This window comes from Urocitellus parryii, chromosome 5, assembly GCF_045843805.1.
Source record: "Urocitellus parryii isolate mUroPar1 chromosome 5, mUroPar1.hap1, whole genome shotgun sequence".
NCBI lineage: Eukaryota > Metazoa > Chordata > Mammalia > Rodentia > Sciuridae > Urocitellus > Urocitellus parryii.
This window is the reverse complement of record NC_135535.1, coordinates 205,754-275,128: the sequence shown is the minus strand read 5'-3', so window position 1 is coordinate 275,128 and position 69,375 is coordinate 205,754. Positions and strand designations below refer to the sequence as shown.

Sequence of the window (69,375 nt, the reverse complement as noted above, 5' to 3'; positions counted from 1 at the left end):
GAAAAGAAGATTTTCAATAATGTAAAATTGCAAAACATCTGGAAATGCTGATTTGAAATATAATAGACATTCCTTTATACGCATAGTTGAACTTCAAAGAAAAAAAGGGATATATCCCTGGAGACACAAAACAAAGAGGAAGTTGAAACCAATAGGGTAAATGAGTATGAAATCTTGAACATTCTTAATACCTGGAACTTAAAGCCTTGAGTTTTAAGGCTGCATCGAAAGGAAGAGACGTGGATTTGGGCACATGCAATATAATAAGTTGGAAATAAGAGTCTTATATAAAATCAGGACTTTTGAAGTCCAGAAAGACTACAGAAAAAAATATCTGCTTTCCATGAAGGAGAAATCGATGATGTTTGTAATGACCTCATCACCAAAAGTAAATCAAATCTTCTCTGAGAATGTATAGCTATAAACTTCCTTCAAATGGGTGTAGAATTTAAATATAAACTCCCTAGGTGGTTTGGAATTGAGCTGAGTTGGCTGTAGATCCACAGCACAGGGGCACTTGGCCAGAGCAAAAATACCAGTCATCTCTAAAGGTGTGCACCCTCATTTTGACTCCTGCAAGTCCCCACAGATGAAGATTACCCAGACATGAGATCACAATCTAAAATCACAAAACATGTAAGTATGCTTAAACTGCTAATTAGATAAAGGGTGTCAGGGTGTAATTAGAAAACATGAGAAGGGAAAGAGAAACTATCTGAAAGGATAAGAAAAAAAAAATCCAAGAGACTTGAAAATGAACAAAATACAGCTCCAGAAATGAAAAAATACAATCGGTTTGGGAGGCTGTGGCATTCTGACTGCTGTGGCTGACTAGGAAGAGATTTCAATAATGTAATCTAAAATGCCTCGATTGCAAAACAGCTGGAAATGCTGATTTACAACATAATAAACATTTTCCTTCATGTGATTGGAAGAGGTTCTGTCTGTCACTTTTGTAGTGACCTGGTCACTTCCGTAGTGGCCTGGATGCGGCCCTGATCCTCAAAGTAGCAGAATGTGACTTCACGCGTAGGCATGCCTTCCTGTAGCCCCAAGGAGCGAGCTATGCTCGCCTGTTCCTTTGTGATATTATCCCTTTACCCTCTTTGGGATAGAATGTTCCATGGAAACGCCCTCTGTGTGTCCCCTTCTCTTACTGTGCCTTTGGGTGTGGCCTTCCTAGATGTCAGTCGACCTGCTGAGACAGACTTCATGAAGCTAGACTCAGCCCCTTGAAACCTGACCCCTGGCCTCATCTGAATGACTTCTCAATAAAAGGGGCCAGCAGGCGCTCCTGCTGGCCTGTGCTTTCTGTGGACTCTTAAGGTCAGAGGAGCCATCACAGGATCCCCAAGGAAAAAGGTCTCTCTGTCTCTTGTGTGGTTATTGTGTGTAGCCCAGTTCCCCTGGAGTGACCCTGAGTGTTTTTGTCGCTGGGAATTCGACAATCAATAATTAAAATTTCTTTTTTTTTCTTCCTGGAAAATAGTTTTTATTTTTATCTATTTGTTTTTGTAGTACTGGGGATTAAACCCAGGAGTACTCTACCTCTGAGCTATAGCCCAGCTCTTTTCATTTTTCATTTTGAAACAGGATCTCGCTAAGTTGCCCAGAACAGCCTTGAATTTAGGATCCTCCTGCCTCAGCCTTCTGAATCCCTAGGATTACAGGTGTGCAACACCATGACAGCCTTCTTTTAAAAGGCTGAATATTATTCTATTGTGTATATATGCCACACTTTATTTATTTATTCATATGTTGATGGACTGCTGATTCCATTTTTTTGGCTATTGTGAACAATAAATAAGTAAAATGTCCATGGGCAGGTTCAATAGCAGATCAGTCACAGCTAAGAATTACTCAATTGGAAGATGGTTCTGAAGAAATGATCCAGAATACAGAATAGTCAGACTGGAAGATGAGAACATTTTATAGAAGCTAGAAGGAGAAGGTCTAATGTATTTAAGAGTTTTAAATCACTTTTTAATTCCACACTTTAAAATTTCATCAAGTATATTCTCAGTGGCTTCACGGTCCATTCCCAGAGCTCTTCCTCATCAGAGTGTCTGGGCCTGTCTCCCTGCTCCAGCCCTTGCTCTGGCCCCTCTCACCTCGGTCCTGGGGTCTCTGTGACACTCTGCATAAATGCCATCCTATAACATGTGCCCCTTTCTATCTGGCTTATTCTATGTTGGGTGATGTTTTCAGCCCTCATCCATGAACCCTAACAATTTGTGTTTAGATGGGGTCTCACTATATTGTCCAGGTTGGTCTTGCTTTTATCACTTTTATGCAACACGATAAGTTAAGAAGAAACAAGAAGCATAAAAATTCATCTCTATTTGCTAACAACCTGATTACATGGAAAATTCCAAGGAATTTGTGCATGCATGTGTGTATATACACTGTATTATAACTCAGCACATTTTATTTATTTGTTTGTTTGTATTTTGCTGGGGATTGGACCCAGGGTCTCAGGCATGCCAGGCAAGTGCTTTATTACTGAGCTACACTGCAGCCCCTTGGCACAATCTGAAAGGTCACCGGCTACTGTGTGTGTATACACACACACACACACACACACACACACATACACACAGTTGTTTCTTTGTTAGCAACAATCGGAAAAATAAAAGTTAAATGAAATTTCATTTACAATAAATATGTGAAGTTAAAAATCTTAGGACTAAACTTGACAAAAATGTGTCAGAACTGTACACTGAAAGCTATTAAGCTTTGCTGAGATAAACTGGACCAAAATAAATGAGGCAATATACCACGCTCAATTGGGTGATATAGTGTGGCTAAGATGTTCACACTTATAAATATTTTTATGATTTAAAACAATGTCCAATTCCCCAAAAGTTTTTATTTTGGTAAAAATTGACAAGCTTATTCTAAGATTTTTAAGAAATAAAAATGACCTAGAATAGTCAGCAAAATTTAAAAAGAACAAAGTGGTTGGACTTATACTATCTGATTGGAAAACTTACTATAAAGTTTCAGAAATTAAACAGGGTGATATTAAAGGAAGTATATAAATTTAGATCAACAGAAAAGAATAGGGAGTCCAGAAATAGACCACACATATGTGGTCAACTGACTTTCAACAAAGGTGCCAGAGGCAATTCAGTGAGAAAGGAAAGTCCTTTAAAGGACGTGCTTAGAGAGACCTAGAATAGTCAGATCCATGCTGACAGAAAGTGGGACAGGGCAGGAAGGGCGGGGAGAGGGGATGGGCAATGGCCACAGGGGGAAATGTGAGCTGGGCACGAGCAGATGGCTGCCCGAGTGTGCCGCCCTCGACAGAACGGTACCCACAAACACATCACAGTGGAAGCACCGTGGTCCTGGACTGAACAACCGGCGGCGCTCCACCACTGAGCTCCACCCAGCCCTTTTTATCAAATTAATTTATTTTTTGACACAAAGGACTAAACCTGGGAGTGCTTTACCACTGAGCTACATCTCCAGCCCATTTTATTTTTTGAGACAGGGCTTTGCTAAGTTGCCCATGCTACCCTTGAACTTGCAATCTTCCTGCCTCAGCCTCTTGAGTTTCTGGGAGTAGAGGTGCCCAGCTAACATGGAAAATTCTATAATGAGCATATTTTGACACAATAAACATAAAATGGTTCTGGAACAAATGAACATCTCATAAGAAACATACAAACATCAACTTTTCTTGACACCAAAACCAGAATTTAATTTTAATCAAAGACCTAAATTAAAAATTAAAACTGCTGGGGTATAGGTTAGTGGTGGGGGTTGTGCCTAGCATGGGTCAGCCCCTGGATTCAATTCTTAGCACCACACACACACACACAAAACAAAACAAAACAAAACAAAACAGAGAAAAAATTGTGATAGTGTCATAGGAAAAGATTTCTTACATTAGACCCAAAGAATATTAATAGTGAAAGAAAAACAGAAAATTGTATTCTATGAAAGCATTAGCTTTTTTAAAAAAGAGAGATTATAATGAAAATGAAAAGGAAAGCTATGAAATAGAGAACTCTTGTAACACATATATAGTAAAAAAAAAAAAGTTTGTCCAGAATACATAAAGAGTTCCTAAATTTCAAACTACCCATTTAAAAAAATGAGCAATAGACTAGAACAGACACTTCACAAAAGAAGATACTTGCATGGCCAATAAGAACATGAAAAGAAGCTCAGTCTTATTAATAATGAAGAATGCAAATTTAACCCTTCCAAGAGATAGCACTAGATCTCCGTTAAAATGGCTTAAGTCTGAAGGGCTGACAGTGCCACGAGTGGACAGGGGCAGGTCATGCAGGAAATGGAACAAGGTGGATGTCAAGTGCACTACCATGCTAGAAAAATTGCTTGCCAATATCTTTACAAGTTAGCACACATCTCCATAAGGCATGGCTATTCTACCTCTAAGTATTTATCCAAGAAAAATGAAACAGGCAGTGCTCACATCTGTAATCCCAGTGACTTGGGAGGCTGAGGCAGGAGTTTCCCAAGTTCAAGGCCAACTTGGGCACTTTAGTGAGACCCTCTCAGAACAAACATAAAAAGGAATGTAGCTCAGTGGCACAGCACTGCTGGTTTCAGCCTTCAGTGCTGTAAAAAACAAAACTACTGATGCACAAATGTTTATAGCAGTTTTATTCATGATTGTTCCAAACAGGAGACAACCAAATGTACATATCACAGATGATTTGACAAGCAAAATGTGGCATTTTCATAAAATGGAATACTACTTGGAAAAAGAAGAAAGAACCAAGTAGGACTGATCCTTAGGAGGGTTTCCTTGGGGTAGAGGACACTCTGGCAGAAAGTAGGCCACGTCACTGAGGAAGGAGCTGGGACACCCTCCCACAGGGAAGGGAACACAGGGCTTCCTCCATGCCAGGCAAGTGCTCTGCATCGAGCCACACTACAGACCCTTTCATTATTTTTAGACAGCGTTTGATCAGTTGCCCAGGCTGCCCTGGAACTTGAGATCCTCCCGCCTTAGTATCCCAAGTAGAATTGCAGCATGCATCACCGCCTGACTCCAAAAGGGTTTGAATCCCTAATTGTCATTTTTGAAATTTGACAACTGTTCTGCTTCTGCTTTTCTTCAGTTCGGCTTCAGGAGCCAACACATTTCCCTACTTCTAGGCTGAAAGTGTGCACAGCAGGGTGCAGGGCTGGCCTTGGGACAGGTGTGTTGACTGGCATCCCAGCTCAGCGTCAAGGATCCAGGTGGCCTGTGAGACTTCTAGCCCTCCTCTCTCTCAGGCCTGCTCAGTTAAAGTGGGGACAGTAATACAACTGTTCCATTGCCTCATCCAGGCTGGCCACAAGGCAGCTCCTGTTTGGATGTTGTCTATGAAGCAAAGTGCCAGTCCCCAGAGACTCGCCATTAGCTCCCAGCCTCTGGGGTGAGTGAGCTTTAGTAGGGAGCTAGTTCAGAAGACAGTTCCTGTCTTCTCCACCAGGGAAAGGTGCTCTGATAGATGCCCCTCACATGCAACCGCTGATTGTATATTGCTAGAGCTTTAGATTTAAAGCATTATTCTCCCATGAAATGTGGAATTAAAATTGAGATATATGTCTGGTTAAGTTCACACTTAGAACTCGTTCAAGTTTCGTTCAAGGCGGTTTTGCCCATGTGTTTACCTGACCTCCCTCTCGAGGCCATTGACAATTTATGATCTATGTGCAAATTTTTACAATTGTGGTTAAAAATCACAAAATTTTCCACTTGAGCCATTTTTAAGTGTACAGTAATAATGAAAAGGAACTGTATACATTTAAAGTCAATAAATAATATCCCATTTTTGGAAGACAGGAACATGGACTGGGAATCGACTGGCAACTTACAGGAATTTTTGGAAAACTGATCAGACAGGATCAGAGAGAGAAGTTAACACAGCCAGAGTTGGCTGTACATCCTAAACGTCAGTCTGGCTGCTGAAGAGACAGCAGTCTCAGAGTAGTGGCCCTACCAGGATGGAGTGGGATCAGCTAACTCCAGCTGCAGGGGACCTAACTGCCCCTGAAGTACAGGGGAGAGGGTTAGAAAGGCCTCGCAGCCAGAGAAAGGGAGCTATCCCCGTGGATAGGGCTTATCTTTAAAATAAAGTTTAAAACAAGATAAAATCAAGTAAAAGCTGTGCATGGTGGCTTGGAAGTGCTCAAGAACCTCAGTGCATCACCTGTTTTTGTAATTGCTATTGCATATTTCCTTTCAATTTAAGCAAGTTTTGTCGTGATCTTCTGGTGAAAAAGTCTGGGACAATGTAGCCACTGCCTGTCACACCATCTTTGGATCTTGGACTGCATCACACTGTGGTCCTCGGGGTTAAGAAAGTCAATAAGTAAACATAAGAAAAGTCCTGAACTAGCAGTACCTTCCAAAGGGACTCATCAAGGTGAGTCAGGATTCCCACATTAATCCAGGCCTACGGTGAACTCATGGCCCCCAAGAAAGTCTATAGACATCCCAAGAAGCAGAGTTAGACCATCAGAAAGTTCACATAACAAAACAATGGACTAGAAACTTTAAATATATATATATATTTGAAAAGCTAAAAATAAAAGAACCTAGGCACAGTGGTGCACACCTGTAGTTCTAACAACTCCAAGGCTAAGGCAGGATGATTACAAGTTCTGGGCCAACCTGGGCCACTTATTGAGACCCTGCCTTCAAATAAAAATTAAAAAGGGCTGGGGATGTAGCTCAGTGGTAGAGTGCTCCTGGGTTCAATCCCCAGTACCAGCAAACACATACATACATGCATTTATATGTAAAAAAAAAAAAAAAAAAGAATACATTGAAAACTTGCTTTATGTAAAAGCCAAAAAGTCAACATAAAAAAAAAAAAAACAGCAAGCAGGGCTGGAGTTGTGGCTCAGGGGTAGAGTGGTCGCCTAGCACATGCAAGGCCCTCTGTTCAATCCTTAGCACCACATAAACAAAATAAAGTTTTTTTTGTTTTTTTTTTTTAAAGCTCATATCCTGAAAAAAAAATAGCAAGCAGATTTAAGAATACAGCTTCTCAAAATAAAATCTATGGTCATTGAAACTGGAAGCTAAACATGGTCAAGGATTAGTGTTATGGAAGCCAGGACTGTAAAAGTCACTCAGAATGCAGCACATTCAGGAAAAAATTTCACAGGACGGAGAGGAAAGTAGCTATCAACCCAGAATTCTCCACTTGCTCAATTATCATTCAAGAGTAACAGTGAAGTTAGACAATTCAAAGCAAGATGGAGGGGGTTTGCCACTAACAGAAACTGAGAAAATTTCTAAAGGATGTACTTTCAGGAGGAAGAAAATTGAACCCAGAAAGAAAGAATGAGGTGTAAGAAAGAATACTGAGTAACAAAATTGATTATGTGAAAAATCTGAGTATTCCCTGTTAGTGAGAATAATAACAAGAATGATTTAGAGGTAAAAGCAACATGGTGACAAACCTACATAATGGAGTTTGATTTTCTAAATTCTTGATATTACATGGAAAAATAAACGGACACTAATTGATTTTGGGCCTTGTTAATGATGCTTGTTGAAAGTTTAAGTGTAATTATGAAAATGATAGAGAACGTATAACTTCTAAACCACTGGGAGATGAGGGAAAGGGGAATTAAAAAACCCTGATCATTTCAGTGGAGGGCGGAAAGGAGAAAAAAGGAGCATACAGAAAAAAGGAAGAACAACACAAAATTGATAGTAAGAATTAGTTAAGATGTGTCAAACACGGGAACCCACGATTGTAGCTGTGAACCTCCTCACCTTGTGTACCTAAGCACATGAAGACAAAGGAGGAGAAGGAAAGAGATTGAGGGCCCATACTCATGGGAACAGGCACTGCTGCTGCACTAACACTGAAAAAGTGTGACCAAAGCATGAAGCATTATTGGATAGAGTGGCTGAGCCATGATAAAAGGAAAAACTTGTCAGGAAACAAAAATAATTCTTGTTTTTTGTGGAGGTACCTGGGATTGAACTCAGGAGCACTTGACCACTGAGCCACATCCCCAGTCCTATTTGGTATTTTATTTAGAGACAGGGTCTCACTGAGATGCTTAGCAGCCTCACTTTTGCTGAGGCTAGATTTGAACTCGTGATCCTCCTGCCTCCCGAGCCACTGGAATTACAGGTGGGTGCCACTGCGCTTGCCAGGAAAATAAAATATTTCTAAACCTAAGAATGTTTATTACAAGGTCCCCAAATATACAAAAGCAACATGGGCAAAGTTCCAAGGAGAAATGGGTAAAGCCACCACCCCAATATAGATGTGTTCTGAGGTCTCACTGTGCTGCCCAGCCTGGTTTTGCTATCCTGAGCTCAAGCAGTCTTCCTGCTTCAGCCTTGCAAGTAGCTGCAACCACAGGGTAGGACAGGAATCTTAACACTCCTTTCTCAGCAATTTATGAATGAAGAAGACAAAATATTAGTTAGGTATAGAATATTTGAGTAACATAATTAAGGACCTTAGTCTAATAGATACTATATATTTCTGAATACATACACACACCGTATATATGAATTAATGGGTGCAAGGACATGTACTTGCATCTACTAATTCCTGTTGAAAAGAGACGAAATATTTACAAAAATGGGCCATGTACCAGGACACAAAGATTCCATAGAATCCCCAATATTAGTATGATCTAGACCATCTTTTTTGACCACAATGCAGTCATATGAGAAATCAGTAATGAAGAAATCATTTTGAAAAAACTAGTACATATTTGAAAATTTAAAGAAGCATAGTCTTCAGTAATTTACAAGCTAAAATATATAACTAATGTTAGAAAATTAGAATATAATGAAATTAAAAATATTACTTATTAGCACTTAAGGAACATAACAAGTGGCACCTGAAAATTTACAGAACCAAATGTATGAGGAAAGAATTATTTTAGAAAAGGAGAACTACTAAAAATTAGTAAGTGCTTAGCTTCATTACAAAAAAAATAAAAACTATTAGTGGCTAAGAATGTAGCTCAGTTGTAGAAGGCTTGCATAGAATGCATGAGGTCTGGATTCAATACCCGGTACACACACACACACACACACACACACACACACACATACACACAGACACACACAAATCATAACACAAAAAGTAGAAAAAATAAACATAAGAATAGAATAAAATGAAATAGAAAACAGGTTAAAAATGGAAAGCTGGTCAGACCCAGTGGCACATACTTGTAACACCAGAAATTCAGGAAGCTGAGGCAGGAGGATCCCAAGTTGACTATCTCAAAAAGGGTTGGGGATGTAGCTCAGGGGTAGAGTAACCCTGGGTTAAATCCCCAGTGCCATAATAAAAATAAATAAATAAATAGATAGATAGGTAGATAGATAGATAGGAAAACTGAGTCTAAAAAAAAAATAAAAACCTCAGTGTATTTCTAGAAAAAGGAAACTTAGATTCAAGGTGAAATAGACTCTGAATATATCTTTGGATGTTATATAACTACAAGCAATTAAAAAAAAACCCATTCATGATTGATGTGGTTGGGCAGACTTGTAATCCTAGCTATTCCAGATGCTGAGGCAGGAGGATTCCTGGGCTATTTATTTATTTATTGGGGGTACTGGGGATTGAACTCAGGGGCACTTGACCATTGAGCCACATTCCCAGCCCTATTTTGTGTTTTATTTATTTATTTTTTAAAATTTTAACATTTATTTAAGTTTTCCACGGACACAACATCTTTTTTTGTATGTGGTGCTGAGGATCCAACCGGACCGCACGCATGCCAGGCGAGCGCGCTCCCGCTTGAGCCCCATCCTCAGCCCCACTATTTAGTATTTTATTTAGAGAAAGGGTCTCACTGAGTTACTTGGCACCTCGCTTTTGCTGAGGCTGGCTTTGAACTCACGATCCTTCTGCCTCAACTTCCTGAGTTGCTGAGATTACAGGTGTGTGCCACCGTGTCTGATTCCTAGGCGATTCAGCAAGACACTGTCTCAGAATTGAAGTAGGGCCTGGGGAAGTAGTCAGCGGTAGAGCCCTTGTCTAGCTTGGTGCGAGGCCTGGGGTTTGATCTCCAGTCCCATCAAAGCCATAACCCAACCCCTACTCAAAAGAATGCACCAGGTCCAGAGGGTGTCATAGTCGGCTGAGCATTCCAGGATTCCTGCCTTACACAGACCACTCTGGAGAAAGTCTGATGTGAAGGGGAAAAGCACTGGATACATCAGTGAACCAGACAGGTAAGATCTGTCTGCATAGAGAACCCACCTTCTGGCAGGAAAAGAAAGATGCTGAGCAACAAATGAGTGGATCAGTCTAGAAGCCAAGAGTGGCTTCAGGAGAAAGCAGATCAAAGTGAGAGGTGAAGGAGCCGGTCTACACTGGAGAGAGGCAGGCTGGGAGAGGAAAGCAGCTAGGGTCTGGCTCAGTGAAATCCCGCCTTGTTGTCATGGAAACTAGTGGGGGCAGGGAGGAGTCAAGAGACAGGACAGAATCATGGTTGGGCAGCCCGCAGCCAGGGGGTCTTCTGGGGCATGCTGATGGAGGGCACAGGCCTGGGGCCTGAAGCCAGAAGGAGGGTAGGGTAGGATCTGGGTGACCCAGCTGACCTGTGGGAATGATAGAGAGGGGAAAGGGACAATCCCAGCGAGGCTGACTGGAGGCGAACCACCAGGCAAAGAGGAGCCTCAGGGGTGAGGTGAGGTCTCCTGGGTGGCCTGAAGGTGGGATCCCGAGTGTGGAGGGCCCAGAACTTTGAGGTCTGCCGTGCCTGGAGGGATCACTGAAGCACAGGTGGAAGGTCACAGGAGGTGACATTTGGCAGTGGCCTTTGGGCCTGGGAGCCACATCAGGGCAGAGGTCTGGAGCCTGTGCCCAGGGCAGGCACTATTCTGGGTGCTCTGCCCCCAAGTCCCATGAAGCCTGCTGCGTCTGACAGTCTGGTGGGCAGTTTGGTGGGGAAGAAGTCGGGATGGCAAAATCATGGTCTTCAGGGAACATGGGTTCTGATGGAAAAGTGGGGCCAGCAGAAGGGCCTAGTACCTGGTGTGGGGGTTAGGTGGAGTGGCAGGGGGGCCGGCGTAGGGCAGGCCAAGGAGGGCCCTTACTGGGAGGTGGGGGCTGTTCAGGAGGCTTGTGGGGAGGAGCCTGGGCTCACTCTCAGCAAAACCAGGGCCAAGGCGCCCAACCAGCTTTCTCTCTCAGAACCTTCAGGAAGACATCTGGTGTGCAGGACCCAGGCGTTATCAGTTCTGCCATCGGCCAGGTGCCAGGGGAACCGAGGACCAGGGAGATCTGCTATTCATTCATTATGCACCAGGCGCTGTGTAGAGCACATGCTTTGTGTCACCCCGGGCAGTGTGAGGGCCAGCTGAGGAGACCACTGGTCTGCAGGCTTCCAGGCGTTGAAGCTGTGACCTGCCCTCCCCAAAGGCTCACCCAGCAGCAGCTACAGTGAAAGACCCTAGCCCAGTTAGCCCAGTTACCTAAGGCCAAGATATGAAATCAAGATACCGGCATGCCATAAACAGGCTCAGGTGCCGGATGTGCTTTCCACATAACCGGTTGAGAAAGGACAGAGCACCCGCATCCAGGAACAGAAAGAATGGAATGCAGACCTGTGGTTTTTGGAATGCAGACCTGTACCCCCTAGGTGGCCTATATGCTAGATTTAAAGAAACCAATAAGAAACCGGCTGCTTCCTGCGCGTGAAACCTGTCCTAAACCCTATAAAAATCTCTGTATCCCCAAGCCTGGTGTGCCAGTTCACCAAAGCTCCGGCTGAGGTTCTACTGGGCACCCGCAGGCGCCTGTGTCTCAATAAACCACCTCTTGCTTTTGCAGCCAGTGTTTCATGTGATTCTCCTTGGACAGGGATACGGGGGTCTTTCAACAGCTCTAGGGAGCTGGCAGGAGAGGCTGCCAGGGCCCCCAGGAGATCCAGTCTGGGCAGGTGGTCCAAAGGCTCTGGCTAGGGGGCTCTGGGTCCATCCAGGTCCATCCCTGCAGATGGGCAGGGAGCCCAGGAACAGCTAGAAGGCTCTAGACTGTTCTGCTGATGTGGAGAAGGCCTTCTCCCCTTCCAGTCCTACTGCGGGAAGCCTCTCACATCTATCACAGCTGGCTGCACCCAGGGTGCTGAAAGGCTGGGTCAAGGGCTAGGGGAAATTTGTGTGTGTGTGTGTGTGTGTGTGTGTGTGGGTGGCCAGGGGGTGGGGGCCTGGGCCAAGGGGGCGGGAAAAGAGACAGGGCAGGAAGGGCAGGAAGGCGGTGGAGACGCCAGGGGTGGACAGCCCTAGTTTCCTCTCCTGAGGTAGCCGCAGGAAACCCAGCCCTCCAGCTTCCCAAGGTGCTTCCTGCAGATAAGGGAGACTCCTGGGCCCCTTCCTGCTCCCTGCTCCCAGCCCCCTCCTCCCATCCTGTCCCCACACCAGGGGATCCTCCACTGCAGCACTCAGGCCACACCAATGGCCTTGGGAGGGGCCTGCTAGGGCTTCACTTCCCTGTCAGGGAGGGTCCATCCAGGCTGGAGGGCAGGCAGACCCACAGACAGCGCTGGAGTCTCAGCTCGGCCGGTCACTGGTGTCCTGGGGAGGTAGAGCTTGTTCCTCGAAGGGTAGCGGAGAGGAGCAGGGAGCCAGTGGTCCCGGGGAAGAGATCCCTGGTCTGGCGGGGCTGGTGAGAAAGCCCCTGCCTGAGTCAGTGCTTTTTGATGGGGCAGGGGGAGTTAGGTGGATCTGTGGAGAACGGGGGCTTCTTTTGGGGTTTTCAATCACTGTTCTGTGTGGTGTCAGGGTATTTCTCAGATGGCCCAGGTTGCCACGGAGAGGGATAGGGAGGTTTTCTGTGTTCGGTGGGACTGGGCAGTCCAAGGTTATTCCTGGGAGCTCCAGAGTAACCAGCTTTGTGAGGGATCCAGGGCTGCTAGTGGAGAAAGTGGGGGAGGCTGGTGCTTAGGGGCTGTTTTCCACCAGAGGCAGAGGGCTTCCAGCCAGGCTGTTCCTGAAGGTGATCCAGTGGGTGCGTCAGGGGGTGAGTGGATCACTGCGGAGTCGGGGGCTTTTTTGCGGGGGGGTGTCGGTGCACGTATGCTAGGCAGGAATGGTCTCCAGGACCCAGGGCTGCTCGGTCCTCGGTCCTCGGGGATGCGCGAAGCGCTGGGGGCTTGGGCATTTCCGCGGCTGTGCTGTGCGAGGCCGGGGCTGGCACGCGCCACGCGGGCGGCGCCTGAGCTAGTTTCCTCGCTGCGCTCCCCTCCTCCGCCCACTCGGCCCTCCTCCCGCGTTGCCACGACAACGCGCGAAACTAAAATTCACTTCCCCGTCGCAGGTGGAGACTAGTGGCGCCCCCTCCCCTAAGCCCTTCTGGCAGGTCGCGCCCCCACCCTCCCGTCGCTAAGGTGACGGGGAAGGGGCGCCTGGCGACGGAGGGGGCGGCCGCAGAAGGGGACCTGGGGGCCACAGTGAAGTCCCAAACTCCGCCGCGGGGTGCCGCGGGACCCCGCTGGGCGCGGTCCGAAGGCTGATGCGGGGGATGCGGGGGGTTCTTCCCGCGGGGCCGACTAGAGCCTACCCCGCGCGGGGCGCGCTACCAGTCGACCCCATCGCTGGGGCAGGGTTGACCCCCCTAGTCCCCTCGGGGCCTGGAGTGGGGGTCGGCAGAGTGCAGAGAGGTCGCCATCCCGGAGGAATAATTCTCATTGTTTCTTCCCCTGCCTGGCCTGTGGTCCTGCCCCGACGCGGCCCCCACCCAGCTCCAAGACCCTCTGCCGTCCCTCGCCCGGTGGTCCGCGACGCTCGCCTGCAGCGGAAGCGCGGCGTGGCCCTCGCCGCTCAGTCACTCCCCCGCGAGGGCTAGGGCGCCTACATCCCGGAGCGGCCCCTGGCCCCCGCCCCACGTCCGGACCCCCGCCCTCCTAGCCGACTGCCCCAGCGCGCGCGGGACCCGGGAGAACCCCTGCGCTTGGTCCGGGGCCTCCCGCCCCCGCCGCCGGCGCGGCCCCCTCGCCACCCCCGCCTCGCTCCCGGCTCAGGCCCCCTCCCCCCGCCGCCCCCGCCCCCGGGGAAGGCAGGCGCCGAGCGGAGCCGGGGCCGATGCAGCTGAGCCGCGCCGCCGCCGCCGCCGCTGCCGCGGAGCTCCCGGAGCCGCTGTCCCCTGAGCCGGCCCCGGCCCCGGCCCCCCCCGGCCCCCTCCCGCGCAGCGCGGCCGGCGGGGCTCCGGCGGGGGGCCAGGGGGGGCCGGGGCGCCGCGCGGAGTCCCCGTGCGCCCGTCTCCCGGCCGTGGGTAGCCCCGGCGCCGGCGCGGGGATGGACGGCCCCGGGGCCAGCGCTGTGGTCGTGCGCGTCGGCATCCCGGACCTGCAGCAGACGGTGAGCCCCCGAGACCCTGTCGCGCCCCTAGTGGCTCGATCGCAATGCCCCCGCCGGGCGCGCCCAGCGCCCAGGACCCCCGGCCGCGGCTACTCACCCCTCCCCCGCCGCCTCCACGGGACCCTCCCCATCTCTGGGTGGGGGCGGGGCCCGGGGAAGCCCAACCCCGGGGCGGGGCCTCGGCCGCAGTGCGCGGAGGCGCGGGTCTCGGCTCCGCTCCGAGCCTCGGGCTCCCTCCGGCGGGGCTCGGCGCGCGGCGCCCTGCGCGGGACCGGCCGGGCGGGTGAGTCCCTGCTCACGATCCCGCTCCGCCGCAGAAGTGTCTGCGCCTGGACCCGACCGCACCCGTGTGGGCCGCCAAGCAGCGCGTGCTCTGCGCCCTCAACCACAGCCTGCAGGACGCGCTCAACTACGGGCTCTTCCAGCCGCCCTCCAGGGGCCGTGCCGGCAAGTTCCTGGATGAGGAACGGCTCCTGCAAGAGTACCCTCCCAACCTGGACACGCCCCTGCCCTACCTGGAGGTGTCGAGCGGGCCGGGGCCGGGGTGGGGGAGGCGGTCAGGGTGCGACCCCCAGCGCCGTGGCAGGAGTGGTGAAGGGCACAGCAGTGAGAAACACGCGGGGAATGAATTGGAATGGTAGCAGTGCGCTGTGAGCGGTGTGTGCCATGGGCAGTGGGCAGTGTGAGCAGCTTCGTGCGGGATAAGCAGTGTTGCAGTGTGGGCAGGGAGACTAGTGTGGACAGTGTATGTGGTGCGTGCAGCCAGCCGTGTGTGGAGTACACAGTGAGCAGTGTGCAGCACATGCAGTCAGCGCGCGCGTGGTGTGAGCAGTTTGAACAGCATGTGCAGTGGAGCATCCAGTATGGCTCCGCGTGAGGAGTGTGAGAAGTGAGTGCCCCGGGGGCTGGGGGGTGTGAACACCGTTGTCTGTGTGCAGTTTGTTCCCTGCCCTCCACGGCGAGGTCTTCTGAAGTGGACCTGAGTGTACTCTGCTCAGTCATGACGTAAAGGTGCCCTTCCAGGCAGGGGGGTGGGTACAGAGACTGAGTCATGAGAGTGAGGTCTGGTAGTTTGGGGAAGGGGGAGGGTGACAACCTCAATGGGCACTGAATTAAGAGGGTAGCTGAGGTCAAGGTTGACCTGACTTTCATGGTGACATAGGGAAGTCGGAGAGGGGTTAGAGAGGGGATATCTAGGAAGGTTAAGACTGGTAGCCGATGTTGGGAGAGGAGTGGGATTTCCCAGGGAATATGGGGAATGAGAATGAGGCAGGGTAGGAGCCTGCCACTTAAGATGGCCAGGTACTTGCCTTCCATGGTGCCACATGCCACGCTTAGTGTGCTGGGTAGGTGACAGCTGTTAGCTGTGTGTCCACCATGGTAGTGTGTGCCTGGGCCTTTCATGGCTGTGAAGTGGCAGTGCCCTTGACAGATGTGTATAGGAGGGCTCTGTGATGGTGAGCACTGTGTGTGTGTGAGTGTGAGTGCAGATGATGGTGGTCGCCACTTTCTTCACTGGGGTGGGTACCTTTTCTCCACCTTTTCTTTATCTGAGCAGTTTCGATACAAGCGGCGTGTTTATGCCCAGAACCTCATTGATGACAAGCAGTTTGCAAAGCTGCACACAAAGGTAAAGATATCATTATGGGAAGGGGACCCCATGGCCTCTGTCCCCACCTCTAGCTTAGGGCTGACCCACTGATCCCCCCTCCCCTCCCCCCAAGGCCCATTCTGTTGTCAGAGGTCCAGATGTGGGTTTTGGAGCTACTGGAAGGCTGGGTACAGATTCCAGGACCATGGCCAGAGATGGCTAGTCCTGTATTGGCTCCAGTCAGCTCAGACTCTTGTTATCCCCTGGCCTAGTGGGTGGAGTGTCCTGTGAGAGGCAAAGCAGACAAGCATCTGATGTGTTCATTGTTGGGGACAAGAGGCCCAGTGCTTATTACCACCTGGTGCTGAGAAGTGTGGTAATTAGGCATCTCAAGGATGCTCTCCCTAGAGGGACTCTCGTTACTCTATTTCATGTGAGCAGACTGCATGGCAGAGGGGTCAAGTCACCGACTTGTGACTGTGCAGCCAAAAGCTGGGCCCAGATCTGTCTGACTCTGCCCTGTTCCTGGCTCATGCATGAGGTGTCTGTGTTGTTGGGTGTCACCTCCAGGGGGTCCTGATCTTATGAAACTTGGGGGCATGGCACTACTTCCTCTGAATGTGCTGGGGGAAAGATGGGTGTCTTGGCCTCCCGCATGGGCAGATTCCTTGACCCCTCACCCCAGCTCTGTGGCCTAGTGGGTGTTTGTTTGCTAGACACTTGCTAGATGGACCTGGAGCCGAGGTTAGGGTCCCTGTGCCTTATGACCCCAGATTTTCAGGCTTCTGAACCAGGCATTTCTGCTGTCCAGGGCAGGTGGTGGTCAGTGGCTCTGGCTCTGTGGCTAGGCAGGCATCATGTAAGAAGAGCCTACTTTCCTCCATTGCTCCTTTGTGGTTCTGACACTGAGGCCACTGCCCCATGTTGGCTTTCTCCTGACTCCTTCCCAGGGACCAATAGAACCCTAGTGTCTGTTCCTTAGTGAGTCCTGCTTGCTTTGGGAGTGCCCTTGAACTCCTCACCGCAGCCCTGTGTCCTGCTCTGGGGTTCCCCTGGCCTTGTACTCCCCTCCCAGCCCTGGGGCTGGTGGAGGTCTCTCCCCTGAGCCTTTGCACAGGCCCTTCCCTTGGCTGGAGTAGCCTTCCTCCAGTTTTATTGCCCCAACCCATGGCAGTGTCCCTAGCTGCCCCCTCCTGCCCCTGCTGCATGCTGAGTGTTCAGAGGCCCTGGGCCTTTGTGTGGTGTCCCTGCCATGTGGGCTCCTGAGGCTTGGTTGAGCGCACTGACTCAGGACTGGGAAAATGAATAAAAGGTGGCCCCCAGGGTCAGCCAGGGGTGAGCTGGCCAGCAAGGACTAGAGAAGAAGTCTTGGGAATGACGAGCATTTGGGTTGCCCTAGGGCTAGCTCAGGGCTCTTCTCGTCTGGAGCCAGGAGACGGAGCCAGGACAGTGACTGAGGTTGAGGATGTGAACTTGCTTGGGCCTGGCTGTGGCAAGGCTGGCTGAGCTGATTGCTGTGGGAGGGTTTGGGTATCAGGACTCAGGGCAGGGCTTGGAGTGGCACCACGGGTTCAGCCAAGCTGGAATCGTAGCTGAGGCCTGGTGTAGGGCTGAGGGTGGACAAGCTGGGTGACAGGTCAGACTGCTGGGGGTGGTGCATCTGGTAGCCTGAGGCTTACTGGAGAAAATGTGGGGTTGGAGGTCAGATGGCTGTGGTCATCTGAGACAGTTGGTATTCCAGGCAAACCTGAAGAAATTCATGGACTATGTCCAGCTGCACAGCACAGACAAGGTGGCCCGTCTTCTGGACAAGGGGCTAGACCCCAATTTCCATGACCCTGATTCAGGAGGTAAGAAGCCGAGCAGGGAGGGACTGCCCTTTGAGTGGCTAGGACCCTAACTTTCATCTGTCCCTTGAACCCAGAGTGCCCTCTGAGTCTTGCGGCCCAGTTAGACAATGCCACGGACCTGCTGAAGGTGCTGAGGAATGGTGGTGCTCACCTGGACTTCCGCACTCGAGATGGGCTAACTGCCGTGCACTGTGCCACCCGGCAGCGGAATGCAGGGGCATTGACGGTCAGTGGAGGGCCATGGGTGGAGGAGCACATGGCCTGGTGGGGCTGGAGGAAGCCAGGCCTGGCCTGAACACTGAGCTGCCTCACTCTCAGACCCTGTTGGACCTGGGTGCTTCACCTGACTACAAGGATAGCCGCGGCCTGACACCCCTGTACCACAGTGCCCTGGGTGGCGGGGATGCCCTCTGCTGTGAGCTGCTTCTCCATGACCATGCGCAGCTGGGGACCACGGATGAGAATGGCTGGCAGGAGATCCACCAGGTGGGTAGAGAGTGTGCTGCAGGGTCTGGCTGTGTGCCGATGGGGGCCCAGCCTCCGTCAGGCCTCTGCAGTACTTCCCTCCTCTCTAGGCCTGTCGCTTCGGGCACGTGCAACACCTGGAGCACCTGCTGTTCTACGGAGCCAACATGGGTGCCCAGAATGCCTCAGGAAACACAGCACTGCATATCTGTGCTCTCTACAACCAGGTGTGACCATGCATGGTGTTCTACATGTGTGCACTGCCTGTTGGAGTGCCTCAAAGCACGCCCGTGTGCACGAGTACACATACATGTGCCTGCTGGCACACAGGTGGCTCTGTGTCCCAGGCTGTGTGCCATTCCACCTGTGTCCTATGTCCTGCAGTGAGTGGTGGTTACCGGATGGCCTTATGGGCCTTCCTGTACCGTCTGTCTCCTGAATACAGATGTATCCTGTGTGTGTCCATGTAGGCCCACGAGGCCATCTTGGTGTTCACTGGGCACATCCAGACCCTCTGGGCTGGCGGGACCTTCCCAGGCCTACCTACCTGGGGTTGGGGGTCAGATGGCTGTGTGCAGAGAACACGTAGATGTGAGTGCCCTATCCTACACAACTGTAGGTGCACCTCTGCGTGTGCCTCTGGCTGCACCTGGTCTGGTCTCTCCAGCCATGCAGCGTGACCCCTGCTGCCTCCTGACAGGAGAGTTGTGCTCGCGTCCTGCTCTTCCGAGGAGCCAACAAGGATGTTCGCAATTACAACAGCCAGACGGCCTTCCAGGTAGGTTGGTTCCTGGGAGTGAACTGGGGCAGCCTGTCTCTGTAGGCTTTGGTTTCTCCAAACTTTGGTTCTCTGGAAGGAAACAGGGGAGAGTCCACTTTCTGGATTGCTTTGGGAGGAGGTGAGCAGGATGGGCCAGTGGTGGGTGTGTGGGATGTCCAGGCAGAGAGGAAGGTTGGGGGCTCAAGGCAGTGGGAGGGGCAGACAGGAAGACCGGAGAACAGGTGTGGATGCAGGGATCAGACCCCAAAGGGCACCACCCTGGCTCCTGACTCCCCCAGTGATGCCTCTGAGTTCTTTGTTGGGCCGGGAACATGTCGAAGGGGCTGATGGGCCATGGAGAGAGCGTGGGTCTCTTCTCAGTTGGAACACAGACCTCTGGTGAGGCCTGTGGTGGTGGGGTCCAGGAGGATGGAGGCAGAGGTGCAGGGGTTTGGGCACATCTGGAAGCAGGTACGTCAGGGCCGATCAGGTGACTGGGTGACTGGCCCATCAGGGGTATGGTCAGGGAAGATGAGGGCTGCAGGTTGGCAGCTGGGGTGCTCTGGCCGACCCAGGAATGAGGGTTGTGTGGAGGGGCAGATGAGACGTTCTGGGAGCTGTCCCCGTGTGCCTGGGACCGTCCCCTGGCTGGGAAGTCTCTTGGTCCTGGGCAGACTGGGTGGGGGGTCACTAGTTTCGGGGTCTGTGTGTCGTACCCTATGAGTGCTGCCTCCGGCTAGTTGTGTCCCAGTTGGATGGCAGGGTCGTCACTAGAGAAGAAGACTGTGCAGAGCAGCCGAGGGACGTCTGGGAGCAGCAGGGGGTCGGGCGCCCCGGACCTCCTCGCCACTCTGCGTGTCCTGACGTCCCCTTTCTCCCAGGTGGCCATCATTGCGGGGAACTTTGAGCTGGCAGAGGTCATCAAGACTCACAAAGACTCAGATGTTGGTGAGTTCTGCCCACCCACGGGCCCTGTGGGGATCTGTGTGGGTACTCAGGTGGCTCGTCAAGGCCCCCGTCTGTCAGCCCAGGGTCAGGCCCCAGAAAGGGCCGAGGTTGATAAACAGATGTTTCCGTCAGGATCAGGAGCATGGTGAGCCAGGCTGGCACTGGGCTGAGGGTTGAACTTAGGCTCAGGGTCTGTGTTTTCTTCTTGGGTCCTAGGAAGGGCCCCCTGGGGCACAGGGCTGTGGATCCCGTGGCAGCCTGGAAAGTGAATGCCTGGGGGAGACCACAGCGTGCCTTTAGGGTGACAGAGATCTCCAGACAGAGGTGGTCAGGGCAGGCCCCCTCCAGTCAGGCTCTGTGCACCTGGTGGCCTGTGTGTCGGGGGATGATGTGCCTGTGAGTGACTCACGGTCCCTGGAGGAAGACCAGGATCTGCCCAGGCAGCCTGGCCCAGGCAGGTAGGAGGAAGGGCCAGAACACACTCCTGCACCTTGGGGAATGTGTGCCAGGGTGGCCATCCTGTGCAGGGTGGAGGGGGCTGGACTTGCAGGAGCCCTGGAGCCTCCCCCCAGGACAGTGCTGGCCACACCCTCTAGCTGCCTGGGTGGAGTGGGCTTCTCTGTCTGTGGCTCTTTCTGGAACATGGGCCCCAGGCTCCCCTTCTGCCCTGGATGTCTGTTTTGCTGTTGCTGTGGTTAGAATCTCACGATGGGAAGGTATGAGTCTCAGTGTAATCAGGGCTGGGGTTGGACTTTGGACAAGGGTTGAGATTAAGGTTAATTCTGTGTTCAGGTCCCTTCCTCTGTGGAGTTTCCCCTGAATCACTCCTCTCCATAAAGTCCCCGGAGCCCCAGCAGGGTGAGGGCCATGAGGACGTGGGCAGACCCTCCCCTGTAGAGGCAGCTGTGTGGCGCCCAGAGGTCCTGGGTCCAGGTTCTGGCTAGGAGAGAACTGTGGGGAAGTCCGGGATTTGAATCAGGGCCAGGACAGGCTGATGGGGCACGAGAGACGGCCTCTGGCCTGTGTCACTTGGGGCCCTCTCTTCTGCTGTGGCATCTGATCTGGGAAGGCTGTGAAGGTCTGGGTGCCTCTCTTTCTCTTAAGTCAAGTGAGGTCTTGACCACTATTGAGTCCCTCTCCACTCTGGCCTCCTGCCGCTGAACTCTGGGAGGTAGGTGGCCTCTAGCTAGTTGGTTGGAGGGAGGGGGCTTGTCTGTGGTCCAGGTGGAGGGGTAAGAAGACCCTGCTGCCATCCTCCTGGGTCTCGGGGTCACCAGCGTGGAGGCTGGATGCTCTTCAACCCAGGTGTGCTTGCTTGGTGGGGGTGAGACCCCTGTCTCTGTGCTGCAGAGTCATTGTTCAGTTTTCGGTGGACACAACATCTTGATTTATTTTCTGTGGTGCTGAGGATCAAGCCCAGCGCCCCACACATGCCAGGCGAGTCACTTGAGCCACATCCCCAGCCCTGGCCACACACCCTTGACACACCATTGTCCCGTGTGCAGGTGGGGGCATTCATGAGGTTGATTCTGAGCCCCTTATCTCCAGTCACTGTCAACAACCCCCTAAAGGATGATGGTCGGGCCTTTTGTTTGTTTGTTTTTTAAACAAAGAAGGAGACTCAGGCCCAGGGGATTTGTGGCAGGGCCTGTGTGTAAACCTGCGGATTCAGGGTCTGTTCTTCTTACCGCTCCCATCTGCACACAGCTGCTCAGGGACACTCCCTGAATTGCCCCCAGGAGTCCCCCTGTCCTACCAGGCCACCCCCATCTCATGACTTCCCACTTAGAATTTTAAAAAATGACCTCCCTGTGTTTGTCCAGCCACGTGTTTGCGAGTGATGGACCAAACCTGGCAGTAAGGGCCACCGTTGCCCAGAGGAGAAGCTGGAGGGGGATCTGCCCACCCATCTTGCTCCTTATTCCTCAGTGAAAGTCTCACCTGGTGACTCCAGGGAACCATGCCATCCTCCAGAGGCAGGACACCTCCTGCCCCTGTGTGCCCCTGGCCCACAGGGTAGCCTTCTCTCACCCTCTCAGGTATCCTTGTGTGTGTTCTCGGGGCCTTGTGGGCCATGGTGCACTTGATGAGTGCCCTGGCGCGGCACGTGTGTATAGTGACCACACTGCACACCGTCCAGTGTAGGTTCTGACCCAGCTGGCCTCGGTGGCACTGAGGTTCTGCCCTGAGCCAACTCTAGGTGCAGCAGTGTTGTGGATCCTGCAGCCACACTGTGTGATGGGCATGGACCTGGCTTGAAAGACAATGCCCAGCAAGCATGTCCAGCCCGTAGCCCTCATCTTTTTTCTTTTCTTAATGGAAGTGAAATATACATACTGTAAAATTTTGATTGAATAGTTCTGTGGCCTTTCTTATATCCACAATGTTGTGCAACCCATTCTTTTGAACCTCAAAACATTTTTATCTTCCATAACTACCACAGATGTGCTAAGCAGTCATTCTGCAATGCCCTCTCCCCAGCCTGTTGGCATACACACACTTTCTGTCTCTGTGGATTTACCTTTTTTGCTCTTTCATGTAACCAGAATTGTGCAGGGTGACTCTGTGTTTGTCCTCTTTAACTCAACATGTGTTTGACCTTCCTCTGTCTTGTAGGGTGTTTCACTGCTTTGTTACTTTTTATGGCTGAATAATATTCCATTGTTTTATGTGACATGTTGCTTATCCATTCATCCTTTGGTGGATATGTAGGTTGTTTCTACCTCCCTCCTGCCACTGCCCCTGGCTTGGTACTGGGGATGGAACCCAGGGGTGCTCTACCCCTGGGCTATATCCCCAGCCCTTTATTTTTATTTAATTTTAAATTTTTTGAATTTTTTGGTGATGCTGGGGCTTGAACCCAAGCTGTCTGTCAGGAGTTACTTTCTTGATAATGTCTTTTGATGTCAAAATTTTAACTTTATAAGATCTAGTGTATCTCTTTATTTTTGACTTCGGGGTCTCCCTGAGTTGCCCAGGCTGGTCTTAAACTCTGGGTTCAATTGATCCTCCTGTCTCAGCCTCCCAAGTAGTTGGGACTACAGACACATACAACGGTACCTGGCTAGTTTTTCTTTTATCACTCATGCTTTTGATGTCATATTTAATCATCGACGGCCACATTTAAGGTCATTTAAGCACGTTTCAGTTTTAAAGAGTTCGTTGGCATGTTCTGCAGTCATGAATGGGGAGAATCACAGAAGCAAAATAGAGCAACTGTGCTCAGCTGGACCTTGGTTGGTGGATTCTGATTGGACCTGTTTCTAGTTTCAGTTTCCCGTTTACAGTGGGCTTTGGTGTGTTCATGTGGGAATTTACAGTGTCAGAGCCACCCCCATCTAGTGGCTTCCCAGTGAGAACTTTAAAAAATGACCTCCCTGTGTTTGTCCAACCACTTGTTTGCGAGTGATGGACCAAACCTGGCAGTAAGGGCCACCGTTGGAGCTGGTGGTCGCTGTGGCATGTGCAAGGTGGCTGAGCAAAAGTCCTCTGTTGTTCATCTCAGTTTCCTTGTTCCAAACAATTTGTGAGACGGCCTGGCGTCCTGTTGATGCCTGCACACGTTCAGGCCCTGACAGGAGGTAGTGTGCTTGACAGGAGGTAGTGTGCCGCAGACATTCCAGTGGTGGCTGTCAGAGGGTGACACCAGAGACCAGGTGCTCCCTGGCCAAGGGCTCCCAATCAAGCTAAATAGTTCTTCTTTGGAGCAAAAGAAAAGCAAAATCAATGACTATAGCAAGCCATAAATTCAGCTGAATCCAGGGGGAGTCAGCCAAGGGGTTTCCAGACTCGGACTCAAAGAAAGCGTGTTTCCTGGCCTGCAGTCAGAGCGCCTTGGTCATGGCATTGGGCATCTTGCTGGGCTCCCAGTGGCCCACACTCAGGGGTGGGGCCACTCAGGGGTGGGAAGAACCCTGGAATTGCATCCAGGTATCCATCTGCAGCTTGTGGGGTTTCAGGAACAGGGCAGTTCTTGTTAGTGATGCCAAGTAGGAAAAGTGGGAGGAATCCAGAAGAATTCAAGATTCAGTCCATCCCCAGGTAGATAACAAAATCTGAAAACCATGAACTGGGGCTACAGCCTAATGACAGGTGCACTGTGGTTTTTTGTCTCTGTAGTTGTCCTAGTTTCTGCCCAGGTAATCAGAGTGAGATTGATTGAATGTGCAGTGATTCAGCCGTGTGAAATCTGGCCAGAGTTGATGTAAAGGCAGCACACATGGTAGTTGACCACGTAGGCCCTTTACATTTGTTTAGTTGGCACTTTTTATAAGGAACCTTAGATTGGACTTTTAAAAACTTTGAAAGCTAGAAGTCAAATTAAGGCAGATCAGATGTTACCTACAGTGCTTGTAGAGTTAGGAGAATTCTGTCTCCCCAGGTCTCCAAAACATCTTGAGGTTTGGGGACCTGCTACGAGGTACCAGTTTGTACTTATTGTGAGACTGGGAACCCCGGAATGCAGCATCCCTCACACATTCTCCAGTAGCAACATTCCAGTCAGGACCTTGATATTTCCAATTGTACCTTCCCCAAAAGAGAGAGGTTCTTGTTGAACCTGTGCAAATAACTGTTGCCACATAATTAAAATATACATAGTTAGCTTTCCAGATTCTGGAGGATCAGATAGGGAGAAAAATATTTTACTATTACTCATGAAGATGTAATTTACTAAATTGCCACAAGCTATAAATAACTTAAAAGGAAAAAGAATGTTTACTTAAATCTGGAAAATAAACCACTAACCAATAACATTTCAAATAAAGTCATAAAATCATTGTCTTTATCAAGTTTCAGTCCACATCATTAATTCTTGTTCTGCTTGATCTTGGTCAGCAGTTTATCCAAACTACTGTTTTTATTTTCTTTGTCTTAAGAGAGGGGGTCTTGCTGGGCATGGTGTAATCCCAGCAGCTCGGGAGGCTGAGGCAGGAGGGTTGCAAGTTCAAAGCTGGTCTCAGCAAAAGCTAGGTGGTAAACAACTCAGAGAGACCCTGTCTCTAAATAAAATACAGAGTAGTGCTGGTGAGTGGCTCCATGAGTTTAATCCCTGGCTATTTCCCATAATAAAAAGAGAGTGGGTGGGGGTCTTGCTGTGTTGCCCAGCCTGGCCCCTCTCTCCCAGGGCTCCTGTGGAGCTGAGGCTGTGGGTATTTGCCACTGTGTCTGTCCCGAAGTTGCTCCTCTTTCCTTATTCAGAACATATCCTTCTAGTTACCACTGCTTTGGGGCAGCATGCCTCACTTCCCAGCCCATGCAGTGTTAGCTACTTATATTGATGGGTCCGTTCAACTCTTAGCAGCCTCAGTCTCTAAGGAAGATGAGTAAGGACTATGGAGCATTTAATGTTGGTGCCGTCTCATAATACACATTTTCATGTCTTTCATTAACACCGAAGTATATTTAGCTTCTCTGTTACGTAAAGGCAAGATGCCAGAGTGTGCGTGCTCTAAACATGTCCAGCAGTTGAACCCAGGGACACTCTGCCACATCCTCAGCCCTTTTTATTTCTTATTTTTAGCAGAGTTTTACTAAGTTACCGACACTGGCCTGTACTTTGTTCCTCCCGCCTCAGCTCTAGAGTCACAGGGATGACAGGTCTGCAGCACTGCACCCAGCTGGTATTTCCCTGTTTTAACATGGGAATGATTCAACCATTTAATGATTGTCAATATTTACTTTAATACTTTAAGTTACCAAAAGAAGATTTTGGAAACTATTTTTAAGTAGGCATATTCTATAAAATGTTAATTTATTTTTGAAAAGTTTATTGGAGAACTTTTTAAAATTTATATTTACCTAACTTTTCTTCTTCTGCGTTGGGGGGTTGCTGGGAATCAGACGTAAGGCATTGCCCAAGCAGGCAGACACTCTACTACTGAGCTGTACCCCTAGCCCTGATTTACTGTTCTTAACAATTTTGCTTGACTTTCCCATGAAAACTTCAATGAGACATTGAACAAAGCCCAAACTGAAGGCCTTTGGGAAGTGCTATCCCAAAATATGCTGCTTCCGGTATCTTGGTCACCTGGCCTGGAAGGTGTCTGTAGAGAGCAGGTGAGGGGAGGGGCTTTCTTTGGATGCCCCGTCCTGTCTGAAGGTAGATGCTCCTACAAACCCAGTGTCTTCTGTCTGCTCCTTATACCATCATCCTGTTCTGCTTTATTTCTGTTGACAAATAAGGCAAGATTAAAAAATGTCACAGAAGCCGAGAAATTTAAAAGTTAAACATGGTTCTTCCCTTCTTTCTTTTCCTTCTGTGACTGTCTTGTATCAAGCACTTCATTTTCACTGTATGTTTTGCTTTTAGGTTAATTTGTGGTTCATGGTCTTAAATATCTAGCAGAGACCATACAAGTCTGTCTGACCAGCAGCCCAGGAAAACTGACATTGTCAAAATATTCATATTCTTGTTTTACTAACAATTTAAAAACCAGCTTTATGTACCAGAGATCTACCTAAATTTTGTGAACTTAGGAGGGAAAAACCCAAAACACATTTGGGCAGTTTCTCTGTTTCTGAGAGTTTTAGGAATCATTCATATGCAGGCTCATTTGTCCTGAAGCCAATTGAAATACAACTTTCTTCAAGGATTTGTCAGTTGTTTTAGTAGTACCATATGAAAGATCATACAGACATACACAGACAACAGGCTGGGGTGTAGCTCAGAGGTAGAGTGCTTGCCTAGTAAGAACTAGGGTTGATCTCCAGTACACACACACACACACACACACACACACAGAAAAAAAAAGAAGAAGAAGAAAGAAAGAGAAGGAGAAGTCTTTGAGGGCTGATTGGAATTCCCGTGGCCTGTGGTTTGTGATAGATTCGTCTTTTGTCTCTAGGTATGGTGGAGCGGTCATTCTAGGAAGGGCTTTCCATGGTCATCTGTGGGTTTCAGGCTTTTTTTTTTTGCCACGTGTGGACCCCATGTGTGCTACTGTGGCCCCGGGCATCACCTCAGGGTGACAGGCACCTCAGGTCCCGTCACTCTGTGCTTGGTCACCCGAGCTCAGAGCAGATCCCTGCTGGTGTGGCTCTGAGCTTGAGATTTTGACCACAGCACAGGGACTGAAAAGCAGACTGATGGCCTAACTTTTGTGAACACTGACCCAGTCCTCTCCTCTTCCTCTGGGGTGGACTGTAGACCAGGGAAGAGTCAGTGGTCATGAACAGCAGAGATCAGGGAGGAAACAGGTCAGACACCTCTGCGTCAATGTCCCTGCCTCTTTTCCTGGGCCCTAGTAGACAGGCCATCTTGCTGAGGTTAAACACACTGTACTGTGGTACCCAGACTTCTAGATCATTCAGTAAGATTCTCCATTTCTCCACAAAGTTCAGGCTTCCAGATAGAGTCCCAGACTCCCTGGAATAAATAAGCTAGCAATTCCCTGTCTTTCTGGGACCTTTCGTCCGGAGGTATTTTACCAAAGCCAGTCAGCACCTGTCTGGTTTCTGCTGTGACTTTAGAACCCAGTGCAGATCAAGAATTGCTCAAATGAACTCTCATCAATGGCAGAGCCCAGAGATTGTGCTTTGTTTGCTTCTTGCCCCTGTTAAATATCATCACTTTGAATGCAAGATCTGATAAAAGAAAAACTGAAGCACATTTAGATTCTAAAAATTTAAAAATTTTTATTTTGAAAAACATGAGTATTCTGCAATCATGAACAGCATGGAGGTAGTGCTCTTCCCGGAGGGGCATGGGAAAAACACTTAAAGAGTAGTTATGGAAGCAGGACCGAGGGCCTGTGCTCAGCTGGACCTTGGTGGTGGTTTCTGATTGGACCTGTTTCTAGTTTCAGTTTCCCGTTTACAGTGGGCTTTGGTGTGTTCATGTGGGAATTCACAGTGTCAGAGCCACCCCCATCTAGTGGCTTCCCAGTGAGAACTTTTTTCTACCATTCTGTTTTTTTTCTAAGAGAATTATGGGTTTAGCTCTTATGTTTAGGCATTGATTTATTTTAAGTTAACGTTTGTATGTGGTGTGAGGTAGAAATCTGTCTTCATTTTTTTGCATATGGATATACAATTGTCTGGCACTGTTTGTTGAAAGGACTCTCATTCTTATCCCATTGAATGTTCTTGGCATTCTTTTCAAAATCATGTGGCCATCGATATGTGGGTTCATTGCTGGGTTCTCAGTTGTATCCCATTGGGTCTATGTGTCTGTTTTTTTTTTTTTGGGGGGGGGTACTTCTCTACCACTGAATTACAGTCCTTTTAATTTTTAAAAAATTTATTTGAATTTTTATTATTAATATTTTTTAGTTGTAGGTGGACACAATAGCTTTATTTTGTTTATTTATTTTATGTGTGGTGCTGAGGATCAAACCCAGTGCCTCACAAGTGCTAGGCAAGTGTTCTAATACTGAGCTACACCACCAGTCCCCTTTTAATTTTTCAATTTTTATTATTTTGTGATGCTGAGAATCAAACCCAGGGCCTCACTCAGGCCAGAGAGCTGTTCTACCACTGAGCTACATCCCTAGCAGCCCCCTCCCTTTTTTTTTGATTTTTGAGACAGGGTCTCACTAAGTTGCTTAGCACTTCATTGAGTCACCCTGGCTGGCCTTGAATTTATGATTCTCCTGCCTCAGCCTCCCAAATTGCTGGGATTACAGGTGTGCACCATCACGCCTGGCCTACATGTTTCTTCTTATGCCGTATTCACATGATTTTGATTGCTCTAGCTTTGGTGAGTTTTAAAATTAGGATGTTTCAAATCTAGAGATTTCCTTCAACTTTGTTCCTCTTTTTTGATACTGTTCACATTGTAACTCTGTGAAAGTTTTATAATTGGGAGGTTTCAAATTAGGTTTTCTTCAATTTTGTTCATCTTTTTTATAGTGTTTTGTTTAATCAGGGCCCCTTGCAATTCTTTGTGGATTTGAAGATTTTTATTCTATTTCTGCAAAACTAACTTTGATAGGGCTTGCATTGGATCTGTGATCATTCTGTTAGGACCGATATCTTTTAAACAATATTCTAATTCATGACATGAGATTTCCTCCCATTTATTTAGGTCTTCTTTAAGAAACGTTTTGTCATGTTTGGTTTACAAATCTTTTACTTTCTTAGTTAAATTATTCTTGGGTATTTTATTTTTTGGATGCGATTACAAATGGAGTTATCTTAATTTTCTTTTGGATTGCTCACTGCTTGTGTATAGAAACAGGTGATTTTTGTACATTTTGTACCCTAGAACTTTGCTCACTTTGTTTATTTGCTTTGGTAGCTTTCTTGGTGATTCTTGGGATTTTCTATGTTTAGGATCATGCCATCTGCAAATACAGGTAAATTTAACTCTTCATTCCCAATTTGGATGCCTTTCATTTGTTTTCTTTTTTCCCCCTTTCTATACCTTGTTTTTCTTCTAATTGCTCCCCTAAAGTTTCCAGTACAGTGCTGAATAATGTTAATAAAAGTGGGCTTCCTGACTATGCTCCTGATCCTAAGGAAAGCGTTTGACCTTCTTTCCTGAGTGGGATGTTAGCTGTGGGTTCTTTGCAAGTGTGTCTTGCCATGTTGAGGGTGTTTCCCTCTATTCTTACTGTCTGGTCCTCTGTATCAGTGGAAACAGTCATAAGGTTCCCCCTCTGTTCTTATTGATGTCATGTATCACATTAATTTCAGTGGTCTCTAGATATATTTCTTTTTTTCTCTTTGTTTTAGTGCTGGGGATTGAACCCAGGGGTGCTCCATCACTGAGATGTATCTCCAGCCTTTTTTAAATTTTATTCTGAGGCTTTTAAAATTTCTATTTTGAAAAATATTTTTATTTATTGGAGGCAGCTTGCCTGGGACGTGGCGGCTCCATGGTGGCTTAGTTATAGAGTGGCTGAGCGTGGCAACTTAGGGACTTGGGAACCTCCTGGCTCGCCTCTCCCATCACTGGGATTGTAGGCATGTGCTACACCAATGGCTGGTGTTTTTCTTTGTCATGTCTTTATCTGGACTTGGCAATACCGGTCCCAAAGGATGAGTTGGGAAGCGTTGCCCTTGTTCTCTGTTTTGGAAGCCTGAGGAGGGTTGTTGCTGACTCTGCGGATGTTGGCAGGGCCCACAGTGTGCCAGATGTTGGACTTCTCTTCCTGGGAAGGTTCTGATTTCTGAATTGCAAACTTTGGTTGTCACAGGTCTGCGTAGATTTTCAGTTTCTTCTTGGTCTGTTTTGTTGATTTGTTTTCATCTGGGAATTTGTTCATCGTATCTAGCTTATCGGATTTTTGGGGTGTTAGTCAGACAAGAGCAGCTCTGAGAAGGAGAAGTGTTTTGGGCTCGTGGTTTCAGATGTTCAGTTCATATCCGCTGACTCCATTTCTCTGGATGTGAAGTGAGGCAGAAAGACCATCAAGAGGAAGGACATGGTGGAGGAAAGCTTCTCAGCTTATGGCAGCCAGGAAGCAGAGAGAAAAGGCCCCAGTGAGTGAGGAGCCAGAGACAAAACCTAATCCCTCAGGACACGACCCCAGTGACCTCCTTCCTTTAGCCAAGCCTGGTGACCACCCAGGAGTTCAGTCAAGTTACTGATCCGTCCCATAGACGTGTGTATGGATTCGGTTTCAGCTCTCAATTATTTCTCCAATTATTTCACCTTTGAACATTCTTCATTGTCTATGGCTGAGCTTTTAGGGGGACACCTTATACCCCAACTGTAACAGTTAGTAGGCAATTATTCATAGCATTATCTTGTAGTCTAATGCTACAAATATTTCTGGTTTTAGCTGATTTTGTCCATCTTCTCTCTTTTTCAGTCAGTCTAGTGGAAGTTTTGCCAGTTTTGTTGATACTTACAAAGACAATTTTTCATTTCATTGATTCTCTATTAGTTTTCTATTTTGACTATCTCTGCTCTGATCTTATTATTTCCATTTCTCTAGTAGCAGTCCTTCCTTTTGCTAGGTTGGTTCTTTTTCTGGTTCCTTAAGGTAGACAATTAAGTCATTAATTTAAGACTTTCCTCTTCCTTTTTGGTCCTAGAGATTGAATCCAGGTCTTTGCTGTACCCACAGCCCCATGCCTTTTTAAATGTAGATGTTTATAGCTATAAATTTACCTTCAAGTGTTGCTTTGTTGCATATTATCACGTTTGTTATGCTGAATTTTTGTTTTTGTCTCAAAATCAATTCTAATTTTCCTTTTCTTTTTTGATGTGGTTGTTAAAGTATATGGTATTTAAATTGGGCATGATGGCGCACACCTGTAATTCCAGCTACTTGGGAGGCTGAGGTGGGAAGATCTAAGTTTGAGGCCAGCTTGGGCAACTTAAACCCTGTGTCAACTGGATTAAATCATCAGTCTTCTGTCTGTCTTTCTCCCTCTCCCTCTCTCTCTCTCTCTCTCTCTCTCTCTCTCTCTCTCACACACACACACACACATACATACACACACACACACACACACACAGGTGTGGCATATAATTGTCATATACAGATTTTCCAGTTTTCTTCTATTCTTTATTTTTAGCTTCATTTGATTGTGCTTGAAGAAGATACTTTGATTTTAGTCTTTAAAATGTATTGAGATTAGATTCATTTTGTTGTCCAATGTGGGGTCTATGCTGTTCCGTGTGCACTTGAGAATTCTCTAGTGTGCTCTCTGCTGGGTGGGAGAGCCCACATGCCTGCTAGGTGCACGGCTTAGGTTCCTCTCTTCACTGCTCTTCTCTCCAGGGCTCTGTCCACTAGGAATCGCAGTGCTGGCACCTACAGCTGCCCTGGTGACTGCCTGTTCCCTCTTTAACCATGCCACTGTTGACTTCTGATAGTTTGGTAGTCTGTTGTTTGGTGCTTATACATTAATAATTATTAATCTTTGTAATTAGTTGAGCCTTTTACCATTGTTTAATTTCCTTTGTCTTGTTACATTTTTAAATTTTAAAGTTGTTTTGTCTGATGTTAATGTAGCCTCCCGGCTCTCTTTTGGTTGCTATTTATGTGAGAAATCTTTGAACTCTTAACCTATTGATGTCTTTGGATCTAAAGTGATTTTCTAAGTATCATATGGTTGTATCACATTTTTTAGCTCATCATCTATTTCTAATAAAGTTTTATTGGAACATAGATATACCCATATCTTTATGTATTTATTCACACTACTGTGGCAGAATTATAGAGACTATATGGCTTTCAGAGAAGCCTGAGATAGTTACCATCCATTTTCTTATGGTAATTTGTTGAAACTTGGTCTTTTTCAGTTTACCTGGATACAGTTAACCCCTTAAATAGTCTTGCATAGCAGTGGTCTAGTAGAGTTGGTCATGGTTAGCCTATTTTGTGTCTACTGAAGCTCATGAAATGAGAAACTGACCGCAGATCTGGGCATACCCAAGCCTCATCAGGCTGAGAGGATAGCAGCTATGTGTCCCCGAAGCTGGAGGTAGAGGCAGCTTGCCTGGGATGTGGCCTGTCTATGGTGGCTTAGTTATAGAGTGACCAACTGTCACAGTTTGCCTGGGATTGAAGCAGTTCCTAGAACACAGGATTTTAGTTTTAAAACCTGGGCAAACTAGGACAGTCGGTCACCCAGCTGGCCCTTCAGAGTCTCACTGTGCCCTTCCACCCCAGTACCATTCAGGGAAACCCCCAGCTATGCGAAACGGCGGAGACTGGCTGGCCCCAGTGGCTTGGCATCCCCTCGGCCTCTGCAGCGCTCAGCCAGCGACATCAACCTGAAGGGCGAGGCACAGCCGGCAGCCTCTCCTGGGCCCTCTCTGCGAAGCCTCCCCCACCAGCTGCTGCTCCAGCGGCTGCAGGAGGAGAAAGACCGCGATCGTGATGGTGACCAGGAGAATGACGTCAGTGGCCCTTCAAGCAGGGGCAGCCAGAGCAAGATCAGGTAGGAGGGGGCTGGGAGGCCCTGGTGGGGCAGGGTACCAGCACTGGGCTAGGTGTGGCCGTGGGAACAGGGAGAGGTGGTGCCTGGCCTTGGGGCTTGATTTGAGGACTCTCAGGGCCTGGACAGGCCTCCCTGGATGGAGGAGGGAGGAAGGTGAGGCCCTGTGGGCTGGGGCAGGCTGATTGACACTTGTTTCTGGTTCAAGCTGGGGCTTGCTCTAGAGAGTGGACAACTGAGAGGGTGTGGTTAGAAAACTCACTGCAGTGTCAGGGCTGGTCATAAGTGACTGTGGGATGCCTCTTCATGAGGCTCAGAACCCACATGGGACAACCAGCCCTGTCTCCATGGTGTTCTGGTGTCCCCAGTCCTGTACACCTAGAGAACTCTTTACCACCCCCTGTGCCCCAGGACACTGAGAAAGTAGGGAATTTGAGGGTTTTGGAGTCCCCAGGACTTACAGTAGGAGGTGTGGACTGCAGCCTGTTGAAGCAGCAGGCTGCACAGAGGGGCTTGGGGTGCCGTTGCTCTCAGATTGCCACTGTGCTGGGTTCCTCCTTGGTAAGGTGGGATAATCTCATCCAAGGCATTCCCTGGAAAAGCCTTCCAGGGTGCTGTAGAGGCGTGTCTGCTGTGACCCTGATGCACGCATGGGCAGCCCCTGCTGGTTGTGGTGCCTGTGCTCCTTGTACCTTGAGAGCAGGAGTTGTCTTTGCTTCCCACTGTTTTCCAAGAGCCAAGCACATAGAAGGTGTTTGAAAACATTGTTGGAGGAAAGTATTATAACAGTGTGTTGTTTTCTGATGGCAGCTAGCTCTTAGAATCCTATCACTTGGTGCACCATTGAACAGAACAGCAAACGTGTCATCTGCATTCACTTCAGTGACTTATTAGACTGTGCCCCTGTGCTGTAGATGGGGGTCCTGATGCCCAATTTAGTTCAGAAAAGTCATGGGACTAGGAGTTGGTTACCTGGGCCCAGGTATTTGGCAGAGGGCTTGAGATCTAGCAGGAGCTCATGGAAGACTTTGTTTCTGTACTCTTGCCCCTACTCATGCAGCCCCAACTCAGTGTTGACTTCAGTGTCTGTTTGTTTATGCCTAGACTTGCTGGACCCTGAAGGCTGCCTGTCTTGCCCCAAATTGCCATTCTCTCCTGAAGTTTTCACATAACCCCTTGGGCTTCTAAGGGGCAAATGGCCCTGCGGCTGAAAGAGTGCCTTCAGGGTGTTGCCACTTCCCAGAAGGGCTTCTCCTGAGCCTGAGCCCTGTGGCAGCCGCAGCCTCCTGCACCTGCTTGTGTGTTCATTCACCCTTTCAGCAGGTGCAAAACAAAGACTTGCCATGTCATGACCCCAGCTTGCGGCTCTGGAGGATGGCAGGGTTCTTCCCTATAAATATCGGATAGGTGCCTGTGTCACATGTGTTGGGAGCTAACAAGAGGGGCCCCAACTGGGTTTTAGGACAGGGATAGCTGGGCCCAATATAAAGAAGCAATGAGGAGGGCAGTGACCTAAATATTGGACTGCTCTGGTGAGTGGACAGGGGTCTGTGGCCCTCAGGAGGGGGATCAAGGAAGTTTGGTGCACTCAGGAAGGACAGCGTCAGGGCAGAGGAAACCTGTGGTCAATGGCCAGAGGATGGCTTTTGTGTAGTGGTGTGGGGTTCTGAGCCCCCTTGTTGGCTGAGCCTGGCGTGTAGTCCCTGGAAGGCCCAGAAATGTTATCTTCAGGGTCTGGCCCCAGTACCATACAGCTGAACCTAGAAGGGTGAGTTTGGAGGAATTTGGAGCTGAGAGTGGGTAACTTAATTGCCAGCAGAATGGGCAAGATGAGAGTAGTTTAGTTGGTTGCAGTGTGGTGAAGGGCTCAGAGCAAGGAGAGGGAAGGTGCCCACGCGGGAGGCTGGAGCATAGTAAGTGCTCTAGTCTGGGAGAACTTGCCCTGTTCGGTGCTAGGGAGCTAGGTCAGGCTTTTGAGCAGAGTGGAGGTGGAGGATTGAGACCTCAGGCTCGGTGCCCAGGTCTGAGGAATGGTCTGGAGAGGGTGGTGAGCATGCAGTAGGCAGGGGCAGCAGGGGCAGGTGTCCAGGACGAGAGGACACAGGCCCGGAGGGAGGGGATTGGGGCATAGGGTGTGAGGAGGCCAGGCTCCCAGACACGCTGCACCCCTCCCTGTCCTTCCCCAGCACAGGCGTCTATTCCGGTGCCCAGAGACCCGCCCAGCCATCCCCTGCGCCCACCCAGCAGCCACACTGGCCCCCTCACGTCGCACCCCTGCTGGGTCCGGCGGGGGTCCGCGAGGGCGCGGGCTAGCTGGGCGGGAGTCAGGCGGCCGCCGCCGCCCGCAGAGGGAGGAGCCGGCGGAGGAGGCGGGGCGCGGGGCGGCCGCGGCATGGAGCGAGCCCGGCGCGCCCGGGAGCGCAGCCCCGCGGCCCCGGAGCCCTAAGCGGGCGCGGCTCGTGCGCTGGCGGGAGCGGGCCGGGCGCGGCGGCGCGGCCCATGGAGCGGCCCCGGGCCGGGCCCCCGGCGGGCGGGCGGGCGGCGGGCGGGCGGCGGGCGCTGCGGCGGCGGCTGCGGTGAGGCCGGCGGCGGGGCCGGGCCGTGCGCCATGGAGGCCCCGGGCGCCGGCTTCGCGTGCCCGCTGCCCCCCGGCATCGCGTCCGTCACCTACGTGTTCGTTTACAGCCCCAGCGGGCCCGGCGGCCCCGGCCCTGCGCCCGGTCCGGGCCCTGCGCCCCCCGCGTCCCCCGCGCCGCCGCCCCGGGGCCCGAAGAGGAAACTTTACAGCGCCGTCCCCGGCCGCAAGTTCATCGCGGTGAAGGCGCACAGCCCGCAGGGCGAGGGCGAGATCCCGCTGCACCGCGGCGAGGCCGTGAAGGGTGAGGGGCGCGGGGGGGCGGGGCCGGCGTGGCGGAGCCTGGTGGTCGCGGGTGGGGGTGGCCCCGGCCTGGCGGGATGAGCCCTGCTGGCTTCTCGTGTCCCCGTGAAGGGCTCTGGCCCTTGGACTCCTGTCATGTGGCTCTGCTTGTCATGATAGAGCCTCAGCTCTTGTCATGGGTGCTTCTGTGTCATGATTGGGGCTGATGTCACCAGGTCCCTGTATTTGAAGGACCCTACTATCCCATTACAGGGCTTCCTGGCATGTGTCACTTCCAAGGCTTCTTCCATGGGAATTCTAGGGATATGGTGGGGCGCTTGTCATCCTGGGGGAGACCTGACAGTTGTGGGTGTCTGTGTACTATGAACGTTTCTGTCATGGAGCTGTTTCTGGGGGTCTGAGCCCCTCATCTTGGGGGTCTGTGTCATCACCGGGCCCCTGCCTCCAGTGTTCTGAGGCAGAAGGCATGGGAGCCTAAGGTGGAAGCAGTTGTGAGGGCAGCCCTCCTGGTACCTCATGTGGTTTAGCCCACTGGCCAGAGCACAATGACCCTGAGCTCTTGGCTGTGACCTCTGGGTGGGTGTCAGAGCCAGGAGGGTGGAGGGACAGTGGTCACTGGGGACACGAGCAGGAGTGGCCCCTGCCTCTGCCTTCTGTCCCATCTAGTGTGTCCATCTGTGTGTGTCTGTCCCCCACATGCTTGTCCTGTGCCGAGCCCATCTGTTCCTTTCCCTCTTCCGTTGGGTCCCAAAATCTTCCCAGGGAAGAATCTAGGAGGATGTGGGAAGAGAAAGGGAGCCAGGGTGAGGGTTATGGGCAGAACCTATTCCTGAGGAGGCTGGGAGGCCACTGTCCTGCAGCTCCCTACTACTCTCACCTCCTGTCTGGCTTCTGTCTCTCCAGTGCTCAGCATCGGGGAAGGCGGCTTCTGGGAGGGGACCGTGAAGGGTCGCACAGGCTGGTTCCCAGCTGACTGTGTGGAGGAGGTGCAGATGCGACAGTATGACACGAGGCGTGGTGAGTGACCTAGGCCCCCAGGCAATTCCTGAGGACACCGCCCTTCCAGCCTCCCTTGGGTCTCTTGGGCACTAAATCTGGACCTTCACAGAGGAAAGACGAGGAGTGCATTCAGACACACCCAAAGTAGATGGAAACTTGTGCACATAACAGACACAGTGTGTACACAGTGGGTTATGTGTGCATGCAACCTGGTACCGTACAGGCCACAGAAACGCCTGTGATATGCCCACAGGAGGCACACCCTTGTGACCATGCCTCTGTGTGAGTGATCCCACACGTGACTTCCGTGACTGTAACCACCCCTCCTGCCTAGTCCTCACAGAAATACCAGGTGCTAGGAGCTTGCAATTCATGGGTGGCTGGCAGACCAGTAAGGAGGTCAGTGTGAGAAAAGAGGCGTTTTTCCAAAGTGGACAGATTGTCCAAGTGGGCAGAGCAGGAGGCCTGGACTAGCCAAGAGGAAATGAGGCCAGTTGGGCCCCAAGGGGCAGTTGTAGGTACCCTGGGGCTGTGGTGGTCTGAGGGCAGTTGTGAGGGATGGCCCCTGTCCTCAGCAAGAGAACCATGTGAAGATGAAGGCTGCAGCTCCTAGAGGTGGAACGGCCTTAGTCCAAGCTGCTGAATACCTGAGCTTCTACAAGGGCCCCCTCTGGTCCTCTGGTAGATTCGGTGGCTGGTCCTTTGGAGCTCACTACACGGGCCGGCGGCAGGTCTGGGATCTGACTTTGCAGTGAGCCCTCAGAACCTAGGCAGACCCATGAAGTTACTTCTGGCCCAGAGAACTAATGGGACGAAGGAGCCCCTCCTGAGTGGTCACTAGTAGTTGCGTTCTGTGTCTGGACCTAGGTATTTATTTCCCTCCTTCTGCATGTGAAAGAATTGGGTGTAGGGTTGCTGGGTCCCCTTCCCTGGTGTGAGTTTCCCAGGGGAGCCCATTCCCCCCTGTGGCCAGTACCTCGGCCCTCTGCCCAGCTTGGCAGAGGCCTAGGGAGGCAGGACCTCGGCTGCTGGTCTATTGCTGGCTAGCCTTTGCTTTCTCATACGGCTGTTCCCTAACTTCCTGAGGTCTTCCTGGTAGCCCTTCTGGAGTGTGGAAGGGCCTGGGTCCCTGCTTCTCTGTCTGTGAAGGGTGGGTGTAGTGGGGTCCAGGTGGGAAATGATTTTAGAGATCTGGGCTCTGGTGGGACTGGACAGGAGAGGAGGAAGGGTGGTATCTCTGTGCCCGAGGCAGAGGAGCCGGTCCTGTGCTCCCCCAGTAGGTCACAAAGGTTCTAGTTTGAAAACTGTGGATACAGGTACATTTAGACCTCAGTCTGAAACTTGGGAGGGAGGGAACTCAGGAGCAGGTGTTCACTGGTGTGCCCCATGCTGCACCTAGGCTGGCTTCTCAGAGGCCTGGCCCAGGCATCAAGCAGAGCAGGCATGCCCGGCAGCCAGGTGGGTGTTCTGTGCCACTGTGGTGGGGCCTGTGGGTTGTCTTGAAGGAGCCAGAGAGGGTGTCCATGTGCGTCAGGCCCAGACAGTGCTATAGAGCCACACATGGTGTCCCTCCATGTACCTGAGCAGTTCAGTTTTAGTACTTCATCCGTCGAGTGGTGGACAGCAGTCCCAGGAGGCGGGGCCATTTTTACTCGCCATTTCTAAGGGAGGCCTCAGCCTGAGGGTAGGGTCTTTTTGTTCCATAGGCAGGCAGCCTTGTGAGGGATGGCAAGGCTCAAGTGGGGAGCCTGAAGCCAGTCGTGTGGCTTTGGGGTAGAGGGAAAGGATGGTGTGGTGGTAGGAGTTGACCAGGCCAGGGCTGCTTGATTGTGCAGGTATTTTAATGTCAGGGTCAAGATCCAAACAGGACAGAGCTGTTAGAAGTTCACAGAGAAGAGAGAGAGCCGCGGAGTAGCCCGTGTGGGGACCATGGCCCGAGACCTGAAGGCAGCCGCAGGGCCTCTAGGTGGAGCTGCAGAGGAGGGTGTGTAACTGGGGAAGAGGTGTCAGAGGTACTTGGGTAGATGGGAGCTCCTGGGGCTCTGCAGAGGCAGCTTGCAGGCAGTGGGCAGGAGCAGTGGTGGCCTCCCTCTGGCCTGAGCTGCAGGCCCAGTTAGCCACTCTGGGCAGAACCTCCCACTGGGACTCAGGCTTATTTCTGCTAGAGGCCAGAGAGCAGATTAGCAATAGGAACCTGCTTCCTGCAGGCTCAGATTAAAAAAAAAAAAAAAATCTGATTCAGGGACCAGAGTGGGGACAGAGAAGGACTTATAGGCCAAGGAGGGGACACTGTGCTGAGGAACACAGGCCTGTCTGGTGTCCAGGGTCAGCATTTGCTCCAGGACCAGAAGACAGGCACTGAGCAGAGGTGGGCTTCGTGTGGCACTGTTGCAGGCTCAGGGAGTTGAACTGTGAGGACAGTAAATGCTGAGGCCAGTTTGTGCAGGGACCTTGAGGTCCAGTATGCTGGAATGCTGCACTGTCCCTCCCTCCCCGCCCCTTTGATTCTCATTTAGGGGGCTGTTTCTGGATGTTTTCTCTCCAGCAGATTTTCATGTGTCTGATTGACAAAACCAGAGAATGAATTTATAATAAATACTATGTGTTTGGTTGACAAAAAAACTAAAAATGAGAGGTTAGTCCATAGCTAGAGGCTAGTGAATACAAGTTTGGGGTCCTTTGGCAAGCAGGCAATGTTGATCAATATGACGGTTGACCTGGAGAGGAGTGTGGTGAAAGCCAGGAGGGATCTGAAGCCACATGTGCATGGTATTTAGGCGTGATCTATGCTGACTTCTGAGCTTCAGAATGGACAATGTGGGCATGTCACAGGGGGACTCAGCCACAGCAAGTGGGTATGTGCGTGGAAGGGGCCAGGGTGATGAGAATACAGGTTACTAGAACCTAGGGACCCTCCAAGATAAATCTTCTGGCTCTGTAAGGAGAAGCTCCAAGGAGATAGTTGCCTCACTGAGAGTCTTGCCCTTATGGAAGTCTGCCATGCCTGAAATCTGGACCCGTGCTTTTCTTCACATCCATGTCTTTTTTTTTTTTTTTTTGGCAGTGGGGGTGTGGTGGTGGTGGTACTAGGGATTGAACTCAGGGGCACTGGCGCACTGAACCACACCCCCAGCCCTATTTTGCATTTTACTTAGAGACAGGGTCTGAGTTGCTTAGCACCTCACTTTTGCTGAAGCTGGCTTTGAACTTGCAATCCTCCTGCCTCAGCCTCCTGAACCACTGGGATTACAGGCGTGTGCCACTGTGCCAGTTAATAGCCATGTCTTCTGGTGTGAATAGGAACTCTTTCTCCTCCTATCTAGCTTTGGCTTCATCTCTGTGGGTATCTGCTGCATCTGTCCTTTGACTCAGCCAGTCATCCCCTCCACCTACCGCCCACCCCTGTGCACCCATCCCTTTCAGGTGACCTACCCAATCTGCCTGTGCCTCTACTGATCATTCATCAATCCATTCATCTCTCTATCAACCCATCCACCCATCCACATCCATCCATCCATCCTTCCACCCACATATCCATCCATCCATCCATCCATCCTTCTCTCCATCAAGCGACCCAGATCATCTGTCTGTTCATCATCCATCTCTCCATCAACCCTCTTTCTTAGTCCATCCATCTGGCATCCATCCGTACCTATATGTCTCTCTCTTTAGCCCAGCCATCTCTCCTCTCTCTACCTCCACCCACCCATCCATTTTATACATTCATTCATTTTTTTCTGTCCATGCAGTATAGATCCACACACACACCCAGGTAGTTGAGCACCATATTCTCCTGCTGTTAGGTGCCAGGTGCTGTGCTAGGCACTGGGACCACACAGAGAATAAGATGTGGTCTTTTCCTTCAAGGAACTCACAATTATTGGGGAGACAGGTCACAAGACATGGTAGGTTCCCTCTGATCTCATCTCTGGTCACTCTCTGGCTCCCTTTGCTCCAGCTGCATGGTGTTCCACACTGTCCCTCCTACCCTAGGCTGGTGGTCAATACCTGGGCTCCACCCTGATAGCCCATGCTTGGAGGCCCTCACCCCACGTCCCTGAGCCTTTGCTTGGCTGTCCTTGCAGGCGAGGCCTTCTCGAGATGCCCTGGAACCACGCTGTCTCTGCATACTTGATGTGCTTTCTTTGCTCTTGAGCACTTGCCAACCTCTGATGTGTTATATATTTGTTATTTATTACATCTATTACAGAATAGCTTATTAACTCCACAAGGGCAGAAACTTTGCTCTGTTCTCTGCCGTGTTCTTAGAACTAAAACAAACAGGGCCTGGTGTATAGTAGGAGCTCAATAAATACTTGGTGGAGTTAAAAATGAGTCTTGAGAATGCTGTAGTAAGAGAAGACGAGGGAGGGAGCCCCTGGAGGTAAGATGCGAGGCAGTCGGGGTGCCACCCGGGGTCTTTGGAGACCTCAAGTGTGGAACCAGAAGCATGAGGAACCTGCCAGAAGAGCCAGCCTGGAGCCCACCTGAGGTCCTGGTTGGCAGTGTGGGCCAGACTTTCAGGAGACCAGCAAGGCCCAGGGGGCAGCTGGCAAACCTGACCACTTCCACAGTGGCCTCGAGGGACTTTGAGATCAAAGGACAGATGGGGATAAACTTCCATGGGATGCAGTGAGGGCAGGGAAGGGGGACCCAGCTTCCCCCCTGAATCTTTTCCCACATTTCAGAGGCAGGTCTGCAGCAAGGGACACCCTAGGGGTGCACATCAGGCCTATGGAGGAGAGTTCAGTGCTGTCTCCAGGCTGGTGCACGCGGTGGACAGCACAGCTCTGCATGGGAGAGCGGGTCACATACACGCAGTTGTGGACTGGCACCTGCTGAAGTCCACTCATGCTCGTGCCAGAGCACAGTGCTGCACACTCTGCTGGTCACAGACACAGCGTGAGCACCGCATACACATGACCGGTCTCACACGCACCCTCAGGCTTTCTCCTGTGCTCACTGACTGGATGGCCCTGGCCTTGTCTGGCCTCCTGTGGTCAGCTGTGTGCTGTTCAGGAGAGAGAAGCCCTGGCGGCTACCCACTTGGGCCCTGGCTGCCAGAGGCCAGAATTTCCTGCCTGGTCCCCTTAGCCTTCCTGCCTCAGACCTCTGGACCCAGGACCCCAGAAGTTGGGGTCCCCACTTCCATCTGGGTACAACCAGGCCCAGGGTGTGTGTGGACAGAGTGTGAGCAGCTTAGTCGAGAGCAGTTCAGCCAGTTGGAGGTCATGGCCATTCCTCAGCTCCTGATACTCCCTCCAGAAACCCGGGAGGACCGGACGAAGCGGCTTTTCCGCCACTACACGGTGGGCTCCTATGACAGCCTCACTTCACACAGGTACTGGCAGGTGGGACAGGGTATGGACCCACAGGGACACTGGTGGGGCCTGGCAGGTGTGGGGTGGGACGTGTGGTGAGAGGGAGGGCCAGGGTGCGTGGAGATTGGAGGAAGGTGAGGACCAGGTGCCTGGCCACCTCTGCATTCTGCAGTTCAGGTCAGCCTCGGGCGATCCTGGGATGATCTGTGCCGTGGGACCCTGTGGGGTCAGCCTGGCTGCCCTGCTCCCCAGCTGCCAGGCTAGCCTTACCCCCCGCCCCCTGCTTTCCTCCGTCAGTGACTACGTCATCGATGACAAGGTGGCTGTCCTACAGAAACGGGAACACGAGGGCTTTGGCTTCGTGCTCCGGGGGGCCAAAGGTAAGGGTGTGAGTGCTGGGTATTCTCTGTGTCCTGCTGCCCGCTGCCCACTGCCTCCCATGGCTCCTCCTGCCTCTGCCTGGGCTCTGGCTGTGTAGTGTGGGGCTCCCTGGGACAGGGCAGAGCCGCCTCCCCCACTGCTTCCCACTCTGCAAGGAGCCCAGCAGAGTGGGGACCTTTCTGGTCGGGGAGTGGGGGTCTGTGCTGGATTCCTGGGCTGGGTGGCCCTGCCTGCTGCCCTCCCTGCTGCCCTCCCTGTCCCAGGTCATTCTGCCACAGTTGTCACATGTTCCATGAGCTGAGCTGTGTGGAGGCTGCTGTGTGCTGGCCGCCCCCACCGAGCCGCACTGGTGAGGCACCTTTCCTGCTCCCCTGCAGCAGAGACCCCCATCGAGGAGTTCACGCCCACGCCGGCCTTCCCCGCGCTCCAGTACCTGGAGTCGGTGGACGTGGAGGGTGTGGCCTGGAGGGCGGGACTGCGCACCGGAGACTTCCTCATCGAGGTGAGCCCCAGCCTGGGCCGGCACAGCCTGCTGGGGTCCTGGCCCCCACCACTGGGGGCGGGGGGACATGCTTGGCGCCTACCCAGCAGCCCCTCTGTCCTAGGTGAACGGGGTGAATGTGGTGAAGGTTGGACACAAGCAGGTGGTGGCCCTGATCCGCCAGGGTGGCAACCGCCTGGTGATGAAGGTCGTGTCTGTGACCAGGAAGCCAGAGGAGGACGGGGCTCGGCGCAGAGGTGAGGGCTGAGGTTCGTGGGCTTTGCCTGGACTCTCCCCTGGGTTCCTGACCCGAGCCCTTTGCCTCAGGCCCACCTTCCTCCCCCAGCCTGACTCTGGGCCACTGAACCTGGATGAACCTTGAGAGATGGAGCTCATTCAATACTTGATTGTAGCCTGGATGGCTTTCCAGGCTGGGTGTGAGCACCCTGGCCCTCTACCTGACCTCTGACCTCTGACCCCAGGTTGCCCCCTCAGATCCCTTCCCCCCCTTTCCTGGAATCCCCAGCTCCTGGCCTGGCAGATCCCTCCTTCCCCGACTCTGCCAGCAGCTGCCTGGAGGCCGGGGTTGCTATGGCAACTGTGAGGTTGACGCTGCTGCTTATTGTCGGAGGGAAGGGGGAGGCGGCACCTGAGGGAAGAGGAAAAGCGTCTTCTCCCCGCGCCGCCGCCGACACTGCACAGCCGGGCCCAGGAGGCCTTGCCACCCGGCCCAGCCCAGGCCTTTGGCTTGGCTGGTCACACCCTGGTTCTCCAAGGGCAGTGGCCACCAGGCCCCTGGGGGAGCTCTGGAGCAGCAGGAGCCAGCCTGGCAGGAGACCCTCCCCACCCCCATCCCATGGCGCCAGTGCCCCCTCACTGGGTCCTCAGAGCCGGCAGGGTGGGTACTCAGACGAGAGCCAGCTGGCACCCTGACCCCCACTGGTACCGTTAACGGCCTTCTGAGGCCTGGGCTCTGGGGATCCCCAGGGCCCCAGAGGCCCCCACCACCCCAGCCCCTGCCCTCCCTGAGCTCCCCACGCCATGAAGAAGTTTGCATCCAGCCGCAGCCTGAACAAGATCCTGGCTCAGTGCGACTCATCCTCACGGGAGTACGAGGAGATCCAGGCGGTAGAGCGCAAGTGGCACCTACACCTGGCCACGCCGCGCCGCCTGCTGCTGGACAGGAGGTCCAAGGCCTCCCTCTTCTTTGCAGCCCCACCCCCCCCGAAGAGGGCTCCCAGCACCACACTGACCCTGCGCTCCAAGTCCATGACTGCCGAACTCGAGGAACTCGGTGAGCACTGGGGAGGCCCTTGGCTTAGGTCACCAGGCCCAGAGAGGGGTGGGCCTAGGCTGTGTGGGAGGCTAGGGATGCTGAGCTGGGGCTGAGGTCAGGCAGGGACAGGAGGAAGGACCGATGATGGGTGTGGGAGCCGACAGAGTGCTGGAGGGGTGGGTGCCTGTGGGGCCAGGGCATGGCATGTGGAAGGGCTGGGCATGGGGCTGAAGACAGACATTGGGATAAATTGGACAGATGGCAGGGGGCACGGTCTGACCCTGCAGCGTGTTTGCACATGTATGCATGTATATATGCATATGCTGCTCCTGACTTTCCACGTCTTACTCTGACTTTGCATCTGCATTTTTTCCAAGTGAGGAAGGAGGAGTGGTTGGGGAACCTGGGTGTGTTTCTGGCTCTGCCAGGTCCTGGCTGGGTCGCCTCTGTGTGTGTGTGTTACTGTTGCACCTGTATGCATGGTGGTCAAGTGAGCCTCTAACCTCCAAGGCCTCTGTGAGCACCTCTGGCAGGTGATAGGATGGGGCTTCGTGGACTGGGGGGTGAACAAGAGTGTGTTGGGCTTGGGTGGGCAAATTGCAGGCACAGCCCCAGATCACCCAGCTCGGTCTGGGTGTGTACTCATTAATAGCCTTGTTGTGAGCATGTTGCAATAGACATGATCACGTCCACACATATGTAACCTTGAAAAGCTCTGTTGTGGGCAGGTCTCCCCTGCATGACCGTGTCTTGTGTGTGCAACCTTATTGTGGTCATGTGCTGATGCACAGTGCTGTTGAGAGCCCTGTTGTGGTACATCCCAGCCAACAGCAGCCCCGCCATGAGCACATTCAACACGGGTGACAGTTGATGTGCTCTTCCCTTCCAGTTGGAGCCTAGTCCCTATCCTAGGCTCTACTCTGGCTAGGGTCATAGAAGAAATCCTTCCTCTGGCCCCCAGAGATGTCCCTGTACTAGCTCATGGACTGGGCCCTGACCCTGTCCTGGACACAAGCTTGGCTGTCCTACTCCAACGGGCACTCTTGACTGTGGTTTAGTTCAGTGTGGGAAGCAACTACCAAGATAGACTGGGCTGACATGGTTGGGATTTGCTTTGCCTAATACTCTGGATAAAATAAAACGAACACACACATATACAGACAACTCAAAAAAAAAAAAAAGAAAGAAAGAAAGAAAGAAAGAAAGAAAGAAAGAAAGAAAGAAAGAAAGAAAGAAAGAAAAAGAAGAAAGAAAAGGAATCCCCAGGTCTCAAAAATGAAGAGAGAAATCAAAGCCAGTAGAGTCGGGGAAGCTGATCCTCCTACAGTCTATGATTGGGATTTCTGAAGCCCCTATACAAACTCAGATCATGAATGGGCTCCCTAAGGAAAAAGCTCCAGTAGGATAGGGCCCTGGGCAGTAGTGCATTTGTTTTGTCCCAAGACAAACTCTGACCCCAGGATCCTTTTGTGAGGCTTTGTAGCCAAGAGAGCAAGCTTGAGCCAGAGTGATGAGAGGCCCCCAAACCAGTCCATTCCCTATGAACTCAAGCTTGGAAATCGAAATCTTCAGCTCTCCTGGAAGACACAGCTGGCTGTGGGTCTGTGAGAAGTGGGAAAGCTGGAACTATGCACAGGAGCTAGAATTAGCACCAGAAGAACTCGAAATCAGAGGAGTATGAAAGAGAATAAAGTAAGATAATAGAATTGAAAGAACTAAGGAAAGATAAGAAGACAGAACAACAACACAAAAGAATAAGCACATTTAACAAACATCCATGAAGACTTGTTATGGAGACAAAAAAAAATATAGTGCTAGATTAAAAAAAAAAATCTGTGGCTGGGATAAACAGTATATTAGACCCAGCTGAAAAAAGAAACTGAAGGTAAGTCTGAGATCACTTAGGGGATGGAGGCAGAAAGCAACGAGGAGGAAGAGCCCAGCACCTATCTGTTGGGAATCCTAGAGGGAAAGAACAAAAACAGAGGCAATATTCAAACAGTAAGTAGCTGAGAATTTCCCCAAAGTGAACAAAGATGTGAGACTCCAGTTTGAAGAAGTTCCAATCAGGGAAATAGAAATAAATCTATGTCTAGGTTGATCACAGTAAAGCTTCAGAATACCATAGACAAACAGAAAAGTCTTAAAAACCACCAGACAGAGAGAGACAGAGACAGGAGAGGAGGGAGTAGTGGCTGAATGACAGGCTCTGGGTAGCAGCAGTTGGAGGCACAAGACCTTGGAGGTACACACTTCTGGTCTCAGGGTCCTGTGGGTCTGTGGTCAGTCACAGAGTTGACCTGACCCACATGGGTCCATCAGCCAGCCCAAGGAGGCAGTTGTGTCTGGTTGGACAGCAGGTAGAATGGGTGAGTGCAGCCGCCTGTCAGAGGCTGTGTGTTTGGAAGGGGTCCTCTTGGTCTGCACAGATTGATTGGGGCAACTGAGCACTGACCCAGGGAACCAAGGACTCTGCACTGTGAATATGGAGTCACTCCTCCGTCTGGCACGGGTTTCTCTGCCGAGTCCACTTGTCCTGCCTTTGTTAAAACTCCTGAGCTGCTCTGCCTACAGAAACAGTGAGTGGAAGAGGCAGATCTTCCCCTCTGTTCTAGAAGCCACAGGGAGAGGTTATTGGGTTTGCTCTGCAGACTTTGGTGGTCCAGAGAAGCTCACTCATGGCATCCGGCTTTCCTGATCGGAGTCTAGGGGAAGACAAGAGGGCAGCTTGGCCCAGAGCCTCTGCCTACATTTTTTAGCCTAGGATCACAGTTTCTTTTGAATCTGGACCCAGATTCTTCCTGGAAAGCCAGTGGCGTGGGGAGCCACCTTGCTTCCAGAGGACAGCTGTTCTAGGAGGCAGCCACCTGTGACCAGTCCCCTCTGGAAATTCATGGTTCGTGGAAGCAGGCCAGCAGTCGAGGTCCCCAGGGGCTTGAGATGCCATTCCCAATCCAGAACTTGTGCTTTTAAGAGGTGGACCTGAGAGGTGTGGGGTTGCCACCAGTCATAACACACGTGTCCTGCCTTCACACGGCCAGGAGCTAACCGCCCTCTGGACTCTGGGATCCTTTACCACGACCAGAACACCTGAAGAGAAAAGTGTGCCAGGTGATGGGGAAGTGGGCTGCAGCTCATGCTGAAGTGGCTCCTGCCAGGTGGAGTATGAGGCCAGGTCCTGCTGGAGGACGAGGAGGAGGAAGAGAAGGAGGAGGAGAAGGGGGGAGGGGGGCTCCTGGGAGTGAAAGCTGGTCCCGGGAAACACAGGTTGTAGTAGTGGGCAGATGTGGGGGTGACAGGAAGAGCAAGAGGTAGTAGAGGAGGAAGCACAGAGCACTCCCAATTCCTTTCCTTACTGGGGTTTCCTCACCCGAGACTCTGCTTGTCCTGATGTGAGTGGGGCCAGAACTCAGTGGAGACCCCAGCTCTGGGGGAGCTGGCAGGTCCCAGCTAACTTCTGTTCATTCATGACTTTGTTAGGAGAAATTAGTTCCCTGTGACCACTAAGTTTCTTTTTCTTTGTGGTGAGAGGTTGGGGTAGGTTCCCTGCCCAGTGTCCCTGTCACTGGCCTATCTGGAAAAGGTCTCCCTGCTGAATATGCTTGTCCTGCCTTTTGTTAAAAACTCCTTTTGGGGCGAGGGTGCAGCTCAGTGGTAGAGCACTTGCCAAGGCCCTGGGTTCCATCACCAATCACCCACCCCCATGCCCCCCACACACTCAAGCCCTACTCTGCAAAGAATGCTCAAGGGTAACTATCAATTTCAGTGGCCTCTGAAATTAAATTTTTTGGGGGATTTTGCCTTTTTCCTAAATAGACAGTTGACTGGACCGAATATGGTTTAGTTTTGTACATCATTGTGTATGGTCATGTCTGTACATACACATGCACATGGACTCATGGGTATGCATGTGTGTGCATGTGTGAATGGACTTGTGGGTGTGTATGTGTGCTCATGTGTGCATATGTGAGTGGACTTGTGGGAGTGTGTGTGCATGGTGTGCATGTGTGACTGGACTTGGTGTGTGTATATGCATGTGTGTGCATATGTTCCTGCTTGTGCTGGTTTTCGCCTTCTTGTTGTAGGCCACATATTAACCAACTGGCATTTGAGCAGATTTGTGCTCATGATAAGGAGGGGGACGCCAGGGGCGGATCTGTGAGGGCCGGGTTTTGGGGAGGTGGGGTTTGTAGATATGGGGACAAGGAATTGAATGTGGAGAATGGGCCCGTGTGCCCTGGGATAAAACCTGCCTCTTATTCCCTTTGCTCTGTTTCTTGATTCCAAGCCTCCATTCGGAGAAGAAAAGGGGGTAAGTCATCTGCTTGTGTCCCCAGGCCCAGCCTTCCTCACGCCTGTGGGGAGCACTGGTGTATGAGACTCCAGTCCAAGTCTGGGTGGTCTGGCATCCTGGGCACACCCAGGATTCTCCCGGGGGATCTGGTAGTGGCATGGAGAAGGGCTAGGAAGGATGAATGGGGAGTCCCTAGAGTTGTGACTCTCTGGGATATGCTAGGGAGGCACAGCCAGGCACCCTAGGACTCAGGGGAGCTGGGGAAGGTGGGAGCTGTGGGGGCAGCCTGGTGGAGAGGAGCTAAGATAGTCCCTGGTGGAGGCCACTGCATGTGCCAGGGCCTAGAGCTGGAGAGAAGAAGGGCTCTGAGGGATCCAGTCTGGAGTTGGAGAAGCTGGGTGACTGGGCAGTGTTAGGATGGGAGTGGGGGTGTTTGGCTCTAGCTGTGTTGCATCTTTTTGCAATCCTCTAGGGGCTGCCTCTTCCTGGGTTGTGGGCCCTACTCCTGTGCTGGTTGTTTGCAGGGCTGACTCAGAGCTGACAGTCCCTTTAGAGCAGGGATCTGGGGTCCCCTGCCAGGCTGTTGACTTTGCTACCCCCTCTCATGCCCCGTCCTAGTATCCTTTCAAGCTTGTATGTCCAGCCTGGCTGCAAGGGACAATATCCAGGTCGCAGCAGAGTCACTTGGGCCTGGGTACTGAGGACCAGTGTCTGATGAGCTCTTGGGCCTGGCTTCCACCGCTGCCTCCACTTCTTACACAGGGGGAAGCCAGGCCCAGACGGAAGCCTAGTGGCCCTGTGGCCCCATGCATGGTATCTATAAACATCCTCTGAGTACCTAGCATCCCTCCATCTACCGCTCTCTATCCACTGGCCCCCAGCCCACTCCTCTCTCAGGACTGCAGCCCTGGGCTTCCCCTGCCCCAAGTCTCCTGGTCTGTTGTCCTTTCAGGTATTAAAGATAGATGACAAACTCTCTCCTCCAGGACTCCTTTCTGTGCCTTTGGGGCAGACAGACAAAGCTACTTCTGGGGTATTCTGGTTCTGCCATCCAGTGGTAGAGGTGGGCTTCCAGGGTGCTGTGGCCTGTGTACCTCTCCCAGCTGTGGAGGAGCTGGCAGGAGAGTTGTCACACTACTTGGGCCCCAGCGTGTCCTGCCCCACACCCAGATGACCCTTGTAGGTGGTTGGTGGGAGTGCCTGCACCTGGTTCCTAGTGGGCTTCATTTCCTTTTTTAAGTATCAAGAATAATTTATTCAAGAGTGTGTTTTCTAATTTGGTTGGGAATTTATCCCAACCTCATCATCTTTTTGTCATTTGCAAAATTTGGGGGGACTGAACCAGAGATTGAACTCAGGGATACTCAACAACTGAGCCATACCCCCAGCCCTATTTTGTATTTTATTTAGAGACAGGGTCTCAATGAGTTGCTTAGTGCCATACCATTGCTGAGGCTGGCATTGAACTCACGATCCTCCTGTCTCAGCCTCCCAAGACACTGGGATTACAGGCCTACACCATCGTGCCCAGCCATTTGCAGAATTCTTGATTTCTTTCTTTTTGAAAGTAATTCTCACTTGGCCTCAGCACCTCACCTCATGAGCCATAATAGTTGCTTTGCTATACTTTGTGGGCACATTGCTTTGGGTCCCTGGGACTAGGTTCTCCCACAGCCTAAGTGGCAGCACATCTTGCTAGGAGGAAGGGCTTTCCACCCGGTTTACTTCTGTGGTTTCTAGATGGTGCGGCAGTTGACTGCCCTCTTATTGGGCCTGTGATCTGGGAGAGTCTCTCTCCGTTTCGGTTTGCTCCTGGTAGGGTGAGGGGGATAATGGCATCGTCTATATGCTGGCTGTGGCAGATAAGAACCTGCACATGCTGGATATCACCGAGGACTTGTTAACACAGGAAGGCGATGGTGATTTCACCTTTGAAAGGAAATTCTTCAGTCCACTTCAAAAATAAATGGGAAGATCCCTCATCTAGCCATCCCTGGTCCGGGAGCCACTCTGGGGGTTTGTGTTGGGAGGAGCTGGTGAAGGCCTGCACACAGCTGGGTTCAGGAGACAAGGTGCCTTTTGCCTCTGATGGGCACTGAGTACCTGCACTGGGTGAGTGCAGTCGTGGGTCCCTCTGCAGGGATTCTCCCTGGAGCCGCTGCATGGTACCTGGCTGCGCTCGGGCCTGTGGTATCTGGTGAGGGCCCCGACTCTGGGCAGTCAGTGTGCAGCGTAGGTCTGGCCTGGGGGCGGTGGGTGCCGGACACTTCAAGAAGCTGCCAAGGGGTGGCCGGTGGAGCCAGCAGGCGTGACTTGAAGCCACAGCTTGGGGCTGGAAGGAGCAGAAGGTGTTCAGGATGAGCATGGGAACCCTTCATCAGGGGCAGGTGAGAGTGGAAGCAGGCCAGGGCCAGTGCCCCCCACCCCAGGGTAGGCCTAGCCCTTGAGAGATGAATAGGACCAGGGGATAGGAAGCCTGAGGGGATGGGTAGGGGTCTGTGAGGCCACCAGAGGAGAGGGCTTGTGCAGCTGCCAGGTAGACTCAAGTGCTTCCCCAGCCCCTTCTGTACCCTGAGGCTGGCCCTGAGCAAACTCTGAGATACAGCTGAGTGGCCATCTCCCTGTAGCTCTGCGCCCTCAGTCATGTTAGTTGGACATTTCCAAATTCTTTTAAAAACACTTCACTTTAATAAGGACAGCAAACACAGATTTCCTTCTATTAACAGACTCGGAGAGAGGCCTCCCGGTACATCTGCCTGTGGGCCTTGTTCAGGCAGCAGCTCCATGTGGGTCTCCCCTGCTTCTCTGGCGCCCACTGCTTTCTGAGGGGCTGGGGAAGCCCCTTCAGTGAGGAGGATCCTTTGCAGCCATCCTGCTCTCCTCTTTGTTTCTTAGCATCCACTGTGGCTGGAACTGCTTCTCTTTGGCGTAAAGGAGGAAGACTCTGTGACCTCTTGATGTGTACTGAACCGTTTTTTAGATCCCCAGCCTGAGCCTTGTGGTCAGGCTGTATCCCCCACTTGGGCCTTCATTGATGATTTTATCACCTGTTTGAACGTCCTGTGGACACATGCTTTACATCAGAGTCTGTCACAGGGCTGTGGTCCCACTAGGAGCAGCTGGCCTTGGCTGAGGCCGTGGGCCAAGATCAGGCCCAGGACAGAGGGGAGTCAGGGAGTAGGGGCTCTGAATGGTTCTACCCCCCACCCGTGTTTCTTCCCTCGTGTCCAGAGTGGCCACTCCCGGAGTGTCCAGTGTGGCTGCTCCCCAGGGGCAGGTGGAATCTTGATGATAGGCTGGGGGGCTGGTTTGGGAGCATGAGGGGCTGGTATGGGATACAAGATGTAGTCCAGGCTGTGAGCCTTGGGCAGTGAGGTTGGGTCCCAGTGGCCGTGGTCAGCACTAGGGGTCAGGTGGGCCCCGGGGACCAGAGGCAGGTTGGGGGCTGAGGTGGCCTCTCCTCTCACTGCAGAGAAGCTGGATGAGATCCTGGCAGCTGCGGCAGAGCCGGCACTGAGGCCAGACATTGCAGACGCCGACTCCAGAGCGGCCACTGTCAAGCAACGGCCCACCAGCCGGAGGATCACCCCTGCTGAGATCAGTGTAAGCCGCCGCCGGGTGGGATACGGGGTCAGAGGGCCATGCGTCCTCTTTCTTGGGTCTCCTCTCTGGAGGTGGGAGAAACACCTCAGAGCTTTTTGGAGACTCTTGGGACCACGTCAGTCCCCAGGATGGCCAGTTTATTACCACTGGGTCTCCTGTGGCTGCAGCCTGCCTCCCTCCCAGCCCAGGCAGCTTCTGTACCACTCTAGGACCACCAGACCCCGGTCCTGGGGGAGGCTACCACCTAGCATGTCCTCTCCCTGACCCTTCCTGGCCTCCCTGGCACTTTCTGGACTCTTCCCCTCCTCCAGACCGTGCCTGGGACCTAGAGCCACCATCGACACTGCCACTGTCTGCACTGCCCACACAACCTGCTACCTGAGCATCGGGCCAGATTTGATTTCCGGCCCAGGCCATGGGTACCAGTGTTTTGGAGGGTGCATGGGGTGTCTCCAGTCTCTGGCTTAGGTGGAGGAGGGGTGGGGCTGAATGGTGCACTGGGGGCCTTCATGCCCTGGAACCTCCATGTTCCCCCCTCCCCGACCCCCACAGTCATTGTTTGAGCGCCAGGGCCTCCCAGGCCCAGAGAAGCTGCCGGGCTCTCTGCGGAAGGGGATTCCACGGACCAAGTCTGTAGGTATGGCTGGGCCGAGGGACTGCATGAGGCTGGGAGGGATGGGGCTAGGCTGGGTGGATTCAGGGTTGGAGGATGCTGCCTCTTCCCACCCGTGGCTGGGATTTTCAGTTCCTTGAGTCCCACCTCTTCCTGCCCAGACCAGGGGTCCCATTTTTGGACCTAAGTATGTCTGTCCTTCCATGAGTCCAGGGACAGGCAGCTGGAAGAGACTCTTGAGATTTCTTTCCTGGTCGGTGCCCACTGGATTCACCACTTCTGTCCACTGGGCAGCATCCCTGAACCCCTGGGTACTGCTGGTCTGTCTCATGTGCACTGGGTGCCCCCAACACCTGTCCACTGCCCTGTCCACTGGGTGTTCCCCTCCATCACTCTGCCTCCCATTAGCACCAGTGTCCTTGTCCCCAAATCAGCTACCTCCTATCCTGGCTGCTCCTCTTGTAGCAAGATCCAAGCAAAGGTCCAGCTTGCCGTAAAGCAGTCTCTCCTAGGACCTGCTCCACACCCACCGTGCCATGCGCACTCCTCCACCTCACAGCCAGTGTTCCTGGAAAGGCCTCCTGTATTGCCCTGAGCCTGTGTCTGATGAGCTTTCTCCACATCTACTCCCCCCGGGGCTACCAGAGGCCTCTGGGGGATCTCCCAGGGCACATACCACCAGGCACCTTCTTACCACTCCACTAGGTTTCTTGGATCCCTCCGCAGTGAAGCTTCTCCCAGGGTTTGGGCACAGTGCTTCCTGGCTCTCCCTCCTCCAGCCTGCTCCATTCGGTCCCCAGGCCCTAACCCACTAACTGAGGGACCTGCTCAAGGCCCAGCCCTCTGCATCTTTTCCTTCTACCTCTTGTTCCCTGGTGGCCTCATTACTGCCCCTCCTCCACCACACCCCGTATGTGGCCACCTCCTTGACCCCAGGCAGGACTGTATCTCCATAGGCATTCAGTCTCCCTCAGCTGCCGACCTGTGCATCTGCCACCCACAGAGCTGCCCACTGTCCATCCACCTACCTGCGGAGAGCCACCAAACCCCAAAGCTTCCCTGCCCAGCACAGGGCAGACACAGCATTTATGCACGTGTTTCTCTCATGCTCTCAGTGACCATACTGGGGAACATCATTTATTTTACTGAAGCAAAGGGTTCAGTAAATTGACTTGCTAAAGGTCACACAAGTGTCCTGCCCATTGCCTGCTATCCATCCTGAAGCCAATCAGCTGCCCAAACTCCAGTCCCTCACCTTCCCCCAGGAGCCCTGCTTACTCTAGGTTGACCCTGGGCTGGATCTCAGGCTCAGGTGGAGAGGATGGGTCCTTCAGTTCCATGTGGGGTATCAAGGTACACATACATATGGAGCTAACTAGGGAGCTCCAGCCACCCTGGGGTGTCACAGAAGGTTGGTGGCAGTTTTGAGCTTAGAATGCAGGGTAAGTGGAAGTTTCCAGGGGACAATGGGGAAAATTGCTGACAGATGCCAATATGTAGAAACATGGGTATATGGAAAGGTCCTTCATGAATGGCCGAGAATCATTTCTGTAGATGGGAGAGTGGTGGAAGAAGGTTATTGAAACTGCAGCTACTTTGGAGCCAAGAGGTGCTTCTTTTTGCCCTCACTGGCCTAAGCCCTGGGGGTTCTCTATGGTTTCTTTCTTATCCTCTGCCTCACCTCATAATTTGGATGGGCTGCCTCCGCACATGTCTCAAGCTTTGCCCAGTACAGGCCTTATTCTTGCACCTGGACCACAGCTTTGTTCTCATGACCCCCAGCCCCCTCTGTGCCCTGACATCCATCCCTCTGGCAAAGGAGACTGTCTGCAGCGGAGTTATTACTGTGCATCCTTTAGCTTGACCCTTCGTGGACTTCTGGCCCCCTCCCTTTCCACCTCCCTCAGATCTGGGTCTTAACAGTCTTGCTACTGTCCTCCTGCTCTCACTCTGCCTGGATGGCCATCCAGTTGCAGGACTGACCACTGCAGGTCCAGCCCTGTGCATCTGCTCTGTGGGCCTTGAGCCTCCTGGCAGGCCTGCCGCCTCCTCTCACTGGGGCGCACTGGACTCTCTGAACAAGTGAGCTGACAGGTGCTCATTTTGGTCCCTGGCTTTTAGTTGCCAATTTGATCGTTGGACTGGACTGTCAGGCTCCCCCAGACTCCTCCCTGTGTCCTGTGTGGCCCTGGGCTCATGGTGCAACCCTTAGAGCCTCAGGGCCCTCATCTGTTAACATGGAGAACACCTGGTGCCTCCCCCAAGGACGACTTGGACTCACCAGTAGGCTGTTCCTGCGTGAGCTCCAAGTGGGTACACAGGGGCTTCCCAGCAGCGGCTGACCGTGGTAGATCAGACCCTGCATCTTGAGGCTAGGAAATGCTCTTGCTATGATTGGGGCAGAGAGGATCTACTTTGCTCCAGATGGCATCAGAACAGACTCCCATTCTGTGCGAAGGCAAGTGACTTTTCTTCACCTAACGCAGAACTTGGCATGCCATTAGCATTAAATCTCCCTTTTCATCCTCACATGTCACTGCCGCCTCTACACCCTCGAGGTGCAACTGTTCCTCCTGGGGAGCTTCCTCTAGTGCAGTCTTGGGGGTGTTCATCCTGTGTGCATGTGTCGTGCAGGAATGCAGCTGGGAGATCCAGACCAACTGGACACAGACTCTTTGTCCATCAGTGGGAGGGAAGACAGACCTAAAAATGATGATTCTTGGCCACCTTCCCAGGGTGCTGCTACCTGTCCAGCCCAACACTGTAAACATTAAATGGCCCTGAAATGGGCAGAGAATCCTTCTGAAATGAGACTGAATTCCTAGAGGTGACTGGTAGAGCTGGAACTCAAGCCTAGCCTGCAGCAGAAGCCCACCCACCCTTGTTATACCTGACCTGACAGAGCCACTGCACCCGGCTGGTCAGAGGCCTTGCTGATGACATTGCACGTCAGTGACTGAGGGAGGATTTAGCCAGAGCAGGCATCCTATCTTTTAGTGACTTCTTAACCTGCATGTGTCTAACACAGAGCACACCAGATGTGGTGTGCTGGTGTGGAGCTGCCTACCCCTCAGGCTGGGCCACCCAGCATGTGCAGCCTCACTGGACATCCCTGTGGGTGTCCACATTATGTCCCAGAGTTAGGAGGTTGTCAGGTTTTAGTTAGAATCCTCATGGCATCTACAGGTGGGAGGAGAGGGTTCATTTTAAGGTTACATAAGCCCATGAGAAAACAGGTTCAGAGGGGCTGGCCTGGGATTACACAGCCAATAGGGGCTAAAATGGAAGCATGCAGAGTGCTTGGCCTACAGTTCTATTTAAGTCACATACCCATCCTCCTCCCACCAACCCTTACTGAAGTCCAGCCACTGTGGTTATGTCAGCTGCCTCCTAGCAGCCCCGTCAGGCCCATCCATGCCCTGCCCTCCTTCTGCTGGATGCATGGTGCTCTCTGCCACAGCCCTGTCCCTCGTCTGCAGCAGTGCTGTGCTCCCACCTTTGGTGGCCCCCAGGGCCAGGCACAGGTCCAGCTTGTTCCATTTGGGGTGTTTCGGAGCCTACCTTCCTCAGTTTTGCGTGGGAGCCCCTACCCCTGCAGGCCTGAAGCGTCCTCTTATGGCCTGATTTTTATCTACAGGCAGATTCAGGGCCCAGGCAGGGAGGGCTGAGGTTCTGTCCCAGAGCCTTTTCCGTGGGGGCTTCACCTGTGGCTGAACTGGAAGCACTCTCCTGGGCCCTAGCCCTTCCTACTTGTGCAGGGCTGGGTCTCCCAGGAGGAGCCCAGACTGGCCTCTCACTCAGAGTCCTTGCTGTGGGCTTCCTGAATCATCCCTGATGCCCTGCTGACCCTGACCCGTGCTCCTGAGTGGGATGGACTCTGGGTTGGACCAGCCTCCATGGGAGGGGGCGCCGCAGTCCCCAGGGGTGTCTCTGAAGGCCCAGCGCCCAGGGCAGTCTCACCAGACCCTTCCATCTGCAGGGGAGGATGAGAAGCTGGCGTCCCTCCTGGAAGGGCGCTTCCCTAGGAGCACATCGATGCAGGACTCTGGGCGTGAGGGGCGCGGCATCCCGCCCCCGCCACAGACCGCGCCTCCGCCCCCGCCAGCACCCTACTACTTCGACTCGGGGCCGCCCCCTGCCTTCTCTCCACCACCCCCGCCGGGCAGAGCCTATGACACGGTACGCTCCAGCTTCAAGCCAGGCCTGGAGGCACGCCTGGGGGCGGGGACGGCCGGCCTCTACGAGCCCGGCGCGCCCCTGGGCCCACTGCCCTATCCCGAGCGGCAGAAGCGCGCGCGCTCGATGATCATCCTGCAGGACTCGGCGCCGGAAGCAGGTGACATCCCCCGGCCCGGGCCCGCAGCCACACCGCCTGAGCGCCCGAAGCGCAGGCCTCGGCCACCCGGCCCAGACAGCCCCTACGCCAACCTGGGCGCCTTCAGCGCCAGCCTCTTCGCGCCGTCCAAGCCACAGCGCCGCAAGAGCCCGCTGGTGAAGCAGCTGCAGGTGGAGGATGCACAGGAGCGAGCGGCCCTGGCTGTGGGTAGTCCTGGCCCAGGCGGAGGCAGCTTCGCCAGGGAGCCGTCCCCGACGCACCGCGGCCCCCGGCCGGGCGGCCTCGACTATGGCTCCGGGGACAGCCTGGGACTCGCGTTTGGGGGCCCAGGCCCGGGTGCGGGCCCTGGCAAGGAGCGTCGGCTTGAGGAACGGCGTCGCTCCACGGTGTTCCTGTCAGTGGGTGCCATCGAGGGCAGCCCCCCCAGTGCTGACTTGCCATCTTTGCAGCCCTCACGCTCCATAGATGAGCGCCTCCTGGGGACCGGCGCCACCACCACCGGCCGCGACCTGCTGCTCCCTTCCCCAGTCTCTGCTCTGAAGCCATTGGTCAGTGGTCCCAGTCTTGGGCCCTCGGGCTCCACCTTCATCCACCCACTCACTGGCAAACCCTTGGACCCTAGCTCACCCTTGGCCCTGGCTCTGGCTGCCCGAGAACGAGCTCTGGCCTCACAGGCACCCTCCCGGTCCCCCACACCCGTGCACAGCCCTGATGCAGAGCGCCCTGGACCCCTGTTTGTGGATGTACAGGCCCGGGATTCAGAGCGAGGGGCCTTGGCCTCTCCAGCTTTTTCCCCGAGGAGCCCAGCCTGGATTCCTGTACCTGCCCGAAGGGAGGTAGAGAAGGCCCCCAGGGAGGAGCGTAAGTCACCCGAGGACAAGAAGTCCATGATCCTCAGCGTCTTGGATACTTCACTGCAGCGGCCAGCTGGCCTCATCGTTGTGCATGCCACCAGCAATGGGCAGGAGCCCAGCAGGTTGGGAGCTGAAGAGGAGCGCCCGGGCACCCCAGAGCTGGCCCCGGCTCCCATGCAGACTGCATCGGTGACAGAGCCCCTGCCTAGCCCCCGGGCCCAGCCCCCAGGCAGCACCCCAACAGACCCTGGACCAGGCCAGGGCAGCTCAGAAGAGGAGCCAGAGCTGGTGTTTGCTGTGAACCTGCCGCCTGCTCAACTGTCCTCCAGTGATGAGGAGACCAGGGAGGAGTTGGCCCGCATTGGGCTGGTGCCACCCCCTGAAGAGTTTGCCAATGGAATCCTGCTGGCCACCCCACCCCCTGGCCCGGGCCCATTGCCCACCACGGTGCCCAGCCCGGCCTCAGGGAAGCCCAGCAGTGAGCCACCCCCTGCCCCTGAGTCTGCAGCCGACTCTGGCGTGGAGGAGGCTGACACTCGAAGTTCCAGTGACCCCCACTTGGAGACCACAAGCACCATCTCCACCGTGTCCAGCATGTCCACCCTGAGCTCAGAGAGCGGGGAACTCACCGACACCCACACCTCCTTCGCTGATGGACATACTTTTCTACTCGAGAAGCCACCAGTGCCTCCCAAGCCCAAGCTCAAGTCCCCGCTGGGGAAGGGGCCGGTGACCTTCAGGGACCCGCTGCTGAAGCAGTCCTCGGACAGCGAGCTTATGGCCCAGCAGCACCATGCCGCCTCTGCCGGGCTGGCCTCTGCCGCCGGGCCCGCCCGCCCTCGCTACCTCTTCCAGAGAAGGTCCAAGCTGTGGGGGGACCCCGTGGAGAGCCGGGGGCTCCCTGGGCCTGAAGACGACAAACCGACTGTGATCAGCGAACTCAGCTCCCGCCTGCAACAGCTGAACAAAGACACGCGCTCCCTGGGGGAGGAGCCAGCTGGTGGCCTGGGTGGCCTGCTGGACCCCACCAAGAAGTCACCCATCGCAGCAGCTCGGTGAGCAGGGCCATATGGGGAGGGACCTGTCCCTGTCTCCTGTTCCTCCTATCCACTCACAGGCTCCTCTGTTCCTCCTCATTCTGTCCCATCTCACCTGTCCCATACCCCAGTCATCCATCTCTTTGTCTAGTCTTGCTTTGTTCTCTGAGATAGAAGGCTCTTTAGGATTGCTGGTCTCCATGACCCTGTTGGTGCTGGCCATGGGGCTGGGTCCATGAGACCGAGATGGGGCATGAGCATGTCCAGGGTTTGGCTTTGTGTCTGCCAGCTTATGCCTCCACTCCTGTCCTCATGGGTGGTGTGGCTGCCCCAGGAAACTGGTGCCATCTGTCCTGGACTGCCAGCTGCTTTGCTTCTTTTTTTGAGGCCTGGAGCACACTGGCACCTTTTCTTTTGGGAACCAGCCACTAACTTCCTCTTTTCTGCCCAGAAACATTCATCTCATGGTACCCCCTTAGAGCCCCTTTAACACAGATTCCTGTGTGGGATTTTTAAAGTGCACTAAGAAGATAGGTGGGGTCATACCATCTGCCCTCTCACCTTCTCCTTCCCTTTCTTGTTTCTCTGTCCTGCTCCCCAGCATGGAGCTACAGGGAGGAGCTGAACTGGGGGCTGGGTACCACTAAAGCTATGGCCACTCTTGTCAATCCCCGGGCTGGCCCTCTATGGGCCGCATATGTGCTGGATCAGCTGGCCAGCCTCTCGTCTATCTTTCTCAAGCTGCTTTTGCTTCTGCCCCCAGGTCCCCTAACCCCAGGTTTGGGCAGGATGCTCCCTCCTGAACTCCTTCCTGCTCCTAAGACCACCTGAGTGGGCTCTTTGCTGCCAGGTGTCGGAGGCAGGAGTCCACAGAGTAGTGAGCCATGAACAGCTTAGGGACTGCAGGTTTTACTCCTCAGGGCTTGTCCATCTCACCCTCTTCCAGTTCAGTATCCAAAACTGGCTGGAAGAATGGAAACTTGGGGAAATGGGAACTTGGGAAGCTCATGCTGCCTCTCCTGAGTGGCCCAGGTTCCCTGCTTGTCATCCTGAAGCTGGCTCTGGAGGCTTCTACTCTTTCAACCTCTTCTGATTCCCAGCCAAATCTGAGAGCCTGTTTCCAGCAGTGCAGTGTGTAGGGTATCCTGGGAGTGGATGCACAGAGTGTGGACCAGTCAAGATGAGTACCTTGGTTCCAGGCCTCTGTGCAGGACAGGAGGGGTCTCCTGACCCAGCCCTGTCCTCCTTCTCTGCTTCTCCTCCTCCTGCCAGTTGCTCTGTTCCTCTCGGCCTCTTGGTCTCAATGGAAGTAAAAGCCACTTACAGTGCCTGGCACAGTGTCTGGCCCCATACAGGCCATCAGGAAACATTTGTGAGGTGGATAGAAGAGTGAAGCCACATGCAAGGGCTGTCTTTTGTGGTTTAGGATGAATTCCATGGAAGGACAGAGAGAGGGGCTCAAATCTATTGGATGTGCAGCTCCTGTAGTTGGGCTCAGTGAGCCCAGTCCTCATCCTGGGCTCTGACTCCCATCAGGTAGTCAGCAGCAGGGCCAGATCCAGTGATTCCTCAGCCAGAAGCTTCTGGCATGTGCCTTGTCTAGATTCATGCTCCTGTTGTGGTCTTGGGATTCTCCGTAGGTGGGGTAAAGTTCTCTTAGCCTGTGACTCTGTGTTTTGCTAGGCCTGGGTGCTTTATGGGGTGGGGAAGGCAAGGCCAGAATACCAACCTTCCGTTGGTCTGCAGGCTGCTAGAAAGTGGGCAGCTTTTCTTAGTAGTACCTGCAAAGTCCTGTCCTTTGCCTGGCTTCTAGTGGCCGGGCTTTTCCAATGGCTCATTGGCTAGTCGTGAGTAGGGTGGGGGTGGGGGAGCCAGCCCACCTGGCAAACAGGAGCTGAGGCTGAGGAGAGGTTACTCTCCATAGGAAAATCAGCTGCTGAGCAGCCCTAAAACAGCAGGCCTCCCTTGTGTGGTGGCCCTTGCCAGCCTCAGCCTCCTGCTGCTTTGCCTGACATGGGCTTAGAGCCCTCAGATGACCCTGCATCTCCACGCTCCCCGGGCCACATCTCAGCTGTTTTCTTGAGCAGGCCACTTAGACTCTCAGACCTTCTGTCCCTTACCTGTGGAAGGGGTCTGGTAATGGTGGGAACTCCAGGCTGCCCTAAGGGTGGGCAGGCTGAAACATGGAGCAGGCACAGGGCTGGGGCAGGATGGGTCCTCACACCCCTGAGCTAGTGTTACCTTCACCCTCTCTGACACCCAGGCACCGGGGCAGGCACTGAGGTTCAGTGTTAGAGGCATTTGTGGGAAAGTTAGCCTGCTAGGTGTGGCACTAGACAATGTCACATCACATTATTTCATTTTCACAACCATTCTATTAGATGGACAATAATATACTCTCCATTTTCCAGACCATCAAACTGAGGTTCCAGAGTCACTCCATCCAGTAAGTGTGGTGTGTCTGACCCTAGGTCCATTCTCTGTCTGTTGTAACCTGGAGCTCTGCCCTTAAGCCCCTCCTGATGACAGCACTGGGCTGAGGCTCCGCAGTCTTCTCACACACAAGTGGACAGCATGTTCACTGCCTAGCATGGACTCACATGCCTGCACAGTCAGATGTATGTGTAACAAACAGCACTCAGTGTTGTCTGCTTGCCCAACCGCACTAAAGTCCCACTGCCCTGGCTCCTGTCTCCTCTTGCCTCTGCGTTCCCTTCTGTTCTGCTCACTCATTCTTGGGCTCCTCCTTGCTGTCAGAGCTGGGAAAAAACACAGCCCTCTGAATTGGGCCCCACTACCCACCACTTCTGGCTGCAGGCAGGGGCCTGAACACAGAACATCTGTGGCCATGTCTGTGTCTGATCCTATTTTGGGCCTGGTCTTTTGCATGGCCCATCTGGAGTGCTTTTGAGAGCATTGTCCAAAGTGTGGGAAGTTCTGACATCCAGGCATGACTGCTTCCTTCCCAGGTCCTATCCTGGCAGAAGTCCTCGGGCAGCAGCCAGAAACACCTTCAGGGTCACACCATGTCCCTGGTTCCTTGTGTTTCATCTCCCAAACTCATCTCTTCCCTCCCTTGGTGAATACCGCCAGGAAGGAAGCCCCCCTTTCCACTACCTTCTGCAGGATGACCCAGTCCAGGCTGTGATGTTCTTCAGCCACAGGTACCCAGCAGCCTGAGATATTTCTGGAGTTAAGCTGTTATGTATATTATGAAACCAAAGTTCAGGAATTTGAGGAAAATGACCAGATTGTACTGGGCCACCCTTGATTTTTATGTGACAGCTGGAGAATGCCTTGGCCTTGGTCTGCCTCTGAGAGTCTAGGACTCTTGGCCTCTAAGACATCCACCCTGGGTCATCCATCTGCTCTGTGTCCTGCCTTTAGGCCTAGCCCTGCCAGACAGACCATTTGTCCACTCGGCCCTACACCTGACTGAAGCTGCTTTTGCGTGTTGATTCAGACCTGATTCTGAGCTCCACAACTGGCGGTGGGCCCCTTCCCACCTGTCTATCTTGAGGCCCATCCTGTCTCTGAACTCACTCTGTTTTCCAGGGCCCATTCTTGGACCTAAATCCCACATGTGGTCTGAGACCACAGCAATGCTCTGTTCTCCTTGGTTATCAGTTTACATCTGTCTGACCCTTTTATCTGGTTTTATAGAAAAAGTTCGCAGTGAAATAACTTTGGAAACACAAATGTGAAGTTTCTTTGTGGCATTACTTCTCAGTGGCCCCCCCACCTTTTTTTGTGGTCCTGGGGATTGAATCCCAGGCCTTGTGCATCTGAGGCAAGCACTCTACCAGCTGAACTCTATCCCCAACCCTTCTCAGTGCCTTTTTTTCTTTTGTTTTTAGAGAGAGAGAGAGAGAGAGAGAATTTTTTAAATATTTATTTTTCAGTTTTCCGTGGACACAACATCTTTATTTTATTTTTATGTGGTGCTGAGGATCAAACCCAGCGCCCCGCGCCTGCCAGGCAAGCGCGTTACCGCTTGAGCCACATCCCCAGCCCCTTCTCAGTGCCCTTTGATCAGCTCTGTGGAGGAGGGCACAGCATGCCGTATTCTCTAGACCTGTTAGTGTCATTGGACCTAACAGGAGACCCACTCTCCTCAGGTTGGCTACGACGTCCTGCCTACTATCCTGTCTGAAAGGGGACAAAGCCCTGCCTGCTTGAGTGGTCATCATGGCAGGTGCCTCGAGGATAGCCAGGCACTGGGGCTAGGATGCAGTGTCCCTGCAGGCCATATGCAGGTGTCTGTTTCCAGATCCCTGAACTCTGCTGGGGAACAGAAGTGGGTCACGGAGGATGGGACATAGTGACACTGGGGCCTGTCAAGCTGGAGCTGTGAACAGGTCTGTGAGGTAGGAGTGAGGCATCTGCAGAAGAGACACACCCAGAAGTTCTGGAGTCCTGTTGGGTTCTGTGCTCCTACTGAGGATTATTTCCCTTAATGAGGCCCCCAGATCATGAGGCTATAGACCTACCCCAGGTGAATGCAAAGACAGAAAGCCAAAGGTGGAGCCAGACCAGAGCGTGGACTCCTTCCTACTCTTGGTACCCATGGATTGACAGAGGTGAGCCAGCCTGGGTGGAGGATGCTGTATTATATTCCTGGCTTTGCGCCAGGTACCAGGAGTCAAGCACAGTGAAGAAGGGAGGGGCTGGGGTTCAGTGCTGGCATGTCTTCCTGGCATAAAGCCCTGGAGTCGATCCCCAGCACCCCCCACAAAAGGTCCTGGGATGATAAGCCTGGACCAGAGATGATCAACGAGGAGGACCTAGGGTAAAGTTAGGAACTGGTGACTCGTCAGCCATATGGGTGAAAAGAGGGAGGAGCTGACAGTGGCTCCTAGGCTTCTCATGTGGGAAAAATGGGACATTAATCACTGAGGTGGGGTGGGAGGTATGTTACCAGACCCCAGTGGAGGGGGGGCCTCATGTGACATTCCTGGGCACATCAGCCATAGCAAGCAGCGGCCCAGAGAAAATGCAGACGATGAAGAGCAGGAAACAGAAAACCCGTCCAGGAAGAGACTGAGGAGAGGGTGCCTCTGAGGGACGTGGATGAGCAGGTTAGCAAGGGGGTCCTGCTGCAGCTCTGGTGACTACCAGGGAGCGGGAAAAAGCCTCACTGGCCAAGAGTCGCTGTGGACAGTGGACAAGATGCAGACATTGGTGGAAGAGACCCTGGGGGCTGTGGATGCTCACTGAGCCAGCTGTCCTCTGGAGCAGGCTGTGGGCTGTGCCTCGTGACGTGTTGTGGCCCAGAGCCCTTTGGGAGGGGTAGGTGTTGTGAGGTGGCTATGTAGGGGTCGGAGCCCCACCAAGGGGGTGGTCAGACAGCCACGCATGCCAGTGGACCCAAACGGGCTTGCTGGAAAGTCAGATGTGGACACTGCTAGGGTCCCTGGCCTGGGGACAAGGTGGGCAGCACTCACCCCCCAGAAGAGAGCACAGCGTACACACCCAGCCCTGTGTGGCGAGTCCTGCCCTCCTGTGTCCTGTGCCCTGAGGCGTGTGTGGGAGGGGGTGGGGGTGTGACCGGCCCTCTCCCCACTCCCAGTGCTCCCAGCCCAGTGCTCCTCTGGGAACCTGGAGCCAGCTTGCCCTTGGCCAAAGCTTCCAGGTCCCTCTGCCAGGCAGGAGGGCTTCGGTGCTACCAAGACGGGCATAGCTTCCTCTGTCCTCCTTGAGCCTCCTGGGTGGGGTCCGGTTGAACCTCCTCCTGCACTGTACTTGTCTCCACTGTTCAGCCAGCGTCCTCCCCACCCCTTGGGCTGTGTACTTCTAGACTCCAGGTACACCTGACATCACAACCACACAGAAACCTCTCCCTTGGGATGGGACCTGGGCAGGTGTCTGACATGTGGTGCAGGTGCTCTGGACAGGGTCAGTGAGTTTGGGGGTGGGAGGCAAGGTGCATACTCCTGTATGAATAACCCGTCTATCCACAGGTATGATTCCTTCATAGTCTCAACCAGCACTGTGCCCACAGTCACCACCCCCAGGGAACCCCAAAGTGTCAGTGGCTCCCTCAGGCCAGGCACCATAGGACCAGAGAGCATTTCTTCTGGTGGTTTTGCCTGTTCCCTGTGGCCACCTCTGGTGTTTCTGGAGCCCTTCTCTGCTGCGGGCCTGGTCTGTCCCCTTCAGGAAGCTCTGCTCTGGGTCTGAACAGTTGGGAGGAGGCAATAAAAACAGGCTGAGGAAGAGACAGCCAGTGGATGGGATATTAATGAGGTTAAGCAGGAGAGAGAGGTCTCCGGAGAGGGGCTGCCTTGTCCACATGGAGATGAAAGATGAACCCACTTTAAGGGGAGGAATGAGGAGGGGCCATGCAGGTGCAGGACAGGCACTGGAGATTTTGTGTGGTCAGGACAGTACCCAAGGGGAACTCCCAACCCACGGGAGGACTCCTTAGGCCAGCCTGGGGTGGGGGATGACAGAGAGAGGCCAGTCAGCAGAGGGGATGTCAGTGGATCACACCACCCAGTGCCAGGTGCCTGCTAACCCACACTGCTCTGCACTGCATAAACAAGAACAGCCCCTGTGCAGGCCAGTCACGGGTGCACTCATATCTGTCAAGTCCACCTGCACTTTCAGATCCCACATAGGTGCCTCCTTTCCCCCAGCACCTCCAGGGTAGCTGGGCCCAACTCCTGAGTCCCTCCCTGCACAGGGTCTCTGGTAGGGGTCCCTGCACCTGGCTGCCCGTTGTGTGGTTGTGACTTGGGCCGTGTGGGCCTGGCCTGCTAACACTCTCTCTCATTGCTCTCTCCTGCCCATCTGCATGTGGCTGCTCTGTCTAGCTGCGCGGTGGTCCCGAGCGCCGGCTGTGTAAGTGAGCATGCCCATCCCATGCCTCTTACAGTCCATGTGCTGTGCCTAGCTGCCCAGGTCTGCTCTGCATGGCTGTGTGGGGCTTTGGGGCCACTGGAAGCTCCTGAGGAATGGGGATGTGGGAGTGGGTTTGCTCTGGAGCAGTCACCCCAGGCAGGCCTCCTGTCATGATCAGGATGAGGTAGGGCTAGAGGTCCTGGGTCCTGGCAGGTGAGGAAGTGAGATGCCATCCGTTCTTGTATGTGTCTGCACATGTCTGCTTGTGAGCCGCTGAGCTCCTGCCATGGCTGCATGTCTGCAACCTGAGTGGGTACCATTGCTGTCATGAACTGTCCTGTGCAGGGAGGCTACCTGTGTGTTGTGGTGTGCTGCGTCCTCAACCTGCACACACTACCCCGTGTGGGGGTGAGCACCTCTTGGTGTTTGTCTTCAGTGTCATGGACCTGTTTAGTCTTGTACCACTGTCAGCCTTTTCCATGACTCAGCTGTCCCTGAAGCTAACCAGGTTCTCTGGGTCTCCTCAGGGCAACAGAGCTATATAGGGGGAGTGGTGAAGGCTACTGTCTTGAGCCTTACCGTCTAAGACACCTGTGGATGGTGCCATGCCCAGAGCCAGTGTTGGAGGCTGGAAGTGAAGGGCAGCTGGCTCTTTGCCATGAGAGGCTGTCTTCTTGGTCCGCTGCTCTTGGAGCCTCCATGAAGTAGGGGGAGGAAGGCACCAGTCTTACTGCTCTAGTCTAGGGGTCCCTGAGAGCAGGACACTGGCTCTGACCCTAGGGGCCAAGCAAAAGGCTTAGGATAACCATAGGATATTCTCCCCAGCCACAGCCCTTCTGGCCCCTTGCCCCACTCCCCCCTGCCCGCCCCATTTTACTTCACTCCCTCAACTGGCCCTGACCCCCTCTCCCTCCGCAGGCTCTTCAGCAGCCTCGGTGAGCTGAGCACCATCTCAGCGCAGCAGCGCAGCCCCGGGGGCCCGGGCAGCGGGGCCTCCTACTCTGTGCGGCCCAGCGGCCGCTACCCCGTGGCGCGACGCGCCCCGAGCCCAGTGAAGCCCGCGTCGCTGGAGCGGGTGGAGGGGCTGGGGGCGGGCGCGGGAGGCGCGGGGCGGCCCTTCGGCCTCACGCCTCCCACCATCCTCAAGTCGTCCAGCCTCTCCATTCCGCACGAGCCCAAGGAGGTGCGCTTCGTGGTGCGCAGCGTGAGTGCGCGCAGCCGCTCCCCTTCGCCGTCACCGCTGCCCTCGCCTGCGCCTGGCCCTGGCCCCGGCGCCCCCGGCCCGCGTCGGCCCTTCCAGCAGAAGCCGCTGCAGCTCTGGAGCAAGTTTGATGTGGGCGACTGGCTGGAGAGCATCCACCTAGGCGAACACCGCGACCGCTTCGAGGACCACGAGATCGAGGGCGCGCACCTGCCCGCACTCACCAAGGACGACTTCGTGGAGCTGGGCGTCACGCGCGTGGGCCACCGCATGAACATCGAACGCGCGCTCAGGCAGCTGGAAGGCAGCTGACGCCCTACCCCCAACTCCCGTTCCAGCTGCGCCCTGCGGGCAGGGCTCCCCACCCCCACCCCAACCCCGGGCCGCGGGCTCGGCCTGCCCCCTACGACGGCGCCCGGGCCAGGAATGTTGCATGAATCGTCCCGTTTGCTGTTGCTCGGAGACTTGCCCTGTACATTGCTTAGTGCCCTCCCCTGCCCTGCTGCCGAGCCCCACCCAGCACACAGAAAGGGCACGGACCAGGGAGGCTGGGGCGGGAGTTGGTTGGGGGTGGGGTGCTCTGGCCTGACCACCACCTTCACAGCTCCGGGTGGCCATTCTCCCAGAGGGGGAAACTAGTCCAGCATGCGAGGTCAGGACACGCCTTGGTGACTCGGGGGGAGGGGGGAGACATTGGGGTTCTAGATGGGGGCCAAGGAGCCCCCTGTTTTGCATATTTTAATCCACTCTATATTTGGAACGAGAAAAGGAACAAATATCTCTGTCCGTAATAGTTCCCGCCCCCTTTTCCCCTATCCCTCCCGCTGGTCCCACTGCAGCTGCCCAGTCTTCCATCTCCGGCCCCTCACTGCCACCCCATACGGGGCAGGGGACACTCCAGCTGGTCTGGGGTTGGCCAGGGTCCTGGCGGCCCACCCTGGGGCCCCAGCTCGGCTCCCTTCCCTGGCTGAGCTACAGTGTGCCCCACCCACCCTTCAGGTGCTGCTCGGGGGCGGGGGGAGGGGGCAGGGGCGGCCCGCATCGGGTCCTGCTGGACACCAGCAGGGCCCTGTGGCCTGGGAGACCATTGCCCTGGGGCTGGGGCTGGGCCCTAGCACTCTACCCCTAGCCATCTTCCTCACAGGGTCTCTCCCCAAGAAGGGGTCCAGCATCCTCTCCATGTTCTTGGGCAACTACAGCAGAGAAGCCTCCCTGCCTTGGACCCCAAAGTCTCCTGTTGTTACCCTGTGTGTGTGCACACCTGTGTGCGTGTGAAACCCGGGTGCCACTAGCACGTGGGAGCCCTGTGTGTGCCTGTGGAGTGGCCTCCTGGGGCTGCTCTAGACTGGTGTGGGGGCTGTGGAAATGTCGGATGGGTGTGTGCATGGGTGTGTGCCTGTGAAAGCACCCCGTCTCCTCTTCCAAAGAAAGCCAGGCCAGCTTGCCCCTGGGCCCTGCTGTTTGCCCAGCCTGTCCTTCCAGAGCCTCCCCAAGCCTGAGCGGATTCGTGGCTGAATTCCTGCTGCTTGGGGAGGCCCAAGGGCCCCCTGGAGGCAGTGCCCCTCTTTGGGCTTCTGAGGGGATCATGGGGTCCCCTAGAGTCATGCCACCACAGGCCCTGGGGAGAGTCAGAGACCCTCGAGGGTGCCCCAGCCCCCCTACTGTGACTCCTCACACTCAGCAATGGCCTGTGGGGTGGGGGGCCTGGGGCGTTTTTAAACCTAGGGTTTGGAGTCTGGACTAAGCTCCATCCACGTCACTCACAAGTTTCTGTTTATATTTCTAGCTTTTTTTAATAAAAAAAAAAAGAAAAAAGAAAACAGAAGTTTTCACAGCCCAGGGGCCTGGCACGCCGGTCTGTGCCTGCCCCTCCCTGGCCCACCGGCCCCCTTCCCTGGGCTCAGAGTCGCACCCACTAACCCTCTCACCAACAGACCAGGTCACACACAGCAGCGGTCACTGTAACAGACTGCCACATACACACTCAGTCTCACACTCACCTGTGGGTTTTCTGTTCCGTTCAATTTGGGTTTTTAACTTTACAGGGTCAGTTCTGCTTCACCCCTCCTTTTGTATGGAGTTCCATCCAGGGGCTTTCACCCCCTGCTCCAGTCCTGAGGCCTCCTGACCCTGACGTTGTGATACACCCCACAGAGATCTATGTTTCTTATATTATTATTGATAATAATTATTATAATATTATGTAATAAATTTATAAGAAATGAAGCCATGTTCCACTTGCCTGTTTGAAGGGATGTTGGGAAGCAGACTCTGTCTCTGACTCTGAGACTGGTCACCCAGTCCCATAGCCCTGACCCATGTGTTGGTGACTCAGAGAGGTGTCTCTGACCCAGGCCTCTGCTGGCCCCCTGCTCAGCTCCTGCCTTCTCCCTGGACTGCTGGCCTCCCATCCAGGCTTCCCACACTGGTCCTTCTCTCTGCTCAGCAGCTCACTGGGTGGTGGCTCCTGAGCTCCAGGCGGGT

At 53.2% G+C, this 69,375-nt stretch overlaps 1 protein-coding gene and 1 long non-coding RNA gene across 7 annotated transcripts; both read left to right on the top strand.

Moving 5' to 3' along the window:
- Window positions 1-12,492: 12,492 nt before the first annotated feature.
- Window positions 12,493-13,925, top strand: LOC113177200 (uncharacterized). Its single transcript, XR_003300117.1, has 3 exons — window positions 12,493-12,549; window positions 12,929-12,986; window positions 13,708-13,925. It is a non-coding gene; the product is annotated as an uncharacterized LOC113177200 (long non-coding RNA).
- A 122-nt stretch (window positions 13,926-14,047) lies between these two features.
- Shank3 (SH3 and multiple ankyrin repeat domains 3) lies at window positions 14,048-67,910 on the top strand. 6 transcript variants are annotated; one of them, XM_026381742.2, is made up of 23 exons: window positions 14,048-14,323; window positions 14,641-14,844; window positions 15,882-15,953; window positions 17,656-17,764; window positions 17,839-17,990; window positions 18,083-18,250; window positions 18,340-18,456; window positions 18,930-19,007; window positions 19,871-19,937; window positions 32,507-32,777; window positions 35,460-35,653; window positions 36,556-36,669; window positions 41,917-41,992; window positions 42,270-42,352; window positions 42,731-42,855; window positions 42,959-43,091; window positions 44,048-44,128; window positions 48,399-48,422; window positions 51,877-52,007; window positions 52,560-52,644; window positions 56,600-58,865; window positions 61,259-61,293; window positions 66,609-66,669. In XM_026381742.2, exons 1-22 carry the CDS (start codon window positions 14,048-14,050, stop codon window positions 61,269-61,271), a joined length of 4,839 nt encoding a protein of 1,612 aa, XP_026237527.2. In that variant the 3' UTR covers window positions 61,272-61,293; window positions 66,609-66,669. The 6 variants fall into 6 exon arrangements, with proteins under 6 accessions (XP_026237527.2, XP_026237522.2, XP_026237525.2 ...); XM_026381737.2 differs by lacking the exon at window positions 61,259-61,293 and having other exon boundaries at window positions 66,609-67,910; XM_026381740.2 differs by lacking the exons at window positions 61,259-61,293; window positions 66,609-66,669 and adding an exon at window positions 66,838-66,988.
- Window positions 67,911-69,375: the final 1,465 nt, after the last annotated feature.

Excerpts from the sequence above, each read along its gene's own strand:
- Shank3 (XM_026381737.2), top strand. The coding sequence starts at position 14,048 with ATGCAGCTGAGCCGCGCCGCCGCCGCCGCCGCTGCCGCGGAGCTCCCG. Across the intron at positions 18,457-18,929 it reads TCTGTGCTCTCTACAACCAG|GAGAGTTGTGCTCGCGTCCT; the intron begins GTGTGACCATGC and ends GCCTCCTGACAG. Across the intron at positions 19,938-32,506 it reads TCACAAAGACTCAGATGTTG|TACCATTCAGGGAAACCCCC; the intron begins GTGAGTTCTGCC and ends CTTCCACCCCAG.